At 39.0% G+C, this 72,089-nt stretch overlaps 1 protein-coding gene across 1 annotated transcript; it reads right to left on the bottom strand.

Annotated features, from left to right (window-relative positions):
- Positions 1 to 20,047: 20,047 nt before the first annotated feature.
- Positions 20,048 to 57,521, bottom strand: LOC122788039 (keratin, type I cytoskeletal 19-like). Its single transcript, XM_044054960.1, has 8 exons — positions 56,938 to 57,521; positions 52,511 to 52,593; positions 42,334 to 42,490; positions 39,822 to 39,983; positions 39,559 to 39,684; positions 28,876 to 29,096; positions 23,301 to 23,329; positions 20,048 to 20,727 (listed from the first exon to the last, which is right to left on the bottom strand). The coding sequence occupies exons 1-8, from the start codon at positions 57,436 to 57,438 to the stop codon at positions 20,633 to 20,635; spliced, it is 1,374 nt and encodes a 457-aa protein (XP_043910895.1). The 5' UTR covers positions 57,439 to 57,521; the 3' UTR covers positions 20,048 to 20,632.
- Positions 57,522 to 72,089: the final 14,568 nt, after the last annotated feature.

Raw genomic sequence — 72,089 nt, 5'->3', positions numbered from 1 at the left:
ACTTCTAGGCTTTATTGACATGTTTTACCTGTAGTTATTACAATCCTTTCCAGCAGTCTCACTTCTGTCATGTTTCAGTATTTCACACATGTGATTTGCTCATCTTCTGCAGCTGTACTTTTCAGCCTGCTGCAGGTTGTGTACTATTATATTACAGGTGGGGCATCTTTATTTCAGACTTTATTTCAGACATTTTCATTTTTCTGTTTGGATTACAGACTGCAACACACTTTTGTAATCAAGCAATACTTGCAAACACTTTTACACTGTTACTTGCACATTTTATTACTTAGTGACTACACTGCACTCTTTGCTAACTGTCATACTTTTATATTTCTTTACAGTTACTGGGAGTGGATTACTGACCTGCCTGGTGGTGCAACCGCACTAGCCTATCGCCATAGGCTCTGCGGTTCGCAGAACGGACACCTGCAGCTGTAATATAAATGAAGTAATATTGGAATACACATCTCCATAATATCAGCTAATTTAATTTCTTACATACATAATTAAATGTAACTTTCTCAGTAGTGGGGCATTGGGCATTTGCCGGGCCTGGTGACGGACCTGCTCACCATTCCTTGGAATCCCTGTGGCACTGGTGAGATCATGAGCCAACCGGTCCCACGCCTCAGCCCTATATGCTCCCCACAGGACCTGGCTCTGCATGAGTTGGGCCTCATGATTGTGGACTAGGAGCCAGACCATGTATCTGGACTCCTCAACGCCCCACCTCTGTGCTCGAAAGCAACTACCCTCACCTACTCCTGACATTCTGGCTGCAAGTCAGTTCTACAATCGTTTATGCTGTGTATTCCCATCTATGGGGCTTATATATGCCGTTTTTCCCGCACTTATCTGTGATTGGCCATTTTGGAATTGTATCAACTTCACAAAACCTGCTTTGTCATGCTCCACTTTCTATTCATTCCTATATATTTGCTATTACTGCATTTCTAAGTACAGCTGTCATGGCTTAGTGGTTTAGTACCTTGACTATGGTGCATGGTATCCTGGGTTCGAACCTGGCCACTGCTTTTTATATTTTATGACTGTCTAGACAGGCTAGGGGGTATGTCTGTGTAAAGGCAGTTTTTTTACAGCTTGCTCAATGTTGCCTGTCGGTTAGCTTGTTAGCGCGGTGCGCAGCTCAGCACAAACGGGTTACGCTGGTTTACGCCTCATTTGGCTGTCAGCACGCATATTACGCTCAGCTCAGCTAGGGGCACACAGTTTCAGAGTGTTAAACCACTGCTCACCCACGGGCACTCATTTTGCACCTGTTAAACCACTGCTCACCTACGAGCAGATGCACTCACCTTTTTAAACTGTAGCTCAGCTATAGGCACATCTCGCATTTTTTATTGTTTTGTTATCTCACATTTCTTCAAAATAAATGGACTATTTCATTACATTTTACATAAAATATGATTTTATATGTATACATATTTGTCAGGGACTTGTTTCGTGCTTAGTTTACTAAAAATAAAAATTTATGTTGTGGGGGCTCGAACCATGGATGCCTGCTCTTCAGCCGATGTCTCTACCGCTACACTATTGCTTCTTGGCTTACTTTGCATATTTAGTTCTTATATGCTTTTCCACTGACTGCTAACTGTGGCTAAGCTACGGGCACGCCCGTGCAAACAAGCACACTCACGGGCAAACATCTTTACGATTTAAAAAAAATATATAACATGTTCATTTATATATTTTATGTTCATAGTCTGTGGAAGCATGTGTTGTGTTGTGTTTATTCACATTTCCATGGCCTCTGTCATGGGTGTTTACTTTGGGCACTTTTACTCTTCTGGGGGCGTGTCCGCTTGCAGGGCTCGGCCTACGGACACGCCCCCTACTGTCTTACACGGACTGTGTTAGCCTTAGGTGTGATTCAGCATGCCCTCATGCATATGCATGGCATGCTGACGTCACACTGTTTAACTGCAGCCTCCGTGTAAGCCATGTATCTCTTACACGGAGGCTTCGTGAATCCTGCCCAAGGTTGTCAGCTATTAACATCACTAATAGTTTGGTATATGGAACAAGTTCTACTACATTCAGACCTAACATCTTGTCAGTAGTCTATAATTAAGCTACTATGCAATTCCTTTGTTATTTTTCAGTAGCAAACCTGCATCACTAATACACTCTTACATGCAATCTTTTACCAATATTCATTTATTTCTGAGCATAAATTTACATCTAGTGCTTTGCTACATACTGTAAAGTGATTTTGACCTACACCCATGCCATGATACTTGATTCCAATGCTAATAATATGTTATAATATGCTCTAATATTTTGGAACTAGCAATACTGAATCAGTTGTAAGCAGACCCCCTTATCTTCCACACCTATTTATTTACATTGCCAATAGAAACCTCACATTTTGAGGAAAACAAAAGAAACAAATAAAAAGATAATTTAATTAGTATGATAGATTTGATTGCCATCCTTGCATTTTATGATAAAAATGTCTGCTTTTAATATCTTTTTTTTCTACCCCACCCCAAGAAATGCAACAGGACTTCAGCAATCACATTCTACATTAAAATAACTCAAACTAGTCTATGCAGTAAAATAATAGAACTCTATGCTTGGATCTTTCATAACACCCCAGACATCCTGGCAATCACTGAAACCTGGCTCAAACCCAATATAAAAAATACAGAAATACTATTATTAGGCTAGAATATTATTAGGGCAGATTAAAAACATTAAAAAGCAGGCAGCATAGACATTTATTATCCAAATTCATACAAACTCTCACCTTACTAAAGCACCAGAGCAAACTTACTAAAAGCTGAGCTTCTTATATCCTTCCTTAAACTGAATAATCACAAAAGTTTGCTCATAATAGGTTTATAAATTCCCTCAGGAAGCAATCTAACCTTACAGGAAGGTATCCTCTCCTGGCTTTCTAGTACTGTCTCAGACAAGACAACAATACCAGGAGACATCAACACTGATCGGCAAACTTTTAGCACAGACTTTTCTTCCACAAGCATGAATTTCTTTGTGGGGTTAGGGATTGTCATAATGATTGAGATGTTTACCTCACAGACACAGTGTACAAAGCTTGATTCTCACTTTTGGTACAGTCTGTTTATTGGCTCGGCATGTAATTGTCTACAGACTCATTGGCCAGCATTTACCTATGAAATTATAACTACTCCCATGTGATATAAAACCCTAATGATAATGTTATTTAACCTCAACAAATATATTTATTTTGGTACCCCTGATACCCTTAGTGACCACCTCCAAGCATATACTAATAGGTATATATCAATGAACCTAAACAACATGCGTACAGAGTAATTCATAATCTATCAATATTTATCAGTGATGCATTTCCATCCAACCTAAAATCCTCTAACTGGGTATCCTTAAAGCCCCACCTTTAGATTATGATGTTAATAAATTTAATATAACATTCTTAAATATTCTGAACTGCCACATACCAGTACGAAGGAAAAGAATACAAGCAAACCATGTTCCTTGAATAAGTATAAGTATTAAGTGTTAAATAAAAATAAATTAGGACAACACAGGAGGCTCAAATGCAAAAAACTTTACTAGTGTACACCAGGAGGCAAAAGACCATACAATACAAGTATAGAATTCTGTCTGGCATGATACAGGAAATGTTCTACATTTTATACACCATACATTCAAGCTGTGCCCACCTTTCTGACGTGGTCAGTCACAGGGCACCTACATCACTATAGTCTACAATATTCTATTCATAAGACAAAGCTGATGTTATACTTTTTAAAAGTTTTCCCATGAGAATAATACAGCCTTGCAAAGCACCTGGTCAGTTATAATGTCTTCCTGTAAATGTTATTCTTTCAAGGTTTCTGTCCTGCTCGAATACAATAGTCAGTTCAGTCTTGTAATACACTTCTTTGTTCTTCTCGCAACATTACTTTTAGCAGCTGTGCTTTATCTCAGATAATATTCGCAATGCCAACCATCTCAGCGGAAGGAAGAAAAATTCAATGCTTTATACATTCATTTTCCTGACCCAGCAGATAATCATTAGTGAAAAACATAAGCTTGCTGAGCTGGCTACTGCCAGGGTCAGAGTTCAATCACACTGCAGCTCCAAAGCTTCAAGCAATTACATGTAAGATCATTCTTACTGCCATATTGTAAAATAGAATAAAATGCATTACATACTATTTGCTTTTAATCTAGCACTTCATATATGTTTAAGTACACATTTTTCTAACATTTTCCTCCCTTTTAATACTTTTTATTCTATTCAGAAACATAAACAATATCATATCGTTCCCTAGCCTTTTCCCTTTAGGACTTTTAGCTAGGCAAGTCATTTGGTTTATATTTCAGGAAGAATTTCATTTGGAACCAATAGATCCAATTCAATGTCTTGGTACAAAGTCTCAGTTACAGATATATCAACAAATTCTCTAACTAATCTTTTCATACAGGGAATTCCACAACAGACACATGCTCCTAATAAGAGCAGAACAACACACATAGCAATCAAAATATTCATTAGGATTGAACCCCACCCACCAAATAGACTCTGGAAAAAGTTCGTCAGTGGGTTTGGGCCTGGTTCAGTCATGGCCGATACCTGCTGTATTACCTCTAGGTGGTCATTTATCTCATGCCAATTGTCTGGTATGAATGCACAGCATTCTTCTTTGATAAGCGCGCACGTACCACCTCTCGCCGCTAGGGTGAAGTCAAGAGCCATTCGATTTTGTAGCACAACAGTTCTCATTGCATTCAGTTCATCAGTCACAAGTTCAAGAGCGGAAAAAGTTGCATTACTCATTACTTCGAGAAGCTTTGACAATTTTCTCAGCTCCCAGATTGATTTGACTGCTCCATAGGCTGGGAATATTCCAGCCCAGGATATAACACTGTCACTTAAGTCCATATGAGTCAATTTTTCTTTATCTTTCACGGATGGATGATCCTTCCAGCCAGCTTCGATTTTACCCACTGGATTTGCAGGTTTTTCGACTGAATTCCCAGTTTTTCGAGCTACATCTCTTACGTTTCGTATCTTACCTAGAGGTAATTCTGCAGTATGCCTTATAGCTGGAACCAGATAACCCAAAAAACAACTGCCGGACCAATTTTCAGGTAGCCATTTGTATGCTTTTTTCCCACAAACAAAATAACAGTTTTCTACTTTAGTACTGATGCAGGTTAACTCTGAATGAAACATTTTCTTGTCTATTACAGACAATTGTTTATGCAATTCAGGATTTTTCTGCACATCTTTTATTGTTGTTTTCATTAAGCTCAAATATGAATCATAATTTGTGCTACAACTAGTACTTTTATCTTTGGCCTTAATATAGCATTTATAAGATACAGTTATGTTACAGTTACTCCAACCAACTTGGAGTGTATCATTTTTATAGAAACAAACAATTCCTCTCTGTGTAATAGGCAAATACAATGCAATTTTGTCCTGTGATCTCACAGAACCTGTATCAAAAAGTAAATTTTCCCAAGTCTCATTTATCCCCAAGGGGACAGCGGACATCAACAGTCCTCCATATGCTGTTGGTATAGCAGTACAAACCCAGCAGTTTGAAACGCTCATAGTCTCTACATATACACGCTTCATAGCTAGGTATGTGTTAAAGTTTGGATGCCAGTCTATAGATAGTTCATCACGTTTCTTCACTTTTATTTGTGTGGATATATGCAGGAAAAACCACAACAAAAGGAAAGTCACCACAAACATAGTCAATAGATGTATAGTTAGCAAAATGGTTAAACAATATTTTCGGGGTTGGTTTGCATTTTTACTCATTTTGCTCTTGGCCATCCTGCCTTTGTTGTGTATCAGTCACAAAATGTTTATCAAGCTGAAAATTCTTTACCGGTTTACAGTGCATCAGGTGGACCCAGGACGACCTCTCAGCAACTTTGACTGCAGTAGGCGTCGCCAGCAGTACCTGGTATGGACCTTCCCACTTCGGACTTGTCCAATTCTTCTTTTTTATGACCTTCAGCCAAACCCAGGACCCAGGGGTCAGCACTGCTTCTGGTCTCGTCTGTTCCTTATCTGAAAAAGAGTTCAACTGCAAAACAGTTTTATTTGTTAACAATTTCCTCATATAATTAGCTAATGAGCTATCAGCCTCTAGCTCTGCAGGTATGAGAGCTTTCCATTGTGGCACATAATATGCCCTTCCAAATATCACTTCAAAGGGGGTCAAACCCTTTACATTTGGAACTGTTCTCATACTCAGCAATGCCAAAGGCAAACAGCAAATCCAATTCTTCTGTGTTTCATTCATTAACTTCCTCAACTTGCTTTTTAAAATTCCATTGTACCTTTCCACCAGTCCTGCAGACTGTGGGTGGTAAGCACAATGATTCTTCAAGGAGATCCCAAAGAATCTCCCAAGTTGCTGGATTGTCTGATTAACGAAGTGTGTCCCATTGTCACTATAGATTCTTTCCGGTATGCCAAATCTAGGAATTATTTCTTTTATTAAGGCTTTTGCTACTGTTGCTGCATCTGGATTTTTAGTAGGAAAAGCTTCTACCCATTTGGAAAACATGTCTATAATTACTAAACAGTATTTTTTCCCTTCACATTTGCTCAGTTCTATGAAATCCATACAGATAGTATGGAACGGATATGGTGGTATAGGAAAACTCCCTTGCTTGGGTTTGAATGCTCCTTGTGCATGATGTTTGTTACAAATATGACATGCTGCACAAATTTTTTGTGTAAAGTTCATGAATCCGTATGTTTGGAATATTCGATTTACTAACTGTACCATCCCCCCTGTTGAGACATGGCTCTGCCCATGGCTCAACAAAGCTGCATATCTAAATAAATTAGACGGCAATATTGGCTTTTTCTCCTTGGAGATGTACAGTCCATTCTCGAGGATTGCACCTCGTCTCTCCCGTTTCTGTTTCTCAGCTTTTGTAGTCAATGTCTGCATTGTTTTCAACATTTCTATATCTAAAATCTCAGAGGGTTGTAATTCCTCATTCAAAAGTAAAGTTTCTGAGTCTGAGGCTGCTTGCTTTGCAGCTGCATCAGCTCATGCATTACCTTTTGAAATTGAATCCTGTTGTTTTGTATGAGCTGCACATTTACAAATAGCTACTTTGGTAGGTAACTGAATAGAATCTAATAAGTTCAAAATAAGATGCGCATGATTAATCGGTTTGCCAGTAGATGTTATCATGCCCCTATTTTTCCATTGCTGCGCAAAAACATGCACTGTAGAGAAAGCATACTGACTATCAGTATAAATGTTCACACATTTGTCTTTAGCTAGAGTGCAAGCTTGTGTCAAGGCTATCAATTCTGCTGCTTGAGCAGACAGGTTATGCTGTAAGGGTTGGGCTTCTAAAATATCTGTATTTGTGACTACTGCATATCCTACTAGATTCTTCCCTGTAGGACCCTTTCTGCATGAACCGTCCACATAAAATGTCACCTCGGCATCATCCAAGGGCATATCAGTGAGGTCTTGTCTGGGCAAGGTTATTTGCTCAAATTCCTGCAGGCAACTGTGTGATGTGCCATGCACAGGAGTCTGAAGTAACGTTGATGGATTTAATGTTGTACAACGTTCAATTACCATATGAGGTTGGCTCAGCAGTATGGTCATACAAGAAAGATGTCTAGCAGGAGCTAGATATGCTATTTTTTCTTGCAGTAAAATTATCGTGACTGCATGAGGCACTCTCAATGTGAGAGGGTGGAATAACACCACCGAGGCCGAAGCCTGTACTGCCATTGCAGCTGCGACTACTGCTTGCACACAATGTGGCAATGATCGTGCCACTGGATCTAACTGTGATGAATAGTAAGCTATGGGGCGTTGCTTACTTCCATGCTGTTGCATCAGAACTGACGTCATGTATCCCTGTTTACAATCTACGGTTTGGAAAAATCTTTTGTGGTAATTTGGAAGTCCTAAAACTAATGATGAAGCTATCAATTGTTTTAGTCTGCAGAAAGCTGTTTCTGCTTCAGGTGTCCATTGTAATGCATCTTGTGCTGCCATTGGTGTTTTATATATTAAATCAGCCAATGGAGCAGATTCTAAAGCATAGTTTGATATCCAACTCTGACAAAAATTAGTCGTTCCCAAAAAGGACATAATTTCCTTCTTGGTTGTTGGCCTAGGTCCCTGTAAAATCACTGTTTTTCTATCTTCGTCTAGTATTCTACCTTCATTGGATATGACATATCCCAGGTATCTAACCTGTTTTCTCCAAAGTTGTAACTTACTTTTGTTTACTTTGTGTCCTTGTGCTGCTAAAAATTTCAATAATGCTATTGTATCTTCCCTGCATTGCTGCTGGGTGGGGGCTGCTAGCAAGATGTCATCTACATAAAGTAGAATCTGACTACCTCCTGGTGGAGTAAATCCTGCCAGGTTGCTAGCCATTTCTTGTGCAAATATCGTTGGACTTTCACAATATCCCTGCGGTAGCTGAGTATAGGTATATCTTTTACCCTGAAATGTAAATGCAAACCAATACTGGCTATCAGGATGTATAGGTATTGAAAAGAAAGCATTGCTTATATCCACCACAGTAAAATATTTTTGTTGTGGCTTCAAATCATTCAACAAAGTGTGTGGGTCTGGCACCGTAGGTGCTCTGGGTATTATTGCATTGTTTACGGCTTGTAAATCCTGTACCATCCGCCATTCCCCGTTTGCTTTTTTAACAGGAAATAGAATCTAGAGATTCTACCAGTACTCCTTCCTTGAGTAATGCTGCTATTATAGGCTTAATTCCCTGCTCTGCATATTTCCTCAAGGGGTATTGTCTTTTCTGTGGTCTAAATGCTGATTTTGGTGTAATGGTTACTGGGCCTGCTGTTCGAATAAGTCCTACATCTGATTTTCCTGTTGACCAAAGAATGTTTGGTATATCGCACAAGGCTTTTTCTTCTTCTTCTAACAAGAATGCTAATCAGCTGTCTTCACTATGTTGCAAGTGTACAGCTGGACGTGTTTGTGTTAGCCAATTCAATTTCTGTTTTTGTACTCCCTGTTCTGATAATTCTAAATCAGTTTGTTTTTCCCATTTTGTTACTTTTTCTCCTAAATCTGCCCATCTCACATCTTTGTTTTTTGTCAAGCTGACATGTGGCAGTCTATTGGATTTGTACAGTTTCATGAATTCCTGAGGTAGTGAACAGCTTACTACATTGTTTCCCTCAGTATCCCAATATAAGGTTTGGAATACTAATCTGTTAGCAGGATTTTTGAACAATTCTTGCTCATATTCCTTATCAGGTCCTGGCATGCTACAGTAGTATAGAGTACAATGTAACAAATGCTGTTGGTCAGTGTCAAGGGAGGGGACCTTACTGATGGCTACATTCATCAGTTCCTTGGTTACTGCTCCTGGACCAGTCGTAACTAGATCCTGGCTGTACCAGAAAAAAGTTTCACCCTCCGATCGCACCACAAAAGTGTCCATTTGTCTTTGTGCTTCCATACCCTGCATAGTAGGAACTACTGCTATGCCAAATATCTGCATAAGGTCTCTTCCCAGTAAGTTTACTGGACATTTCGCAGAAACTACAATTTTACTTTTCTGAGTCACACCTGAAACTGGGTCAGTTATTGCTATATCATGGGACAGTGGTTCCTTATATAGCTGTCCATTTGCTGCTTTCACTAATATATAGTCAGGTGATTCAGAGTGTTCTGGTAACTTTGAAGGGTGTATCAAAGTTCGTGACGCTCCTGAGTCACACAAGAATTTCACTTCCCTACCTTCCTCCAGAAGTGTAACTTCCGGTTTTGTGTCTGCCAAACAGAGCTCCAAGCTCAATAATGCTAAGTCTAAAACTTCACTTTCTTCATCCTCTACATCTGCTTGTACTTCCTCTGTTCCTTCCACTACATTTACATTTGTCCTTTGTCTGTTAACCTTTCCTGATGATTTTTGATTGTCATCACTATCATATAGTCAGTCCTCATCACCTTTATCTTTATCTTCTGTAGTCGCCTTTTTATTTAGCCTGCAATCCCTTGCTAAATGTCCTTTCTTACTGCACTTAAAGCACTCACCTTTCTTTTTTCTCTCTTCAAAATCTTCTGACCTTTTGTCAGATTGTTTATTACCCTGGGTATTTTTCTTACCCTTTTTACTCGATTGCATTACAAAGACTTCTGCTCCGTCTTCAGCTGTGAAGACCTGTGTTTTCTTTTTCTTTTTACTATTAAAGTGTCTTTCAGCATGTCTAGCATACTCAAGTAAGGCTTGTAGCCTGCTTGTTCGGTGATCTATCATATGCTTTGTAATAAAGCTACTGATAGGGGCAATGCAACCTTTCAAAAATGCATTTTTCAGTTGCTGTTCATATGCGCTATCATTCGTCTGACTTTCAGGAATAGTCATGCCACTATGGTTATTGAAACATTCCAATAATCTACCATAGTACCCATCTACAGTTTCATTATCTTGTTGTATGCATTGGTTAATGCAAGTCCAATCTGCTCTAGGTTTCCATTTTTCAGAAATTCGGTCTGTAAGACCTTTCACTCTGGTGTCTAACTCTGCATCACTATGTAGGAGTGGTTTAAGTTGTGCGTCACGAGCGTTCCAGGTGCCACAAATCATGTGCCAGTCTGGACCTACAATTTGTCTAACTACCTTTTCTACTTCTTCCTCATTTAAATGGTAACTTAGTCTCATACCTTGTAGATCTTGTATAAACTTTTTATGATTCATTTTCGGGTGAGGGATTCCCTCTGTAGCTTTTCGAATGTTTTCCGGTGTCCATGGTCTATACACCAGGAGAGTTGGGTCCTGCCCTTCCTGTCCTGCCTGAGGGTTTGGTACCTCGATTAGTGGACAGATTTCTTCACTCTCTTCTAGTGAATCTCTCCCTATTTTGTATAAATCTGTGTCCCTAAGTGTTTTACGTGTCCGGGACCTAGTTTCAATAGGTTCTCTAACAAATGGTTTTAGTGCTCCTGCAACTTCAGGATAACGTGGAGGTGGACTAGCCTGTCCTCCTGCTTCATATCCTAAAAAAGGTATTGGTGGGGGCGGAGGGGGAGGGGCAATCACTATTACTGTATTATTATCCTCTTTGTCTAAAAATAATGCTTTCACATTTTTAATTTTCTGTTCCCTTCGGTTCACTTCCTCAATCCACCTATGTGCCTGAGGAATGCCTAATTGCCGTTGTTTCTTTGCCTGACCTTCTGCGTCAGATTTAAGTTGTTTTAAAAGTTTAACTAACGAAATTTTATTTAATTTACCGTCAAATTCGTATTTATTAACCCATTTTGTATAATACCTTATATTATCTGCTCATTGTAATTGCATATATTTTGCGTCATCAGTTAGGGGCGGATCTCGCGATTTTTTAGTGCACTGATTTCCCATGTCAAAGAAAACTGCTACGTAACCCTTTTCTTACCACGTGGTATCTTAGTTCCTTACACAGTTTATCTAGAATAACTGCCTACCTTATTCTGTTTCCCTGATCTATGACAAAATATACAGTAATTTCTTATGTCCCTGATCTGTACAACAAATCTATGACAATAACATTTACTGTAACCTAGTCCCTGATCTAAAACAGAAAAAAGGCAAAAATGTTCCTACCTGAGCCTCTTGGGTCAACCAGTTCGGGACCGCTCTTCGGCCACAGATCAGAAAAGTGGCCAGCCTCTCAAGATGATAATTCAGTCGGAGGTCTTTGTGCTTCAAGAAGAACCATTTCGGTAGCTTCTCCTGCGCAGTATTCGACCACCGGTACACTCTGATCTGTAGCTGTCGAGGGTTTCCCGTCAAACGTAGGACCAAACTGTTAAATAAAAATAAATTAGGACAACACAGGAGGCTCAGATGCAAAAAACTTTACTAGTGTACACCAGGAGGCAAAAGACCATACAATACAAGTATAGAATTCTGTCTGGCATGATACAGGAAATGTTCTACATTTTATACACCATACATTCAAGCTGTGCCCACCTTTCTGACGTGGTCAGTCACAGGGCACCTACATCACTATAGTCTGCAATATTCTATTCATAAGAAAAAGCTGATGTTATACGTTTTAAAAGTTTTCCCATGAGAATAATACAGCCTTGCAAAGCACCTGGTCAGTTATAATGTCTTTCTGTAAATGTTATTCTTTCAAGGTTTCTGTCCTGCTCGAATACAATAGTCAGTTCAGTCTTGTAATACACTTCTTTGTTCTTCTCACAACATTACTTTTAGCAGCTGTGCTTTATCTCAGATAATATTCGCAAGGCCAACCATCTCAGAGGAAGGAAGAAAGATTCAATGCTTTATACATTCATTTTCCTGACCCAGCAGATAATCATTAGTGAAAAACATAAGCTTGCTGAGCTGGCTACTGCCAGGGTCAGAGTTCAATCACACTGCAGCTCCAAAGCTTCAAGCAATTACATGTAAGATCATTCTTACTGCCATATTGTAAAATAGAATAAAATGCATTACATACTATTTGCTTTTAAACTAGCACTTCATATATGTTTAAGTACACATTTTTCTAATATTAAGCCAAATCCTTCTCCCAACTCTTCTGCATTAAAAATAGCATCACAATTTAACTCATGCCTCATTCACAGCATAGCAAAGCTTACTGCAGTGACTCCATGCATACATGACCCCCAATATGCAGCATCCCCACCCTACTAACTCATATTATTTCAACTTACAGCCTATCTCACCTTCTATAAAAGAAAAAAACTATTGCAAAAACTAAAACCTAGATCACAATCAGCTGGTAACCATTCCATCAGGATACCTTAAAGCTGCAGCTGATATGATAGCCTACCCCATCTCTATTCTTACCAAACAGGTCAGTATTAAAATTCTATATTCCATTCCTTTGGAAAAAGTCATATATTACTCCACTCCACAAAGGTGGTAAATCAACTGAATTATCAAAGTTTAGATTAATAACTATACTATTCTCACTGTCTAAACCTCTGGAAAAATGTATTCACAAGCAACTGCTTCACTACCTCCTCCATGAACTTGTCACTCCCACACAACATGGACGTTCTCCTGGTCACAGTACAACCTCTGCTGTACTAACCTTTACAAATGCAATCAGTCAAACCAGGTCAGAGGGAAACTTGTTTGTTCTTTATTCCTTGACTTTTCAAAAGCCTTTTACACCGTATCACTTATCAAGCTCCTGCAACAAATTTCTTCCTTTAGCCTATCACAGACTAATCCAGTGGTTCAGTAGCTATATATCCAGAAGACATCAATCTGTTAAATGGCATAATCCTCCCCTCTCTCTTCCTTCTTGACTGTTACTGTCAGGGAGCCACAAAGCTCTCTCTATTCTTGGCCCTTTCTGCTTTAATGTTTTCATCAATATCTGTATAACTCCTCAGAGCAAGCCTCTGGAATCAAATACACTGGTGATTCAACCCTTATTTGCTCTGCAGGCAGCCTAAGCTATTTTAAACATATAATATAAGAAGCTTTTACCTGCATGAAAATTGGCTCTGCAATGCAGAACTACTGTTAACCCTCCCAAAAAAAAAAAAGTAAGTTACTCCTTTTCTTCTTTAAATCCTACACATAAGACAAAACCAACCTTAAAATGACTTCCTATTACATTATTACATTAGTTTGTATTCAAGGTAAATAGAAGAGTACATTTATTATTTCAGTTAAAGAATTGTCAGGGAAGATACACGTCTGTCCCATTAAACTAACCTATCATTTCCACAACTATTACGTTATACATGAAGCAGTTTTTGTCTGACAATTCTTTAGCTGAAATAATAAACGTACTCTTCTATTTACCTTGAATACAACCTATTTTAAGTTTTTGCAGGGGCCAAGCTCTCCTGTACTCCCCACACCCCCCCTGTAAATTATATATACCAACTCCAAGGTCACACTACAATGGGGAAAAAAGTGAATTTCCCAATCCCCACTGTACCACAATCTCCATTCAAACACTTCCTGTTTCAAAAAAGAAAGTGCAGCTAGTGTTTTTGTGATATGCAGTTCAATTTTCTGAATATTTCTCCCTCTAAACGTTTATTGCTATCATCTCTTTCTTTTAAGTTTCAATCATGTGTAAGTTTGGTAAAGTGATAGAGACGTGTATTACTGTGAATGTGGTAAGGCTGATCGGGTCTATATCACATAGTCAAAGTGTCAAAACTTCAACTATGTAAATATCAAACCCAAAAGTCCGAAAACTGAATACTCCGAACACTCAGAACAGCGAGTTTTTTCCCAGGGAAAAAAATATCTGTTCCGGTACAAAACACAGAAACACACGAACACTACATACTGTTTCTAATGTGGGGGGGCTTTACTCCCCACACTCCCAATGTGGGAGGCTGTGCCCGCCACACCCCTCTACTAAAATATACCAACTCTGAGATCGCACCACAGTGGAGGAAATAGCAAAGCTGCGGAAACAGCCCACAGAATTCTTTCCCTGGGAAATAATTTGATGTTCTGCCGCTTCATTTTAGACTTCGAACTTCCCAGTTTGAAGTTTTGGCTTTCTGACATTTTAGCGTTCGGACATATGATATACACCCGGGCTTATCTGTGTGTGTTTCTGCAATTTTGTGTATGTGGTTTTAAGAGGGGTGGGACATAGGTGGCCGGGGAATTTGAGGTAGAAGACCAGAGCAGGCAACTGCTCCCACACCAGCAGGAGGTAATCAGTGTGGTTGTGCTCAGTGTGAAACAGTCAGAAGTTTTGAGTTATCACACAGGTATCTGCTTTTGAGATTTTTTCTGCATTTAAAATATATGTAAAATACAGAAAGATGCTATTTTATAAAAACAATGCTTAAGGTACTGCAGTGCCACTAGATGTGCTAACCAGATAAGTGAAATAAATCATTATTTTTTTGTGTTGGTTATACAGGGGAAATTTGTTCTTCATAGAGGCGAAAGACATCATAGCAGCATGTGTAAGCTGCTCAGACAATATGTAAAGAGTTAATAGTTTTAGAAATTCAAAGAGGTTGGTATTAAAATAGTATGAACACTGAGATACTGTGCCAGAATAACATCAGATAAACTACATCCCTAAAATGGGACAGATGAGGGAGGGATAAGAGGCAGTAATCTTTTAAACAAGATGGTTACGTCTCTTACTTTTTTGGATTCAAATGTTCTCTATGGGCTTCTAGGTATTAATAAAAGGTTGGACAGTAACAAGCCCGATTATAGTCACCTGTAGGGGAGTTTATGAAACAAAGGATGATCTATGACTCCTGGACTGCACAACTAGTAGTTAAAACTATGTTGCTGTTTTTGCATACATCGACAGTTTATATTTGGGGAAAATCTGTCGCTAAGATGACTGGCAGACATCTTTGCTCACTCTAGGTTTTATTAGATAATCAATAGATTGTAGTGTAAATAATGGTAGGTAAACTATTTTGTTTCTTGAGGTACAGATTCTACAAAACTAATAAATAAATAAATACATACATACATACATAAATAAATGATGTTGACAGAATGGTACAGGTAAATGATATGATTAAAAATCACATAGGTGGGAAGGAGAAAGAGAGAAAATTAACTAACTGCATAGCCCACCATACCCAATGAAATGCCTTCAGTGTTTGTTAAGAATTTCACTAGAAAGACTACTTTTGCAGAGAAGGGGTAAGTTTATTGGCTAATTGCCAAGTGCTGCTCACAGAGTTTACATGCAAGTATATCTTCACATCTTTAATGCAGTGTACCTATTAAATCTCTGATGAAGTACTCTGTACACAAACTTAGCATACTGTGACATCATATATGATGGGGGCTCAAAAATTTTGTTACAGCAGTTTCTCTAATCTTATAAACTTTGGCAATAATTGTCCTAGCTAATATACACTTTGCCAATGAATAAGATTAGTTACAATGCTTATTTTTACATGCACAGACGAAGCATACAGCTGATGAGGTGATCACAGACATGCTAAGAAAAGATACCAATTTAAAAATGGTGCTTCTGTTCTGATTACACTACGAATTGGAGAGAAACAAACTATTTTAAAGAGCAATAACATTACACTGTCTATAAAGTTCTATATAGTCAAAGCTATGATCACACCAGTAATTGGGGAGAGCAGTGGTTACAACACTAACTATGGAGAAAGAAGATTTTCAAAGCAGTTAACATCACTTTGTCAACAAAGGTCCATATGGTCAAAGCTCTATTATCTCAGTAATAATATATACCTGTGATGGTTGGGCTGTAACTAAGGCTGTGACTGTACAATCAATGCTTTTGAACTATACCATTGGAGTAAAACTTTGGAGAGTTCCATGACAGTAAGAAGATCAAATCCGTCAGTTCTTAAAAAAATAAATGCAGGCTGTTCATATAATGTAAATACATGATTCAGTAGAGAAGACAGGTGCTGGCAAAGACTGAAAGCAAAAGTAGATGATAGTTGTAAAGGATAAGTTGGATTGGTCATGTAATGAATGTGAATTTGAAAAAGATTAAAGAACAAGGTTCTTGACAGATATGTCTGGCATGCTATAACCCTACTGTTCACAGACTCAAGACTTGACTAAAGCACTAAACAGCAAAAACAGATCTCACAATGCACATTTTTGTAATGTCAGATAGACTCAAAAATGTACTTTCTATCTGCACTGTATTCTGAACTCATCGCTTGTGACCAAGGGTACAACACTCTTCAGATTGTTCGTATCACAGGTTTGGTTGAAACAATTAACTCTACAAATCCTAAAAAAATACTTCAGTTGGAAATCAGTGGAACAAAAGAACTCATTCAAATGCCGATAATTCACTCTACCCTGTGGTCATTTACCAAAAAAAAAAAAGAATCTAGCAGACTGCCTTAATAAGGAGGTGCCTCTACTCTTGTGTTTCTAAAGGCACTTAAAACAGAAGCATAGTATACTGACTAATAAAGAAAAAGGAAGCTTGTTAATGTTTCATTCACTTCCTTTGTTACTTTTACAACAGCATCATTTTTATGGGAGACTTTTATTGTAGGGTCAACTCTGCAACAGTTTTCAGCAGTATTTACCTATATGGCAATAACTTAATATTTTTACTAAATTAGAGTTGAACTGTGTGTTTATTTATCTCTGTAGCATTACCATTGCAGCTTTGAACATCAAGAGAACAAATTCCACATGTTCTCAATAGTCATACAATTTGTTTAACCCTTTCACCCACTACTACCTTTAAATATGGGAGAAACCATCAACTGCTCTTTCTTAGCTTGCAATGTCAATCATATGGCTTTATCCAAAAATTTTCCAATCCCATAGCCATCTGTGGTGGAATAGAATAACTAAGTCCTGATTATAGCCAAGGTGGTAAAGGGTCATTTAGTGACTCAAGCATCTGATGCTGCTGGCCTTGAGGACTGCTGGGCCCCTCCTAGGAAGGAGTGACCATGCTGGTGATGGCAGTTCTTTCACTGAGTACTGGTAGAAAGTGGGACTCAAGAGGATCACTGCTTTGGCCATGTGCCATGGTTGAGAACAATTGACTGCTCTAAGACCCTGACAGGCACATACTCACAGGCCACATCTTATTACCTGCTCATCCTAAATTAGATTAATAATGTCATCATGTTGTGTGGGTAGAGCTTAGGAAGAATGATAATTTCTCTATTAACCATGCTATATTCATGACTGACTGATTTAACACTATTACACTGTTGAAATCATATGAGGGAGTCAAATTAATAAAGAATATATAACATATTTACACTAAACAGGCAGGAAATGTAACTGCAGTGCAAGGTTGGCATGGTGGGTTAGTGAGATCAGAGTTCAGGCTTATAATTTGGCCCTTCAACATTTGGTAGCATGAAGCAGACTCTAAGTTTGTCCTTCATCTCAGTTTATCCACCCACCAGCTGAATTCAAGGAATTTCACTTCCCCCTAGATCATCCAAGTGCATTGGAAATCTCGGTAATACAGAGCCAATCTTTTCTGTGCCTCCTGCTCCATTAATAATTTTGTTTACTTTTATTACAGTCCTAAACTTATAGTACTTAGGATGACTGACATCTGTAACAGTATGTCTTCTCGGGTACTATAGCCTAGGACTTATTTACTTGTTTTTATTGGCACTAACTGTTAGCACAATTGTACATAGTGTGGTTATCATAGGAGTGACTACACAAGCAGACATACACTTGCAGAAAAATGGCAACATTTGGTTTCTTCAGTTATATTGAAGCGTTATAGCTAGTCTTGGCAGCTACCTGTCCATACTTTTCTCAGTCAGACTTATCATTAAGCTGCATTGTACCATGCTGGTACAAAATGTTTGATGACTCTATCATCAGCACCATGGATGTTCACCTCAAATCTTTTTTTTTTTATTTACTGGATAAGCCCATTGGACACCAGTTCCTTTGTCAGGGATGAGCTGGATGGAATGTCTAATTAAGTGACTTGCTCAGGGTCACACAGTAAGCAAACAGAGTCTGAGGGAATCAAGCCCTGGATTACATGAACAGTTCATTAGCAGGTTATAACCTTTATCAACTGTGCTAACTAGCAGACTTCTTCCATTATTTTCAATTCATATTGCCCCGATCATCCTCTTCACTCTCATGTTATCATCTTGCCGTCTGATGTAATACTTCCTCAGCATACCCCTCCCTTCTCCTTTTCTAATTTATTGGTACAGTCCAAGAACACGGAGACTGGATTAGATTAGTCTGATAAAATCATTGCTTAGTGAATCCTTGTTACTACCCATCTGCAAAATAATTTTGAGTCTGGAACTCTCCCGGCCTGCCCTGTAGAATTCTTCCTATAACATTTTCTGTGATACAGATGATACTGGATTGTTTGTATTTACCTGGCTCTTCACAATTAGTTTCTGTGCGGCAGAACAGTTACTGTCACACTTCAGTCCTGAGGTACCACTATAGTCTGCAGTGAGAAAGTATGCGCTTTTTACTGGTGTTTTATCCACCATATGGTTCTAGTTCTTTCAGCACCATTAAAGTCCCCTGAACATTTTCTCCATCTACACAGTAGATGCCTGTCCTCTGTCCTGATTGTTTCCTGCATTCTTATCAGAATCTGAAATTGTGCCTTTTATTCCTTTGTAAACCCTGAGATGAAGAACCTCATTCAGTATATTGGTCGTGTCTCCTTCATAATGAACTGATCTTTTCTTTTCTTCCTTTCTCCAGTAACTTTGTCTCTGCTTTGACCTTTCACATATTTCTGTACAGATGTAAACACATCACATGCCTATCCTTAGCTCCTCTAGTTAGTTCTGTTTCTAAGCCTGCACTGGCCTGCTGGAAAAATGTAGCCATCTGTTTTCTGGTCACTTCATATTCTTGTTCCTCATGCTACCACCACCTCTTATCCTTCTGTATGCCTTGTTTTGATTTCCCAGTGCTGTCTACCCTTCATTTAGTGTTGGTTATCTCACCCCAGTAGATTTACTTCTTTTTCTTCTTAGTATTATAATACATATATTCAGTCTCTGATTCACTATTTTCTTAGTGTACACACACACATCCCCATTCCTACAAATACAGCCACCTGTCAGTTTCCTTTTTACCCAACGTCAGAACAAGGCAAAGTGTGCCTACATACTGGACAGTGCAGTGGTTCAGCAGTTTGCGTTGTCACCTCACAGCAAGCGGTTCTCCGGTTTGATTCTCAGCTGGGGTGCCTTCGCTCTGGAGTCTGCATGTCTTTTTTGTGTTTGTCTGGATTTTCCCTCGGTGCCCCAGTTTGCTCCCACATTACAAAGACATGCATCTGGAGCATTTCACCCCAGGCTTCTGCTGAAAATTGGCTTATTCCAAGTCGGACTTTCCCGGTAAACAAGCAACAACTAAATGCTACTAATTTACCTTTCTCACCACAGTCTTTATGCCATTCCCATCTCAGCATTAAGTACGACCTATCCTACCCCTCTGTTCTCTTTCTCTTACTCTTTTGCTCTCTTTTTCCATTTTTCCATCTTAATTTCTATACAGTGTTGAACGGTTTTTAGAGAATTCAATAAGTATAAGCTTATGATATGAAAATAAATGAGGTCATAACTGAAGTGCCAAAGAAAATTTGCTTTATTAAACATTTGAAGTGAGCCAAGTTACACATTTGGTTGTATTACATAACTCACAGTGATGCAAGAAAATGCAAACATTAGACTGGTATAAAAACAGAACAAAATGAATTATAATTAAGCTGGACATTTAGGTAGACCCACTTTTGACTATGTTAAGAGAATACTATACAGAATTAACAACTACTGATTGCCTTATTTCCCACAGAGTATATTACTTAAAAGTTAGGAGCATCTTATCTGTTGCTTTATTCTATAAATACTGTTCTGAAAATCTTTTTATTACTCAATTCATCAAGAGAGAGGATTAGTCCCAAGTTTCCTACTGTGTTATTTACCCTTAAGCCAGGCAAGACACCAAGGTAAGGCCTTAAGACAAGACTGACTGATATGGTTCACTGAATCTTAGTTAATGTTTTTTGTGGTCTTTGGAGATGGGAAATATTTACATTTCCTAGTTACATTCCATCCACTGATTTCAATTTCTAGTACAATCTCAACGTGTCCACATGATGTTCTTTGCCTCTTGGATGTAAAGTGGGTCTACAAGAGTTTTCATTGTTTCACAGATGTCCATGCTTCTCCTCCTTCACCGAGACCTTCTTTCCATCCTTGTACTCTTCTACAATTGTTTTGATTTGCACACTTGTCTGTGGACCTGTTCAGAACAGCATATTAAAGTGTTACACTATATGAAGCAATAATTGAACAAGAATTTATCTTTTTTCAAAAGTGAAGCTTAAACAGGTACAGGAATACAGACTTATTAGACTTTGAAAGCAGTTAAGACCTACCTGGGTGACATAACCTACCACATTATGTGTGTTGGATACATTTTTTATCCAAGCTGATTAATAACCTGCTTTCTTTCCCCATCTGTAAAACAGCTTTCCATCTGTCTCATAAATAAAATTGATGTACTATTTCTGATCCAATGCTTTTCCAGTAAATTGTCCTGAAAACAAATTTTGCATTTCTTGATGTAATACCACTCAAGTTATACCTTACCTAAAATTCATAAATGTTTTTCACAGATCCAGAATATGCTGAATATGCTGAAACATGGCCGTTTGTAAGATAAGTATAAATAAAAGTCTTTTCTAGGCATAATGTATATGCCAGTATTAAAATGATATCTGGCAAACATAGAGCCGACTTCATCCATCTTGTGAAGCTTTCATAATCCCCAGTCCTTTATTAGTAGCATGGTCCAGTAAGGGGTCTACTTGAGATAACTGAAATCTCAGATTTCAGTAGACTGACATTCACAACACCAAGAACACAACACCTAAATCCTAAAAACCCGACACTTTACATAACCGGCACACATAACACTGACAACACTAAATCCCAACTTACCCTCTTCAAAGAATCAAGCACAGCAGCACGAACACCATTATAAAAGCAAACTTAACACATTTCAGTCCAAACTACCTACTTGACCTCACCCAGACCCACCCACAAACCAATAAACCAAAACGTTTAAAAGTAACACTAAATATTCAAGATGGTTTGTATAGCACATGAATATTCATAACACATGTATTAAACAAATCTAACTATATTGCTTAAACTAACAATTTTTCAGAGGGGTTACGCCCCACAAATCCCTTAATACTTAAAGATACGAACTCTGAGATCACACTAGAGCATGCACATGAGTGGATTTCCTGTTCCGCTCAGCTTGAACTGTTGGACATTCAGTCTTCTGAACGTCGGTATTGTGAAGTTTTGCTTATGTGAAATTTCATGTTTCTGGGCTTGGTGTTATGAATTTCGGTCTACTGAAATTTCAGTTACCTCAAGTATACCCCCGGTAAGTTCTCGGTAGTGAGTAAGTCCCAAAATAAAACTTTCTAGTAAGAAGTGATCGAGAATATATGACTAGTATACTCGCCCTTATCACATTTCATCATTACTTTCAAAAATCACAAAGACTGGCTCCATGGTGTACAGGACTGGATGCCTGACTATGATCTAGATGACACAAACTTGACTAATGGGGGAAGGAGCAAAGAGGGAAGGGCTTTTTGCCATCACCTTACACACTTGCGGAAGGAGGGAGGAGGGAGAGATAATTATCTGCTCATGAGCAGGCACATCGACAGCGATGGGCTTATACCAAAATTGTGAAACAGTTTCCCATTAGCATTTTGGTAATGAGTTGGGGGGGTGGAACTAACTAGTATTACATACAGTGATGCATTTGATGCCAATAGCTCCACCTAGTTTGGACATACCCCCCCCAAAAAAAAATCCTGTTGTGTAGGACAGTGTATGTGATGCTGCTCTGTTTTGTGGTTCCGACCCCAAGGAATAGTACCAGGAGCATTATGTGCTGTTGTTGGGCAACTGGAGAGCATGCAAAGGGGAGGGCAAAGAAAGAAAAAAAATACAGAAAACCAGAATGATCATATAATCTGCATAACACATACCTACTGAGCAGTGTCATATGCAGTTGATCAGAGCTAATTGATATCAATGAATTGCTGGCATTTTATTAAAATATAGGTTAGTGTTAGGGATTTTTTCCCCTGGCTAATATATCCAGCTATGATGCATGGGTGTAAAAATGAAGCACTTAAATGTGTTTTCAGAAAAGGCAAATGAAGATGAAACTCATGTTCCTGCCAGTAAGAGATACAGAGACTGAAACATATGATACTCAGAAAGCAAAACATTACAGCAACAAATACAAAACTGATGAAGTACAAGTCAGATTGCACATAAAGTATTTATAAGACAGTTGCAATATCAATAAATAAAGGGCTGCATTCTACAGAAGTAAGCTTTCAGAGGTAAAAGTGTTTACTATTAAATTATTTTTCAAATGCATAAATAAAAATACATTTAAATTATGAGCAGCAGCCAAGCTTGTTTCATTATTTCATATATGTAGCTTTCCTAAAAGTGATAGGGAATGGGGGTGGTGAAAGCTTTTAAGCCAAATGGATGGCAATATGTGGATTAGTCCCAATTAAAATAGGATCTACAAATTATTTTGATTGAAGACCTAATATGGACTCATTGTAATTTCTGGGGAACTTTTAGGATAGTTATAAAATATTTGCAGAATGTTACATCACAAATAAGGTCAAGGAAAAATCAAAGTATGTTGTATAGTCATACAAGGATGAAAGCCTGGTCTAACTGATCTGCATGCTTTCTTTGGTTAATTTACTGCACACTTAAAAAAAAACCTGAAAAAGGGAAAATAAACAAACGGATTACCTGATGATATTGTGGTACTGCTGTGGCTTCTGTGAACATAAAAAGAAAATTAATTAGAATTTTTGACCATTTCCACAAAGTTAAAATATTCCAAACTAAAAAGATAACATCTCAAGGACTGACGTGGTATTGTCTCTCTAATCCTACATTATCTATTGTTGTTTTATTCCACATCACCCATTTTTTCCTCTAGAAATCTTTTCAACTAGCATCTAATTATGACACACACATGGTGAATGACTTAATATTTCATTCCAGATGTATTTGTTGAATGAATTACAATGCATTTTAGTCACAACTGATACTTTCACAGCTGCTCATTGATTTCCTATAACTGAAATGAAATCTAGGCTTCAAATGAATTAAAAATGAGTTCACCAAAAATGATTTTGCATTTTTTTCAAATACCTTTTTATTTGTTGTCTCAATGCTTTATTTACTTGGTTGTTGAAAATGAATAACAATTAGAGAGAGATCAGAGAAACTAAATGGAGTAAAAGGGATACTGGAGGGACAGGGGTTGTAGGTAGACTTTGCAGAGAGAATTGCTGCAATTGCCAACATGAAATGGCAATGCTGTTCCTAACACAACCTTGGGCAGTAACACAGAGGAGAATTTGAAATTAATAATTTAGACTGAAGTTTAGTATAAGGAGGGTGCTGAATTCTTGAATGTGCAATCCTTTGAGTGACACATGAAACTTAGGAATATCTGTCTGAGATGGTTGCAGTGTAAGTTGAGGTAAAAAATCCCACAGCAATAACTGAAAAAAAGAGTAGTGGAAGTTTCCCAGTGTCCTGGCCAAATTTCCGCTAATCACTTTGAACACCACCTTGGATCTCCCCTGAAAATGTACCTCTGGCCTAATGACACTAACCCAATCAACAAAGTGTAAATTAATTAATTAATAATAAAACTAATTAATCAGTAAAAGTATTTACTAAATTAAACTGTATTAAGAATAATTAATAAAAAAGTATATAATTAATTACCAAAATAAGAACTATAAATAATTAGAGAATGAAAAATTATATATGATATTAAAAATATGTATTAAAACTAATGAATCAGTGATAAAGTGTGCAGTTAGTTAAAATAACAACTAATTGTTTGATAAAAAGCTATTAATTACAAAAATAAGTATTACAGCTAAAATATCAAATTTTACATTTTTGTCAGTTTAATTTTTCATGTTTTACATCTAGATCAGGTGCCTAATTTACTTTTAAAATTATGAGTTAGTTTCTGGTCGCAGACTACCCTGTGACTAGAGAATGTCTATGACCTACAACTCATAATACAAACACAAAAAAACAACAAAATATGCTGATGACATAAAAGATTGCACATTTAAAATTAATGATTTTCGTTGACAATTTAAATGAGTGACTAAAGTATCGCTTAATTGCTATTAGTATTTTAATTAAATCCATAAATAATAATAAAACATGGTCAAACTAACCACAACTAAATTTATTAAACCATTAAAACAGTAAGTATTTTTATCCAAACAGGATTTCTGCTATCATCAGATGTAATTCGGACAAAAGCACTTACTATGTAACTGTTTAATAAAGATGACTACGATTATTTGACCATTTATTTTAGTTTTTATTGAAGCCTGCAATACATTGCCATTTCATCTTGGTTTGCTTTTTTATAATTTAATTAGAGCAGTAACTGTGTCCTGGTAGACTAATTTGTATAGAAAGTTTGATCTTAAGGTTTCTGACCACAAATATAATTTTTAATAAAATTGTGATAATTTATTTTGTAATAATGGTAAATAAATTAGTCATTTTGCAAACAGTTTGTGGTTTACTTTCAAACCATTGTGTTTATTGTACACTATTAAATGTCAAGAACTGCTGGCCAGAAACAATGCCTGTCAGCCTGGGATGATATGCTCGACAAGCCACGATGCTTCACTAGGGATGGCTTGCACCTGTCACCGCTGGGCTTTTGGATATTGGCAAAGGCTCTTGCTACCCCATAGTGCTTTTTTTAGTCAAGGCTCAAAAGACAAACCCACCTCCATAGGTATCACAAGGGATAAGAAACTAAGAGTAATGCTACTCAACGCCAGAAGTCTAAACCTCAAGATGCATGCACTCAAAACTCTCCTTAGCATGGAGAACATCGATATCTGTGCAGTAACAGAAACCTGGTTCAAGATTCCCGAGAGCACCCCAGCACTACCAGGTTATACCACATACCATGCTTTTCGGCCCCAAAACTTGGACCGAACCACAAAAGGAGAGGGAGTATCGATATTCATCAAAGATACCCACACCTCCAGGTTGGTGGCAAAGCACGAAGCATCAGAGACTATCCATGTGCAACTAACAGTGGGTAAAACTGCCTTCCAGTTTATAGCCTGCTACAGACCACCCTCCCAAACCCAGGAACCCCACTCGGCCTTCCTGAGAACACTGGAAAATATGAAGGTCTCTTCAAACACCATTATATTGGGCGACTTCAACTACCCAAACATAGACTGGGAGCATTACTCTAGCTGCAACACCCTAGCCCAAAGGTTCCTAGAATTCATAAACACAAATGTTATGGAACAACTTGTTACCACTCCCACAAGAGGGGAAAGCATACTGGACCTGATCATCACAAACATGGGGACTCTATGCTCCAGAACAGAAGTGTATCCCTCACTGGTAAGATCAGACCATAAACTGATCTCACTGGATATTCACATCCCGACCCCAACCCCTGCCCAAAAAACCACAGTGAAAAACTTCTCTAAAGCAAATTTCACACTCCTCAAAACCGAGGTGGAATCCTTCAAAGCCCCCGGGCCTGTGGAAAATACGGCCCAGACTACAGAATCCTTTATAAATGCATTCTATGAACACCTTCAGGAATGCATGGATCATGCAATCCCAAATAAAACCAAGACCCAATCCTCCAAAGGCAGACGACCTGTCTGGTGGACCCCAGCCATAAACAAACTATACAATAGAAGGGGGAAGCTACTACATGATAGAGCAAAATCCCAAAAAGGGAAGGCATCTCTGATCAGCAAAAAACTAAGGGCACTCATAAAATCGTCTAAGGCCAGATTCGAGAGAAAAATTGCACAGGATACTAACGATAATCACAAGGCTTTCTTTAGTTATGTTAGGAACCTGGGTGGGAATTCCCAGATATTCTCAAAATTAGTCCAAAATGACAAAAAATACACCGAACCCACAGACATTGCCAACATCCTAGCTGACAGGTTCAGTGCAAACTCCCCCCCCACCAAAAGGGCAAATCTCTATCCCAGCAGAGTGCTGCCCCTCTGACATCTCAGATGCTCAGGTAAGAGCCGCCCTCTCCAAAGCAAAAAACACAGCATCAATGGGACAAGACGGTGTCTCGGGCTGCATCCTACATGAACTCAAAGAAGAGCTAAACCCAAACATAAAACTACTGTTCAGTCTCAGCCTTACTACAGGATATGTACCAAAAGAGTGGCGTACAGCAACAGTGGTCCCTCTCCACAAAGGTGGTGCCTCAACAGACCCTAGAAACTATTGCCTCATAAGCCTGACTAGCTTGGTCTGCAAAGCTATGGAAAGGATCATCATGGACCTCATAAATAAAGATATTGGGGACCTACAGACACTGGATCCTACCCAGTTTGGCTTTGTTAAGGGCAGATCCTGCCTCTTAAACCTGATCGACTTCTTTGAAACAGTCACCAAGGCCATGGATGAAGGGAAGGTGGTCCACACAGCCTACCTGGACCTCGCAAAAGCCTTCAATACAATACCCCACTTGGGCATTATAGATAAGCTCACCAGCTTAAATATAAACCCCTATGTCACTAGATGGGTTGCAAACTGGCTCAAGGACAGAACCCACATGGTTAGAATTGCTGGAGCCATGTCAGACTCCAAACCAGTTACAAGTGGCATCCCACAAGGCTCAGTGCTGGGAGCTCTCTTGTTTGGTATATATTTCTCGGAGGTACAGGCCAACACGGAAGAACTGTGGCTGACCAAGTTCGCAGATGACTGCAAACTGGGTGTCATAATCGACTCTCCAGCCGACACAAGCATCCTCCAAAAGGGCCTCATAGAAACAGACAACTGGTGCCAGAGCCATGGCCTCAAGCTAAACGCCAAAAAGTGTATTGTGATCCCCTTTGACAAAAACAAAGTGCCCACAAATTACCACATAGGTGGTAATCCATTAAGTACACAAGAAGTAATTAGGGACCTGGGGACCCAAGTTGATAGCAATCTTTCATTTGACAACCACGTGGCCAAAGTGGTTAGAAAAACATTTTATATAGCCCACTTAATCATGAAGGGATTCACATCTAGATTAGGGGAGGTCATCGTGCCTCTTTACTCATCCCTCATCAGGCCCATAATAGAGTACCCTTTTGGGATGTATCCTACCAAACACCTGCAGCAACTGGAAAGACCCCAAAGGTACCTCACCAAGAGGATCAAAGGGCTCAAACAGATGCCATATGCTGCCCAGTTAAAGAAACTCCAGCTCTACTCAGTGGCATACCACCTGCTCAGAGGTGACCTGTGCCTGACGTATAAGGCCATGTCCAACCCGGAATTAAGGGACATGCTGCACCTCAAAAAATCCAAATCCCATTGAGCTACACACTCAAGAGACTTGAACCTGAGCACTGAAATAAATAGGACATGCTTGAGGGACAGATTCATAACCCAGAGGCTCCCTTCACTCTAGAATAAAATCCCAGTCCAGGTTAGGCAGAGTCCCTCACTGACTCTCTTCAAGAGGAATCTTGATGAGTGGATGGGAGATCATAGGATTACCCCGGGTATCACTTCTGTGTCACTGTTAGACAGAGGCACAGTATACTAACCTCGAAAAAGGGCATAGCAAAATTAATTTAAAATGGGTGGCGAAAGCCAAACATACTCTGGCTAGGCTTATAAATGCCCTAGGGCAGATAGCCTAGTATGAACCTATGAACCTATGAACGTGAGAAAACTAGAACATACACACAACATGGCTTCCTACTGAAGATTAGTATTACTGAATATCCCTTATATAGCTTACAATTGTGAAGATGTCACTTATATTGGTAATACTGATTGGTTTGCTGGCAGAAAATGACCAGAGTTCTTCATTTCACTCACTTGTATTTCAATATCAGCTGCTTGTCTATGGCAGACAGTCGCCTGTTTATAAAATTGATTAGCAATTTCACAGAACAAAAAGTCGCAAAAATGCACCTGCATATACGCATAATTTTTTATTTTACTGTTACGGTTCTAAAAAAATGAGCTATTTAGTCTGTCTATTCTAGCTACGCAAAATCATTAATTGTTTTGGCATGAACCAGGCCTGACTCCTGGTGAATTGTAACTTCTCATTCACTCCCCTAGCATTTCTCATTTTGGCCCGTTTGTTTCTCAGTACTGGTTTTAATTAAAGGTTCCATGGAACTTTTCTTATTCTCCTGAACAACTTAAAAGTCTCTACCAGTCATCAAGTTCCTTGTCTGTCCACTGTGAAATCATATTGGATGCAATAAGCTTGGCTTCATATAATGCATCCTTGGCAACAGGTATATTTTGAACTCACCTGCCCTCCTCTCCTTCCAGTAGTATGCGATATTGAGTAATCTCCTTTTCCAGTCTCGTTTTGACATCAAGGAGCATCTGGTAGTCCAGTGACTGACGCTCAATTTCTGCCCGCAGTTGAGATAGATTTTCTTCAATATCATGGATGGCTGATTGGATATTCTGCAACATTGCAACATAGCGGCCTTCTGTTTCAGATAATGTGTTTTCTAAAGAAAATTTCTAAAAAGATAAAAATAGACAGATTTATTACTTTCTTAAAATCTTTAGTTCCAGTCAGCATAATACAATATATTATGGTTCAAACAAATGTTCATGGTTCTGAATCTAGAAATATAATTAATAGTGACTCCCTTGGTTTGGTGCTGTGTGGCCCTAATTATATACTGGAAAACTGATAATAGGAAACCTATGTTTTAGGCATCAGTGAACCCTGCATTCCTGAGGGTCCCCCAAATATAACAGCTAGCAAGTCATAACATGCCTGTTAAACCAACAAAAGTTAGTATAGCAGTCTTTTGTATTTAATAAACCAGGTGGGTAATAATAACTCTTATTTATGGCTCCTCTAAAACTCAAAGATATCTCTGGTTATAGTAACAGTGCTTTGGAAAGTAAAATGCTTCAAAATTACATTAAATATTTTACCACTGACATAGTGCCTCTGGCTTAGATAAATCTTGCTGGTGGACATTCCCTTCATTAAAAGTAACAACAAAGCCATCTTTAGGTATCTGTAATACCCATTGCTGGAGGGGAGTGGTAGTCTTAAATCATTGACTGTGAGGTGGACACACAAAATCTACTACTGGTTGGGGAAAATTGTGGAGAAAAAAAATGTATTCATTTTCTGATTACACTCTTTAACTAAACAGGGCTGTGATACGACCTTGTTAGAATAAAGCCGATGATGCACATGAGCAACATACGTACACGAGATCAGCAGGCCATTGTGACTGATCTCAGTGTATAGCTTGGATTTTAAGAAGAGATGATGCTTCCAACCTTCAGGGAGTTTTATAAGTATTACCAGAACATCAGATACTATAACTCACAGCTTCTTTCCTCGAGCTTTCTGGGCAAAGTCAAAAACAATGGCAGAATAAAGGCCCAAAATCAAGAACACATGTTAAATATTCCTCTAATTCGCTTACATAGTTAACAGAATAACATTTTGTATCAAAGTGAATTTTTGGACAGTAAGAATTATGAAACTCTGATCTCTGGGTTTAATGATTGGCTGTAATCCTGTATAGTTTACCAATAAATCAAGCTTTTTTACAAGGGACAGATCAAAATCATGTGGTGAAATCAGAGATGATCTCTGAAATCAGGGGCAGTGACAGGTATGCATTACTGCTCAATCAGGTAAATAAATGTGACTTATCTCCTGCTGCTGTTTGACTGCTAAACAACAGTCACTGGTCTTGTGCGGTAGTACCAGTGTTGCTAAAATAAATGCAAAACTACTATTGCTATGGCTTATGCTTGTTTGTGTGTATAAACAGATCACTGATTTTTATCTTTTCACATACCCAGTAATGCCTGAATACATACATTAGTCTACTAGGTAACAGTAAAAATGTCAACAAGTAATTGTACTTCAAAATAAGGCATACAATGTATCACAGAACATTCAGACATTTAGAACTTCTAGGAGTCTGGTGGCCACCTCTCCCCAGACTTTTTATATGGATTTTGGCATGGACTTAGTGGTAGCCTCTGTTTCTACCACACCCATTCTAAAACCAGCCCTGTTCAGATGTGTGTACAGGTTTCTGTAGGTTTTGTTTGTGTGTGTGTGGGGGGGTGGGGGTTGTGTGGTCATCACTTCTATAATTTTCATCACAGTCAAACCTTGCAGGTGTGCACAGGAGGTTATTATAGCTTGTGTTTGACCTGTGACAGTGTGGTCTTTGTTTCTTTTACTTTTCTCACAGACCTTAGAGGTGTACAGCGAAGGTTACTATGGCTTGTCTGGGGCAGTGTACTGTACAGGAGAAACAAAGTAGAATGCATTACTGTAAAATCATTATTTTTTCACTTTCCTCACAGCCACACATCAGTCACTTATACACATGACTACCTTTGGGGGTTAGGAGTGAGGAGGCATGCTATGTACATATATGACAGTCATTTAAAAGACATGACTTTTGGCTATCTGAGTCTCTGCATCCCAATCTACCACTAGAGAGACATACAGGTGGTGACTGTCTTTTTGGGTGGGGAGGGAGAGTTAGGGAGGAAGGCAATATTTTCAGACAGGATCTGTGTACTTCACAACTTTGGCGTATTTATTGTGACTTAATATTTTATGAGCTTTGAACATTAAGCTTTGGGCACAATTTATATCTTCCTTGACATAAAATAAAATAAGCCTGAAAGTTATCCTTTTACTCATTTTTGTTTAGGCCATTATTGGAAAGTTGGGAAAATGCTCTAAAATGCATTGCAGAGCATCTATAACTCTATGCCTTCTGGGAGCTCCAGCTTAACTGAGTTATTTTCTAAATGTTTATTATATTGCTGTCTTGATCAGGAAATGTGTAGTGAAAGGATATGAGGAAAACTAGAGTGGAACAGCACTGATTTTCTTAATCAAAATTTCTGTTCAAGCCATTATTTGATAAAACAGTTGTGTATAAAAACTGTAAAAATGCATTTCAGAGCATCTAGAAGTTATGGCATACTTGAAAAGCTAAAAGGTTAAGGTAAAATCTAAGAAAATAAAGAAAAAAAAAGCAAGGTGCATTGTGTGTAGGGACGAGAATGGGAGTGGGGGGCATGGAAGTTCTGGATTGTGTGTGTGTGTGTGTGTGTGTGTGTGTGTGTGTGTGTGTGTGTGTGTGTGTGTGTGTGTGTGTGTGTGTGTGTCTGTGTGTGTGTGTGTGTGTGTGTGTCTGTGTGTGTGTGTGCATGTTTGTGTAAGTGTAAGCTTTGTCTATGATCAATTTCACCTAAGTTCTGTTCTGTACATACAGTTGTTGTAATGTTTCATTGTTACAACTAAATGCCAATAACTGTGAATATTCCTTTGTGAGATGGGCCACCATAGTGTGGTACACAGGCTTGTCATAATGTAAGAGTATCGAAGCTACAACTCAGTCTGTGCATACTACTCCTAAAAGTTCGAAGCATAAATGAAAAGGTTGCTCGGAGGGGTGGAAGTGATAGATTGATACTTAAATGCCAACACCAGTCCTGCTGTGCACACAGGCCGTGCACACAGTTTTTTACTAGAAAGGCTCACCCAGACTCTGCTACACTTTGTTGTGAGGAAAGGATAGTTTGCTTTTTATTTTTTGTATTACTTTATTACCTTTTTCTATTTTGAATACTGTGATTTGTTTTATTTACCTTGCGTTTTACTTGTATTCTGCATTTAACTGCATATTAAAACTTGAAAAGAGACTACAGCTCTGTCTCTTGTGAGCCAGGCAGAATTTTTTTCTCCACCCCCCCACCCAGTTACTGCTGTGTTCTTAAACACCATTGTCTTTCTAGCTGCCTTCCCCTTACATTAATTTGACCAAATACCTAATTTCCTCTCTGTTTTTACTGGCTTGTGTGAGTAAGCACAAAATTATCATTTTGTGAAATCACTCCCCTTCAACTATTTAAATGTATTGGCCATAGTATATTCCATAGTACCAGCATACAATAGTGACCACCCCCTTTCAATCTATCTTGCTGTTTTAAAAATAGTGACTCTCCACTAAAACTTAACTTTTTAGACAGATAAAACTTAAGTTACCTACTTTCATATCTACCTCCTCTAGTGCACACTGCAGTGTTTAGGATAAACCATTTTTTTCATTTTACCTTTAAGCATCCCTGTGACTAGCACTTGCTTTAAAACCTGCTGGAAAGCACTAGGAAGTCTTAAACTGATACAAGCACTCAACTCTCCTTGTTAATAAGGAGAAATTAATTGTAGGCACTAAACAGCCTATAATTGCAAATTACCTTGCTAAGGTAAGGGAAAACAGCTCTTGTACTTTACAAAAAAAAAAAAAAAACAAACCAGACATGTCCAAGGGTCAGCTTCCTGTGACTTCTCCTGTTCACCTGGTGAATCTTGGCATACTGAGGCAATGCAGGAATTGTCTCATGTACACAGACAACCCTCTCCTCTTACCACCCAACACTACAACCTGCAAGAGATGCAGTTACATAGCCAAACTGGAAGCAAAGCTCTCTCCACCCGACTGTGCTAGACAGTCAAGAGGAGAAGGTTAACACCCGCACTATACCTCAAGCAACACATATTCCTTATAAACCCACACCACCAACACCTACACATGGCAACACTAAACTCACATATGTGGTGGCCCTTAACAGTAACCTGCTCAAGCAACAAGGACCTCCAAAGCTGAAACACAAACACCAGCTACAACCAAAGTGTCACCAGTGTGACACCCAACAACAGCCCCTAAGGCAAGACAACGTATCCGACACTTTAGTCATAGGTGACTCTATAGTCAGGCACATTGTTGTCCCACTCACCTGGCTGAACAAGGAGAAGATTACAGTCAGCTGCCTGTCGGTGCCAGGATCCGCCACATAACACATGCGCTCAAGTCACTCCACAACAAGTACAAATATGCCTCTGCATTGTCCATGTTGGAGTGAATGACTTGAGACGTACTTCCCTGGACTACATGAAAAGAGACATGGAAGAGCTCTCGGATCATGTGGCCCAGGCAGGTATAACCCTATCCCTGAGTAGCATCCTGCCTTCTCCCAAAATGATACCACAGTTTGCGTCTTTCGGCTTTTCCCGGTTAGGGGTTGCCACAGCGGAACTCCGGTCCGCTAATGATTGGTAGTGGATTTTTACGTACCAGGTTACCAGCCCTGATGCACAACCTTCAACAAAGGCATGCCCCATTCATGTATGCCTCCACACAGAAGACGCTGTGGCTGAGAATCGAATGGAACAACGTCTTGCTATGAGGCGACAATGCTACCGCAGCACCACCACCGCAGACCAGAATGATACCACAGTATAAGGACAAAATGATTGATTTCAAGAATTGGCTAAGCTTCTGGTGTCAAAGGGGATCCAGTATCTGTCAGCCTGGGACAACATGATCAACAGACCATGATCCTTTGCCAGAGATGGACTGCACCTGTTGCCCCTGGGATTCAGGTTAGTGGCTAAGGCTCTTGCCACCCCTATAGTGCCATTTTTAGGCAAAGTTCAAAGGACAAAGCCACCACCGTAACAGGTACAAGCATATAAAATCTGAAGGTAATGCTACTCAATGTTAGAAGTCTAAATCTCAAAATGCACTCTCTCTCGAGGCACTCCTAATAATGGAGAACATTGATATCTGTGCAGTAACTGAGACCTGGTTCAAGGCTCCAGAGAGCACCCCTGCAATACCAGGCTACATCTCTTACCACACATTTCGGCCACCAAACCAGGACTAAAACATTAAAGGTGGAGGAATGTCCATATTCACCAAGGATATTCACAACACCAGGCTAGCTGTCCAACAAAATGCGTCTGAAATTCTCCAGGTGCAACTAACACTACATAAGACTGCAATCCAAATTGTAGCTTGCTACAGATCCTCCACCATGCCTCGAGATTCTCACTACACCTTTCTAAACATACTGGAAAATATTAAGATACAACCAAACACCCTAATACTGGGTGATTTCAACTACCCTGCCATTAACTGGGAAAACTACTTGTGTACCAACACCTTTGCCTAAATGTTCTTGGAATTCATAAATTCCAACACCCTGGATCAACTAATCCTTAGTCCCACCAGGGGGTCCAATATCCTAGACCTGGTCATTACCAACATTGGAAATCGATGCTCCACACCTATGGTCACTCCCTCGTTGGTCAGGTCTGACTATAAGCTAATCACCCATGACATCCACATCCCACCCCCACCCCCAGTAAGGAAACCTCCATAAAAAACTTCTCCAAAGCCAACTTCATGATACTCAAGTTAGAAGTAACAAACTTCATGACACCCATGCAGACTGGAACTGAAAGTTTGACTGCTGAATCCTACACTAAGGCACTGTACGAGCACATCCACTCATGCATGAATTGTGCCATCCCCAATAGAACCAAGATGCTCCCCTCCAAAAAAAGGAAGCCAATCTGGTGGTCCCTTGCCATAAACAAACTTTACAACAAAAGGAAGAAACTGTTGCAAAAAAGAGGAAACCCCAGGATGCAAAAAACACCCTTACCAGCCTCAGTAAGAAGCTGAGATCTCTCATAAAATTCTTCAAAGCTAGTTATGAAAATAAAATTGCCAAAGATTCCAAAGACAACCACAAGGCATTCTACAGCTACGTCAAGAATCTAAATGGCAATGCTCAGATCTGCTCTGAGCTACAACAGAATGGCATTAATATCCCAAGGATATTGCCAATATCCTGGCAGATTGATTCAGTGCAAACTTCACCACCCTCTCACCCCTAAAGGGCCCATCTCAATACCGAAAGATTGCCAAATTCCAGTAATAATGGCCACCCAGGTAAAAAATGCACTCTCCAAAGCTAAGAATACAGTATCCATGGGATCAGACGACATCCCAGGCTGTGTACTACATGAACTACAGAATTAACTGGGACCTCACCTAAGTGTCATGTTTAATCATAGCCTCACCGCAGGCTTCATGCCCACTGAGTGGCACACAGTTACAGTTATCCCACTCCACAAGGGGGCATCCACCTTGGATCCTGGGAACTACTGCCTCATCAGTCTGATGAGCCTGATCTGCAAGGCCATGGAATGTATTATCATGGAACTTATAAACAAAGACATTGGCAACCTTCAAACACTGGACCACATGCAGTTTGGGTTTGTGAAGGGCTGATCTTGTGTCCTGAATCTGATTGACTTTGAAACAGTTTCCAGAGCCGTGGACAAGGGTAAGGTGGTCCACACAGGCTATCTAGACCTCGCCAAGGCCTTTGATATCATCCCCCACTCTGGAATCTTAGATAAACTTATTAAGCTGGGCATTAATCCTTATGTCACTCGATGGGTTGCCAACTGGCTTACTGACAGAACCCACACTGTAAAAGTAGCCAACTCCAAATCCAGCTACAGACAAGTGACAAGTGGAGTAACTCAGAGTTCAGTCCTGGGACAGCTTTTGTTTGGCATCTACTTCTCTGAAGTACAGGCCAACACTAAGGGACTCTGGCTAACAAAGTTCAAAGATGACTGCAAACTGGGAGCCATTATTGAATCCCCAAATTATGTGGATATTCTACAAAAGGGCCTTACAGAAACAGATGCTTGGTGCCAGAGCCATTGGCTCAAGCTCAATGCCAAGAAATGCATAGTTATCCCCTTTGGGGAAAAAACATGTACCTGTGAATTACACATAGTTGGCAGTACACTAAACACTGAAAGTGTGATAAGAGACTTAGGGACACAGGTGGACAGTGGTCTCATTTTCGATAACCACATCGCCACAACAGTCAGGAAATCCTTCTATGTGGCACACCTCATCACTAAGGGCTTTTCATCCAGAAAAAAGGAGGTCATAGTCCCATTGCACTCATCCCTCATTAGACCCATTATAGAATACAACGCCTCATTTGGTATGTACCCCTCAAGACATCTGCAACAACTGAAAAGGCCACAGAAATACCTCAGTAAAAGAATCACAGGCCTAAAGCAGATGCCTTATTCTGACAGTCTAAAAAACTCCAGTTATACTCTGTTGCATATCATCTACTCAGAGGTGATCTCTGCTAAACATGCAAGACCATGTCAAACCTGGAGCTGTTGGACATGCTACACTTAAAGAAATCCTAATCCCTCAGAGACACATGCTCCAGGGATCTAAACCTTGTCATCACAATGAACAAAACATGCTGGAGGGATAGGTTCCTGACCCATAGACTTCCCAGTCTCTGGAATAGACTGCGCATATATGTCAAGCAGAGCGCCTCTCTGGCCCACTTCAAAAGGAACCTTGAAGATTGGATAGGAGATAGGAAATTCACCCCAGAGATCATGTCAGTCACCCTGCTAGACCAGGGGTCCAGGGAAGTAAATACTGTGGGAAGAAACAGCCAGGAAATTGTTATGGCTAGGCGTGTACAGGCCCTAGGGCCAATAACCTAGTACCAACCTATGAACCTATGAACCTATGAAGGTGTTGCAGCTTGACCCAGGTTAGTTGGCCTTCCCTACCATATCCCTTGTTCAAAGACTCCGGAATGATCAACTGATACATTAACTAATTTTTTGAAGCAGCTTCTACATCTTTACTTTGTACTTTATTCATTTATACCTTCTTTTGTCTGAATTTTATTGTGTAGCATGTTTTTTTATTTTTAATTGTTTTCACAAAGTCTTCCAACATCAGATTATATATATATATATATATATATATATATATATATATATATATATATATATATATATATATATATGTCTTGCCTGCAACTATGTACTGCAAAAAGCTCTTCTTTATTGTATTTTGTTGACTTCATTAGCCTACTTTGTACCTGCATTTGGTAAAGTAAGATAGCAAATGAAGGTAACACAAAAATAAAAAAATCCCAATGACAAGTTATTTCTTAGATTTTCCTTGTAGTGTTCTGTACTGCTAGGTGCCAGGTATCACCACTTTTCTGTCCTCTTTCTTTATTTTTCAGCACTGTCCTTCTTACCTCAGTGATGAGTCCATGGTGATTATTTGCTACAACCCTTATGCGGGACAGTTTGTCACCTAATGTAAAATGTTCACTAGTAAAGGTGAGCAAATTCAGTTAGTAAGTCACTGTATAATGTATTCTTGCTCATGAGTACAAAAAACTAAGATATCTTATTCCTCTTTTCCTCATACCTCAAACTCTAAATTTCCCTTATAAAATTTGTACTTCTTTCCTGTAATCTTGCCACTTGTATAATCTGCTTTTACTGTTGAGAATCCCATGAATGAACACAGTAATATTATGGCAACTTTATCAGCATATTAGATGCACTGAGGTGAACTCCAACATATCATAGGTCCATTCTATTATCTGGACACCCAGGCTTATTTTTTTCCATAATATTTGCTAGTCATTCAAATAATAAATTCATTTGATATGCTCAGTACAAATGATCAATGCTATCAATACTTTGAATGTTTTGGTGATGCTCTATAGTACATTTAACATTCTTGCATGAAACAATGGAAAGTGATATGTGAAAAAAAGAAAGGAATGCTAGGCGCTAGATATCTTTAAATCATTATTGTTTGTAGGAGAAAGCTTTGAAATGCTTTGGGGTAAGTAATATATGTTTCTAACATGCAGATATTCTGCTGTATTTTAACATGGTGAACAGACTGTCATCATTCAAGACACTGATGATTTATAGACAAACATTTTTAGATCCATTTTTTCTCAGAGCAAAACATTTTTTGCCCCCTGGTGTACGTTTATCAAGCTGAACATACAAATCTGGAATGTGTATGTTCTACATGAATGGTGCAGAATACGTATGCCTTACTTCTGCCAGGATTTCTATAGTATAATACATGTGTCCTTTCCAGTAGTTTTAGCACTATGGAAATAGGCTTTGTTTTCGACTTAAAATAATATAACAAAGGGATGCTGGGGGATTTAAGCTTTTTGATCTCAAAAAGACTATGCCAAGAATCTAAATGGCAATACTCAGATCTGCTCTGAGCTACAACAGAATGGCATTAAATGTACTGATCCCAAGGATATTGCCAATATCCTGGAAGATCAATTCACTGCCAACTTCACTCCCCTCTCACCCCCTAAATGGCCCATCTCAATACCGGAAGATTGCCAAATTCCAGTAATAATGTCCACACAGGTAAAAAAGACACTCCCCAAAGCTAAGAATACAGCATCCATGGGACCAGTTGACATCCCGGGCTGAGTGCTACATGAACTACAAAATGAGCTGGCACCTCACCTAAGTGTCATGTTTAAACATAGCCTCACCTCAGGCTTCGTGCCCACTGAGTGGCGCACAGCTACAGTTATCCCACTCCACAAGGGGGATCCATCTTGGATCTCGGGAACTACTGCCCCATCAGTCTGACGAGCCTGATCTGCAAGTCCATGGAACTTAATATCATGGAACTTATAAACAAAGACATTAGCAACCTTCAAACACTGGACCCCACCCAGTTTGGGTTCGTGAACGGCCGATCTTGTCTCCTGAACCTGATTGACTTCTTCGAGTCAGTCTCCAGAGCTGTGGACGAGGGTAAGGCAGTCCACACAGCCTATCTGGACCTCGCCAAGGCCTTTGACACCATCCCCCACTCTGGAATCATAAATAAACTTACTAAGCTGGGCATTAATCTCTATGTCACTCGATGGGTTGCCAACTGGCTTACTGACAGAACCCACACTCTTTGGCCGTCTTCAAAAGGAACCTTGACGATTGGATGGGAGAAAGGAAATTCACCCCGGGGATCACGTCAGTCACCCTGCTAGACAGGGGTCCAGGAAGTAAATAGTGTGAGAAGAAATAGCCAGGGAATTGTTATGGCTAGGCTTGTATAGGCCCTAAGGCCGATAGCCTAGTACCAACCTATGAACCTATAAGAATTAGACATTTACAAAAAAATGACCTGCTTCTTATAAAATAAATGCCTACTTCATCTATTATCACATGAACAGCAGCAACTGAAATTATATTGGTCATAATGTATATTCTTACCATAGCAAGCTGAGACTGAAGCTCAATTTCTAGTCCCTGTAAAGTGCGTCTCAGTTCTGTTATCTCTGTCTTGTGTGTCTGCAATAATTCTGTGCCTGTAGACACTTCCTTACTCAGATCTGCAGCCTAAGAAGGAGGAAAAAAGCAAATCATAAAGAGAGCATTAGATCCAAGTTAAACAAAACACAGTCCTGGCAACAACATAAGTTAGATGTGCTACTGCCTCGGTATGGTGTCATTTCACAGTTTTAGGTTTGCTGTACCTTGTCTTTGAACCATGCTTCAGCCTCAGCTTTATTCTTCTCTACCACAGCGGTATACTGAGCTCTCATCTCTTCCAGTGTTTTTGTCAGGTCAACAGTTGGAGCCGCATCAATCTCTACATTGACTTGACCACCCATCTGCGAACGCACTGAGTCTATTTCCTGTGAACATCAAAACAGATATCTTATTGTTCAAATTATTGTTTCTTCTAAAATGTTATTTTTTGGACACAGAAAGGTTATATTTTTCATCAAAAACATAAGTGGTATGATGTGCATATATAATGTATCTGTTAGACAAATACTCACACACACACACACACACACACACACACACACATTTGCAAATATATTTATGTTTGTCTATCTATCCATCTATCTATCTATGACTATAGCAGCTTGCAGAAACAAGTGATGGAATCACATTTGGTAGAAAAACATTTGCAGAAACTGAATTTGGTTGAAGAATAATTTGGTCAAATAATATTTAAACTAAAACTAAGCCAAATGTTTTATTTCTACAAGTAAAGTGAACAAATTCCCAAACAATATCTGTGAGAAAAGTAAAACTACACGTTTTTGCAGTGCCCCATAACACCTTAATAATGCCTGTTAAACCTAATAGTACTACTAAATCTTCCCTTAACCATACAACTTAGCTTAGAAAAACCTGAGACTATGACACTTTTGCCCTACAATACCTTACTAATACCTGTTAAACCTAATAGTACCACTAAACCTTCCCCTAACCATACACCTTACCTTAGAAAAACCTGGTAGTATGGCACTTCTGCTTTAACAGCTGAAGACAAGACAAAAGGCAACACTTTCTTCCCCAGAAGATTTGATCCACTATATTGTCCTTCCTCTTCCAATAGATGGCACCAGTGTGACCATTTTACCTGATGTATGGCATTATATTTTATGTCAGGCAAAGGTTAAAGAGATGTTAGAAATTCCCTGCAGCCATAGATAAAACAGGAAACAGGTCATCTAACTCTTGTGATGGTGGCGGGGTGGGGGGGGGGGGTCTGTGGGCCTGTTTTCAAATAGGTTACTAATATTTTATGTGACATTTTTTGAAGTGGAATAGGTGAATGAAGGGAGGGGATTCTGGAAGATTGGACAAGGGAGTGGAAATTGGTTTGATAGTTTGGAGTAGGTGGCTAAATTCTCTGACAAAGTTACAGCAGGGGAGTGGTCCTTGATAGGTGTGGATTAGTTTTACAGAAGATGTGGACATTTTCACTGTTAAAATATTATTTTAATTTCTAAGCTGGCTAATTAAGTAATGAAATTGGAAATGAGCACACACACACACACACACACACACACACACACACACACACACACACACATACACACATGTAAAAAACACACATGCTCTGTCATATGCATGAACTTGCAAATGCAGAGGTTTATATCAAGTGATGCACAGACCATTTCAGAGACAGAAACATACACACACATCCAGACTGAGGGGGTATAAACTACTGCCGACTTCCCATGCAGCTTTCCATTCTTTCTGTGTTTTTTGAAATCATAACCTCCACTACCCTCCCTATGAAATACAACTTTAGATATTTCTTTGTTTTGATGCTCCACTCTGGCTATCATATAATTTATCATTATCATAATCATTACCTTGATCATAATTGAAATCAACCTGAATTGATGTTTTTGAAAAATTCCATCTTTTTTCTTTCTTTTTAAAGTGTAGACATATTTGTGTCTCTTCACATGATTTATGCTGCAGCACCTGAGCTATTTTATCCCATCCAGTGGGTAATTTATCTTATGTCTTTACCGAAGTTTGTCTCCATGCCTGCGTACACTACTCCAGATGGGGTTTAATTAACTGTGTCTATCCATGGTGGTGGTCGCTTACTGCTTTCTACTAGTGATACCTCATCTTATGCATCCCTGCATCACTTATTCATTTTGTTGTCATTTTTAAATGTACTGCCATTTGTCAAAGCTACTGTGATACCATTAGTATTTGCATATTTCTTATTATCTCGTTCCTATAGTATGAGTATTTATTTTTCATTTAGATTCACTTGCATTTAATTTTTGCTTAATATAGGTTGTCATGTTTCAGTGTTTTAGCCCTTCAATTTACCAATTATCTTATATTTTTCTCTCTCTACCATGTATCAGTCTAGTTCCTCAACCAAAAGACATTGTGCCCTCATAAAAAAAAAAAAAATTTTCTGAAACAACCTTATTCACTGTTATAATCTATGGCTCAGGCTACCCCCAGGGCTTTACTCACTGCATAACATACTCATCCATCTGAAGTTTTAAGCTTTCTATGGCCCTGTACAGCAATCTTCAGTACAGAGCATGCACTTTACAAAAATAAATTTCTAAAAGCCGGCACTAACTAAAGAGATACTAGTTCAGAGTTATGTGGTCTTATTCAAAGTTAAATTTATTTTATTACTTTATGTCGTCAAAATGTTTGAGTTTTTGTTTTTCAGCTACATTTACATTATCTTTTGATGCTTACCTCTGCATGGTTCTTCTTCAGGTAAGCAAGTTCTTCTCTGACACCTTCAATGTTTAATTCCAGCTCAGCCCTGGCCAAGGTCAGGTCATCCAAGATTTTACGCATACCATTTATATCTGCTTCAACGCTTAATCTCATGGCCTGCTCATTCTCAAACCTGTCAAATAAAAGGTTCCTTGGTTCAAACACCACTCAGTCCACATTATTTAGTTTTAGTAGTTATAAGTGCTTAGTTAGAGTAAATTATAAATTAGCACATCATTTTATTTCAGTCTGAAAACACAGTTCTTAGCATCCCTGCTTAGCACAGCCATAATAAATGCTTATTGTAATCTGATCCTTGACTATGTAACCTCTAAAGTCATCTGCTGCAATCAGCTTCTCAGAAAAGGAATTCTCTTATATTATGTATTATAAACAATGAATGTATACTGTAATTAATTTCAAATCTGGCACATTCAACTTTTATAGTATATTTGTACATATGAGGCAGCAATTCCCCATATCTCTATTAATTTTTTTCTTTTTGAATTCATTTTGCATGAAACGTTTGCTCTACTTTCAGTAAGTTTTTCAATGATAGATAACACTTCTATTTAATGTACAGTCATAAAACATGCAAACGCAACCGTATGCAAACGTATACCACAGCCTTTTACTAAACCGTTATTGCATTTATACTGTTCATTTTACTGTTTTTCATTTTAGGTATTTCTAGCTTTAGTTTCTGTTAGAAAAATGTGTATTTGAATATATGAGAAATGCTAGTTTAAAAGCAAAGTAGTATATAATGCATTTTATTCTATTAATCATATAACAGTAGGGATTAATTCATGTGTAAATGTAAGCAGTTTTGAAACTGCAGTGTGGCTTGAAGCAAAGCTGATCTTTGACCCTGGCAGAATGCTAGCTTAGCAAGTTTTAATGTTTATGCTTTTCACAAGTGATTATCTGCTGGGTCAGGAAATTAAATGTGTGAAATAATGAAATCTTCTGCTCTTTCCTGTTGGAATGATTTGGCCTTGTATATGTATTACTGAGATAGCACACAGCTGTGTGAGAAAGTGTAACAGAGAACAAAGATGTGTATTAAAAGACTGAATCTGCTATTGTATTTGAACTGATATGAAACCTTGAAGAAGTAACTTTACAGAAAGACATTATGTCTGACCAGCTGGATAGCAAGGCCATATTGTATCTAGAGGAAAAGTTTTTTTTTTAAATATACAGCATCAACAGTTTTATGAATAGAAGACTGTAAGCTAAAGTGATGTAGATGCCCTGTGACATATCACGTCAGTAAGGTGGGCATAGCTTAAATGTTAAACCTATATAAAATTGTGTGCTTCCTGTTTCATGTCAGACAAAATTCTGTACTTGTACGTTTTTTGCCTCCTGGTGTACACTAGTAAACATTTTAACCTGAACCTCCTGTGTATTGATATCTTATTTTATTTAACAGTTTGGTCCTTCGAAGACGGAATTCCTTTGGTAAGCCACAGATCAGTGCGTATTGGTGGTCGAATACTGCGCAGGAGAAGTTACCGAAATGGTTCTTCTTGAGTGAAAAGACCTCCGACTGAATTGTCGTGTAAAGAGGCTGGCCACTTTCTGATCTGTGGCCGAAAAGCGGAACTTAGACTTTCTCAATACCAAAGGCTCAGGTAGGAAGAATTTGCCTTTTTTCTGTTTTAGATCAGGAACTAGGTTACAGTATATTGTTGTCAAGATTTGTTTTGCAGATCAGGGACAAAAGGAAGTACTGTATATTTGGTCATAGATCAGCGTAACAGAATAAGGTAGGCAGTTATTCTAGATAAACTGTGAAGAGGAACTGAGAACTTGATATCACATGATAAAAAAGGGTTACGTAACATTTTCTTTGACATGGGTAATCAGTGCACTAAAACATCGTGAGATCCGCCCCTAACCGAAGATGCAAAATACATGCAATTACAACGTTCTGATAACGTTAGGTATTATACGAAATGGGTTAGTAAATATGAATTTGATGGTAAACTAGATAAAACTTCACTAGTGAAACTCCTTAAACAACTTAAATCTGATGCGGGAGGTCAGGCAAAAAAGCAATGCCAATTAGGCATTCCTCAGGCACACAGGTGGATTGAGGAAGCAAATCGTAGAGAACAGAAGCTTAAAAATTCAAAAACATTATTTTTAGACAAAGAGGATAATAACTTGGTAATAGCAACAGCTCCTCCTCCTCCTCCCTTGCCCCCTCCCTTACCCTTTTCAGGATATGAAGCGAATGGACAGGCTGGTCCGCCTCCGTGTTATCCTGAAGTTTCAGCAAGACCACAACCATTTGTTAGAGATCCTAGTGAAACTAGGTCCCGAACACGTAAAACACATAGGGACACAGAATTATATCAAATAGAGAGAAATCTACAGGATGAGAGTGAGGAAGAAATATGCCCACTTACAGAAGTTTCAAATCCTCAGGCAGGACAGGAAGGGCAGGACCCAACACTCTTAGTATATAGACCATGGACACCGGAAGATATCCGGAAGGCTACTGAGGGAATCCCCCATCCGAAAGTTAATTTTACGAAATTTTTAGAAGATTTACAAGGCATGAGGTTGAGTTACCACTTGAATGGGGAAGAAGTAGAAAAAGTAGTAAGACAAATTATAGGTCCAGATTGGCACATGATTTGTGGCACCTGGAATCCTCGTAATGCAGAGCTTAGACCACTCCCACATAGTGATGCAGAGTTAGACAACAGAGTGAAAGGTCTGACAGACTGAATCTCTGAGAAATGGAAACCTAGAGCAGACTGGACTTGCATTAATCAATGCATACAACAGGAAAATGAGACAATAGATGGGTACTATGCTAGATTATTAGAATGTTTTAATAATCATAGCGGTATGACAGTTCCTGAGAACCAAACGAATGATTCCCTGTATGAACAACAATTAAAAAATGCATTTTTGAAAGGTTGCATTGCACCTATTAGCAGCTTCATTTTGAAGCATATGATAGACCATCGAACAGGGAGGCTACAAGCCTTACTTGAATACGCTAGACATGCTGAAAGACATTTTAATAGTAAAAAGAAAAAGAAGGCGCAAGTCTTCACTGCTGAAGACGGAGCTGAAGTATTTGTATTACAGTCAGGTAAAAAGGGCAAGAAAAATGCCCAGGGGAACAAACAGTCTGACAAATGATCGGAAGATTTTGAAGAAAGAAAAAAGAGAGGTGAATGCTTCAAGTGCGGGAAAAAGGGACATCTAGCAAAGGATTGTAGGCAAAACAAAAAGGTAATTACAGAAGATAAGGGAGATGAGGACTGACTATATGATAGTGAAGATACATCATGTGAAAGTCAGAAATCATCAGGAAAAGTTAATAAACAAAAAACAAATGTAAATGTGATAGAAGGAGTAGAGGAAGTGCAAGTAGATATGGAGGATGAAGAAAGTGAAATTTTGGACTTAGCATTATTGAGTTTAGAGCTCTACTTAGCAGATACTGAAACCGAAGTTACACTTCTGGTGGAGGGAAGGGAAGTCAAATTCCTGTGTGACTCAGGAGCATCACGGACTTTGATACACCCCTCCAAGTTACCAGAACATTCCGAATCACCTGGTTATATATTAGTGAAAGCAGCAAATGGACAGCTATATAGGGAACCACTTTCCCATGATATAGCGATAACTGACCCTGTTTCAGGTATGACCCAGAGAAGTAAAATTGTTGTTTCTGCAAAATGTCCAGTAAACCTATTGGGCAGAGACCTTATGCAGATATTTGGCATAGCAGTAGTTCCAACTGTACAAGGTATGGAGGCACAGAGACAAATGGATACCTTTGTAGTGCGATCGGAGGGTGAAACTTTTTACTGGTACAGCCAGGACCTAGTCACGACTGGTCCAGGGGCAGTAACCGAGTAACCAAGGAACTGATGAACATAGCCATCAGTAAAGCCCCCTCCCTTGACACTGATCGACAGCATTTGTTACACTGTACTCTATACTACTGTACTACACCAGGACCTGATAGAGAGTATGAGCAAGAATTGTTTAGAAATCGTGCAACTAGATTGGTTTTGCGTACTTTGTACTGGGATACTGAGGGGAACAGTGTAGTTAGCTGTTCATTACCTCAAGAATTCCTTGCATTATATAGATCAAATCGATTACCACATGTCAGCTTGACAAAGAACAAAAGTGTCAAATGGGCAGACTTAGGAGAAAAAGTAACAAGATGGGAAAAACAGACTGATTTAGAACTATCAGAACAAGGGATACAAAAACAAAAACTGAATTGGTTAACACAGACACATCCAGCTGTACACTTGCAATCTAGTGAGGACAGCTGATTAGCATTCTTATTAGAAGAAGAAGAAAAGGCCTTATGTGAAATTCCAACAACTCTTTGGTCAGCAGGCAAGTCAGATGTAGGACTTATTCGAACAGCAGGACCAGTTACAATAACCCCAAAGTCAGCTTTTAGACCACAGTAAAGACAATACCCTTTGAGAAAGGATGCAGAAATAGGAATTAAGCCTATAATAGCAGCATTACTCAAAGAAGGAGTACTGGTAGAATCTCCTGATTCATCATGTAATGCACCCCTATTTCCTGTTAAAAAAGCAAACGGGGAATGGCGGATGGTACAAGATTTACAAGCGTAAATAATGCAGTAATACCTAGAGCACCTACAGTGCCAGACCCACATACTTTGTTAAACGATTTAGAACTGCAACAGAAATATTTCTCTGTGGTAGATATTAGCAATGCTTTCTTTTCAATACCTATACATCCTGATAGTCAATATTGGTTTGCATTTACATTTCAGGGTAAAAGGTATACATATACTCGACTACCACAGGAATATTGTGAGAGTCCAACAATATTTGCATAAGAAATGGCTAGCAACCTGGCAGGGTTTACCCCACCGGGAGGTAGTCAAATTCTACTTTACGTAGATGACATCTTGCTAGCAGCCCCCACCCAGCAACAGTGCAGGGAGGATACTGTAGCATTACTGAAATTTTTAGCAACACAAGGACACAAAGTAAACAAAAGTAAGTTACAACTTTGGAGAAAACAAGTTAGATACTTGGGATATATAATATCCAATGAAGGTAGAATACTAGATGAGGAAAGAAAAACAGCAATTTTGCAAGCACCTAAACCAGCAACCAAGAAGGAAATGATGTCTTTCTTGGGTACAACTAATTTCTGCTGGAGCTGGATACCAAATTATGCTTTGGAATCTGCTCCACTGACTGACTTGATATATAAGACACCAATGGCAGCACAAGATATTTTACAATGGACAACCGAAGCAGAAATGGCTTTCTGCAGGTTGAAGCAGTTGATAGCTTCTTCATTAGTTTTAGGACTTCCAAATTATCACAAACGTTTTTTTCAGACCGTAGATTGCAAACAAGGATATATGACGTCAGTATTGACGCAACAACATGGGGACAAGCAACACCCCATAGCCTACTATTCATCACAGTTAGACCCAGTGGCACAATCTTTGCCTCACTGTGTACAAGCAGTAGTTGCAGCTGCAATGGCAGTACAGGCTTCGGCCTCAGTGGTGTTATTCCACCCTCTCACATTGAGAGTGCCTCATGCAGTTGCAATAAGTTTACTGCAAGAAAAAGTGGCATACCTTTCCCCTGCTAGACATCTTTCATGTATGACTATACTGCTGAGCCAACCTCATATGACAATTGAACGATGTACGACATTAAATCCATCAACATTACTCCCAACTCCTGCGGATGGCACACCACACAGCTGCCTGCAGGAAATTGAACAGTTAGCTTTACCTAGACAGGATCTCACAGATATGCCCTTGGATAATGCCGAGGTGACATATTACGTGGACGGCTCATGCAGAAGGGGTCCTACAGGGAAGAATCTGGTAGGGTATGCAGTAGTTACAGACACTGAAATTTTAGAAGCTCAATCCTTACCACACAACTTATCTGCACAAGCAGCAGAATTGATAGCTTTGACGAGGGCATGTACTTTACCAAAAAACAAGTGTGTGAACATATATACTGATAGTCAGTATGCTTTTTCTACAGTACATGTATTTGCACAACAATGGAAAAATAGAGGAATGATAACATCTAGTGGAAAACCTATTAATCATGCGCAATTTATTTTGGAATTATTAGAATCTATTCAGTTACCTACCAAAGTAGCTATCTGTAAATGTGTAGCTCATACGAAACAGCAGGATAAGATTTCAAAAGGCAATGCACAAGCTGATGCAGCTGCAAAGCAAGCAGCCTCAGACTCAGAAACTTTACTTTTAAATGAGGAATTACAACCCTCTGAGATTTTAGCTTTAGACATGTTAAAAACAATGCAGATGCTTACTACAAAAGCAGAGAAACAAAAATGGGTAAAACAAGGTGCAATTCTTGAGAATGGACTGTACATTTCCAAAGAAAGAAAACCGATATTGCCATCTAATTTATTTAGATATGCAACTTTGTTGAGCCATGGGCAGTGCCATGTCTCAACAGGGGGGATGGTACAGTTAGTAAATCGAATATTCCAAACATATGGATACACAAACTACACAAAAAACTTTTGTGCAGCTTGTCATACTTGTAACAAGCACCATGTACAAGGAGCATTTAAAACCAAGCAAGGAAGTTTTCCTATACCACCATACCCGTTCCATACTATTTGTATGGATTTCATAGAACTGAATAAATGTGAAGGGAAAAAGTTTTGTTTAGTTATTGTAGACATGTTTTCTAAATGGGTAGAAGCTTTTCCAACCAAAAACCCGGATGCAGCAACAGTGGCGAAAACCCTGATAAAAGAAGTAATCCCTAGATTTGGCATTCCGAAAAGGATTTATAGTGACAACGGCACACATTTCGTAAACCAGACAATCCACCAACTTGGGAGATTTTTTGGTATCTCCTTAAAGAACCATTGTGCCTACCACCCACAGTCAGCAGGACTGGTGGAAAGGTACAATGGTACCCTAAAAAGTAAACTTAGGAAGCTAGTAGAGGAGACCCAAAAGAATTGGATATACTGTCTACCTTTAGCACTGCTGAGTATGAGAACGGTTCCAAATGTAAAGGGTTTGACTCCCTTTGAAATGGTTTTTGGGAGAGCATATTATGTGCCTCAGTGGAAAGCTCTCATGCTTGCAGAGCAAGAGGCTGACAGTTCATTAGCTAGTTATATGAGGAAACTGTTAACAAATAAATCTGTTTTGCAGTTTAACTCTTTTTCAGATAAGGAACAGACCAGACCGGTGGAAGCAGTCTTGGCTCCTGGGACATACGTTTGGCTGAAAGTGACGAAATGGAAGAATTGGGCGAGTCCAAAGTGGGAGGGACCGTACCAGGTTCTGTTGGCAATGCCTACTGCAGTTAGAGTGGCCGAGAGGACGTCCTGGGTTCATTTAACACATTGCAAACCGGAAAAGAACTTTCAACTTGATAAAAACTTTGTGACTGATACACAACCAGACTGAGATGGCCAAAAACAAAGCGAATAGAAATTTAGAACAACCCCAGAGATGTTGCATAATCATTTTGTTGAGTGTACATTTATTGACTGTAATTGTGACAATTTTCCTCTTGTTGTGGTTTATCCTACACACAACCACACAAGTGAAAGTGGGAAGGCGTGATGAAACATCTATAGACTGGCATCCAAATTTTAACACGTACCTAGCCATGAAACGTGTATATGCAGAGACTATGAACATTTCAAATTGCTGGGTCTGTACAGTTATACCAACAGCATATGGAGGACTGATAATGTCCGCTGTCCCTTTGGGGATAAATGAAACTTGGGAGAATTTACTTTTCGATACAGGAACTGTGAGATCACAGGACAAAATAGCTTTATTTTTACCTGTCACACAAAAAGGAGTTGTATGTTTCTATAAAAATGATACCCTCCAGGTGGGCTGGAGCAATTGTAATATAACCATATCTTACCGATGTTATATTAAGAATGGTAATGGCAATACTTTTTGCAATACTAATTATGACTCGTATTTGAACTAATTGAAAACAACTACGAATGACATTCGCAAAAATCCAGTTTTGTTTAAACAATTGTCAGTTATAGATCAGAAAATGTTTCATGCAGGGCTGATGTGTATTAGTACTAAAGTAGAAAACTGTTATTTTATTTGTGGGAAAAAGGCGTATAAATGGTTACCTGAGAATTGGTCCGGCAGTTGATTTTTGGGTTATTTGGTTCCGGCAATAAGACATACTGCAGAATTACCTTTGGGTAAGATACGAAACGTGAGAGAAGCAGCTCGAAAGCCTGAAGGTCCAGTTGAAAAACCTGTGAATCTAGTCGGAAAGATCGAAGCTGGCTGGAAAGATCATAATGCCGTGAAAGACAAAAGCAAATTGACTCATATGGACTTGAGTGACAGTGTTATATCCTGGGCAGGAATATTCCCAGCCTATGGAGCAGTCAAATCGATCTGGGAGCTGAGGAAGTTGTCGAAACTTCTCAAAGTAATGAGTAATGCAACTTTTTCTGCCCTAGAACTGGTGACTGATGAACTGAATGCAATGAGAACTGTTGTGCTACAAAATCGAATGGCTCTTGATTTCACCCTAGTAGCGAGAGGTGGTACGTGCGCGCTTATCAAAGAAGAATGCTGTGCTTATATTCCTGACAATCGTCATGAGATCAATAACCACCTAGAGGTAATTCAGCAAGTATCACCCATGACTGAACCAGGCCCAAACCCACTGACGGACTTTTTCCAGAATCTATTTGGGGGGTGGGGTTCCATCCTAATGAATATTCTGATTGCCATTTGTGTGGGTATACTCCTAATAGGAGCATGTGTTTGCTGTGGAATTCCCTGCATGAAAAGATTAATCAAAGATTTTATTGATGTATCTGTTACTGAAACTTTGTACCAAGATATTGAGATTGAAAGATTGATCTCAGATGACATTTTCTCTGAAGTATAGATTGAATGACTCACCTAGCTGAAAATCCTAAGTGGAAAAGGCTAGGAGATGAAATGACACTATGCATACTTCAAAATAGAATAAAAAGTATTAATAGGGGGGAAAATGTTAGAAAAATGTGTATTTGAATATATGAGAAATGCTAGTTTAAAAGCAAAGTAGTATATAATGCATTTTATTCTATTAATCATATAACAGTAGGGATTAATTAATGTGTAAATGTAAGTAGTTTTGAAACTGCAGTGTGGCTTGAAGCAAAGCTGATCTTTGGCCCTGGCAGAATGCTAGCTTAGCAAGTTTTAATGTTTATGCTTTTCACAAGTGATTATCTGCTGGGTCAGGAAATTAAATGTGTGAAATAATGAAATCTTCTGCTCTTTCCTGTTGGAATGATTTGGCCTTGTATATGTATTACTGAGATAGCACGCAGCTGTGTGAGAAAGTGTAACAGAGAACAAAGACGTGTATTAAAAGACTGAATCTGCTATTGTATTCGAACTGATATGAAACCTTGAAGAAGTAACTTTACAGAAAGACATTATGTCTGACCAGCTGGACAGCAAGGCCATATTGTATCTAGAGGAAAAGTTTTTTTTTAAATATACAGCATCAACAGTTTTATGAATAGAAGACTGTAAGCGAAAGTGATGTAGATGCCCTGTGACATATCACGTCAGTAAGGTGGGCATAGCTTAAATGTTAAACCTATATAAAATTGTGTGCTTCCTGTTTCATGTCAGACAAAATTCTGTACTTGTACGTTTTTTGCCTCCTGGTGTACACTAGTAAATTTTTTAACCTGAACCTCCTGTGTATTGATATCTTATTTTATTTAACAGTTTCCAAGACAGACTCATGTTCACATTCTTTCTATTAACTTCCTTTTGTTTTACTAACATTTTTACTAAGTAAAGTAAAGTACATTTTTATTTGAATGTCCACCTTGTCCATGAGAAAATAACACATATATATATATATATATATATATATATATATATATATATATATATATAGTACCATACACAAATAACAGAAGAAGAAGTTTTGACTCCTAAAATTATTCTGGCTTCACCACAAAAACATGACAAAATTGTTGTCATGACAATTCTATCACAGAGAACATGCAGCCTGTTGAGAATGATAGAAATGAACATTTTAAACATCACCAGTGAGCCTGAGCTGGAACTCACTGTAAACGTACTTACTTTTGTCGGAAGTCATCAGCAGCCAGTTTAGCATTGTCAATACCCAACACAATGCTGGCATTTTCAACAGTTGCATTTACGACCTAAAAAAAACAACAAAAAAAAAAAACAAAACAGAGGTCAAAGAATGAAAGAAGCACTTAAATGTTTCCACAGCAGTGTGCTACTTTATATCATGTCATTAGCTAGCAGGAGATAATTTGTTTATTAGTTCATTCCATCTGAGTATATCTAATCTGTAGCTGCTGCGTCCTCTTACCTGGAATTGAACAACCACTTCCAGCTGTCTCATTTCCTCTAGAAGAACTCATGGATTTACAAGTGAACTCCCACTCAAGTTAGCCAATCCCAACTTTCCACAGTTTTCTCTCTCCTACAAAAATAAATGCTTTTGCATATCCAGGTTAAAGAAAGTACCTTCCAAGTAAAGCAGGTGTTAGCTACTCCCCTTTGTGAACTACTGTTCTATCCCTTCACATTTCCCATGTAGCATCCTGTGTACCTGTTTCCCAAGTATTGCTTATGTTCTTTTCTTTCCATCACCTTAATGACCCCTGTGAACTTCTTTTGAGTGATTTCTAGATGATTCACACCATTTGCACTGTCAGATCTTCAGAACTGTGAGCTGTTATCTAGAGGTGGTCTGAGCATCATACAACAGTATAGGAGGGTGACCCCACCTCACCATCTTGAATCTATGCCCACCAGAATCATTATGTTGTTTGATGCTCCTACTGCCCTTGTTTGCTTGTGCCCAATCATCCAAATAATTGTATATTTTTAGGGTTTGATTGACTGTAAATGTCTCAGATTTTCAGCCTTGATGGAATGGAGAACAGTATATATGCGGATGAGAAAATTTTTAAAAAAGAGGTTGGTCAATGATAGTACAGAATTGAGCTACATCTTTTGAAGATAATCAATTTGCTGTTGTCACAATGATTTCTTATTAATCACTGCTGGATGCTTCATCCCACCACCACCAGTCTCTGAAGCTTACAGACTGCTCTTCTAACTTAGGTCATTACAGTAAATCTAGACACTTTTCTGCAGTGCTCCATAGTAAACGATGTCATATGTAGAAAAGTAATAACATATATAATCTGAAGTTATTGAGGATGCATGGAAAAATAGTTAATTTTAAAAGATGTTTCTCTCTCTCTTATGATTCTTTTGTTCTTTTTGACTCTGCTCAGCTAACCATCAGCTGCCACCAGCTCCCCTCCTCTCTTTGTCCACATGGTCTGTCTTAGATTGGTGCAGCCTCATGATGGAGGCAGGTTTTTTTGGATTTTTGCAATGCTCTAACCTTCCCTCTCCCTGCAGATACACTTAAGTGTCTAGGGGCGTGGTTTGCAATGAGGTCATATAGGCATATCTTCCTGCATTGGCGGCAACTCAGCCAATGTCCCCCACCTACTTCCCATAAGGGCCACACCTCCCTACACCTCCCCCTTGTGTCCCCAGATTACTGTGTATGTCCTCCCCATCTTTCCCTGCCAGTGCCACAGACGCCTCGAATCCAGGTCAATTGGGACATAGTCAGGGCTATATCCATTTAAGAAACAACACTGGCCCCTTTCCACTAGGTAGTGTGATCTGGGATATGCTTATCTAAGTTAGGTAGGAGCAACTATCCCATGCAATCTTTTGTTAAGAAAACCAATTTTGTTTCAATGAGCTATGGCTGATAACTTTGGATAAGATGATTTATTAGGAATAATTAAAGAAGTAACCATGTTTTCTCTTCATTTGCTTGAGTAATTAGAATTGCATATTGTTCCTTATTTGTGGCAAAAAACACTCATAAAAATATTTATTTGCAAAGTTTTAGTCTCTCACTAGACTGAATATTAGGATGAATATTTCTATAATATCTTACCATGACAGACACCATACAGAAGTTCCTTTTTTTGGCTGCATCTCAAAACCTCAACCAAAGGAAAATGAATACAGAATGGAGTTGTACTAATTAGGCATACAGATGAAACAGGAATACATAAACAATTATGAATTATTCTGGACATCTAATCTAGTCTAGCCAAGTTAACCTGACTTGTATAAGAAGGGTTTGAGCTTTACAGATATAGTCATGTCTGACAACTAGTGCAGAGGTTTTAGGTTATGGAACAGCTTACTGCAGTTCAGGATTTGATTCCTGCTGCCTCTTTAAACCTACTGTGTTTTTGAGAAAATCCTTTAACAAGAGACTGCGCCTTAGCTGAGTTTGAATAGGGTCCATGCAGCTCAGTGCTGTGATTGACAAATGGATTATGTTCTTGTCTCCTCTTAAAGGGACATCTGATGAAATAAACAAGTCTAATTGATCCTTTTATTATGGAGATAAGCAGTTATCAATTATGAACAAAGGATCCCTGGAATTACAGGGCCAGAACTTCATGGATTTGGTCCATGTTATGTTCCATGTCACTATGAAGTCCTGAATGAGTCCATTTTACAGTCAGGGACCATTCTTTTACAAGACATCGCAAAAGGAAATTATGCATACTAAAATTTAATACAGCATTTTGAGTCCTGTTTACTGAGCGTCTATAACAGACAGCAATGAAGTTTCAAAGATCAGAGCCCATTCAGACACATACTTGGAAAATTAAAAAAATAAAATGAAATTAAAAAACAATGAAAAGATAAAGTAAAGTCCCTAGTTTTGTAAGTATTTTCTTGTATTTTTAATTTATCAGGCATAACAGCCTTAATTTTATGGTGAAGTACTATAAAAGTCTTCAAGGAACAGGTGATACCATAAAGGTAAGCTCTACAGGGAAATACGATAAGCTTTTTTATTCATTCATACTGGTGCCGCTCTGCAAGTAAGGGCTTACTTAATGCAGTTACAATAACGCGGTGGTGCTGCTGCGGTAGCGTTGTCGTCTCACAGTTACATGTTGTCTTGTTCGATTCTCAGCTAAAGCGTCTTCTGTATAGAGACATGCGTGAATGGGCGTACCTGCTTTGAAGGTTGTGCGTTAAGCCTGCCAAGTCGGTACGCAAAAGTGTACTGCCAATCATTTGCGGACCGGAGTTCCGATGTGGCGACCCTAATCGGGAAAAGCCGAAAGATACAGCAGTAACACTTCCAACGACTCCACAGGGGCACGTAACAGGTATTCTTGCCCTGAATCACAGCAAGGTCATGCGTTTGGGTCAGTGAATTATGCTGAACTCATGCGTGCGCTTGTACACACACACACAGCAATTTGCAGCACTAAGCAAGGAGTTCTTGACCGATACGCATGATTTGCATCCTGCATCACTGCTCACAGAGGAAATATATTCACATTTTTTTCTGGACTTTGTCATTCTCTAATTCAAGAGTTTCCCCAATGCATGTAGGATGTACCATTAACAGTCTATAAATCCTGCTATCTGTTACTCTGAAGTATTACTGTGTTACATCTGCAGAAATGGACCTGCCAACTCATACAAGGCTGTGAAGCTAATATAACAAAAATAAGAAATGTATGGTATATCATTTCACTAAGAGAAAATCTGAGAGATCCTAGGTAGAATACTCAGACAGAACAGGGAGATAATTTCTTCAGAAAAAAAATGTTTTTCCTTAAGTTTAAAGGTGGTTCTCACCAAGACAAAATATGACACATTTTGCATTACTAAAACCTTTTGCTAATTTGCAGAACTGGGCAGTTGAAAACATTATTTGTAGTAAATGCGTGGACTTTCATGGATACCAGTTGCGCAATCTGTGAATTATTAAATGCTGCTACCACTGACAATGAATAAAGGTACGTTTCAGGTATTGGTAATTTTTAGTCAGAGTTATAGAACAAAAGTACAATGCCCTGAAAAATGATATTTTCTGCCACAGGAGTTTCCTTCTCTCAGCACACTCCAAACAAATAATGTTAGGTAAGCAAAAATATAAAAGAAACACTGTCATGAAAATGCAAATCTATTTTTTTTAAGTAATGAGTCAGCAATGTTGAGACACAAAATGTTTGGTACCCTTCACTAACAAACACATTTTAAAATTCTTCAGTCACTACAGTCTAAGCATTTTATTTCACAGCTTTTTGCTATGTATTGCTGACAGCTTCATCTCTTTAAGGAATCTTTGTAGCATGTTTACACTTGTTCAAATCATACCTCAGGCTAAAGCAAATGGATGCAGAAGTTGTAGTAATTCAAATAACACTAGAATGCTTACAAATGTGCATATGATTAAAATTCTTATTATTTACATGTGGGTTTACAATTAAGTACACGTGTATTTTAAAAAGCAGAATGACTACATGTTAATTACAAGAATAGATGGGAATATACACAAATCAACACAGCAATTAACTGTCTTGCACTGAACAATTGCAGTTCAGTAACATTAAATTGTTTGCCAAAATCAAGTACCACAAACAGTCAGCCAACCCATATCATAATAAAGCATATCTTACCTTATCCTTCAGGTCATCGATTGTCTTTTCATAGTGACTGTAGTCATGGCCTGTTCCTTCTCCACTCTGAGATTGTTTGAGATAATGTTCTTTGATCTTTACCTCCAGTTCAAGGTTGGCATTCTCTAGGCTGCGCACCTTATCCAGGTAGGAAGCCAAACGGTCATTCAGGTTTTGCATGGTTGCCTTTTCATTTCCACTGAGAAAGCCACCATCACCTGCACCAGCCAAGGCTGCAGCAAAACTACCAAAACCCGCACCAGCCCCATGACCTCCGCCCAAACCACCTGCTGCAGACCCCAGACCAGTAAATGATGATGATACTAGGCTGCTGCTACCATATGCTGGCCCTGAAGCAAGAGTTCGGCCACCTGTTCCTGCATATACACTATAAGCTTTGCGGACAACAGGGGCAGATGTAGAGGAAATCTGAGAGATCCGTAGACTACCTGGACCTCTAAGAGATCCAGACTGCCTTGACATTGCGTAATGGACTGACATGTTTTCACTGGCAAAAACTGACAAGTCTGTACAGAAAGAACTCTGGCCTCAAGCAAAGACAGATCTTGTAATTAGTGTGCACTACCTGAGTTTTAGAATCCCCATATATACTACATAAGGAGGTGTGGCCAGGATCCTTAGATTACTTTTTATGGCAAACAGGACTTGACTAAACTGGAGTGTATCATATTTCATTGGTGGAGTCTTTTTTTTTTTTTTTTTCATAAGGCTAACTGCAAAGCGAAAGGAAACACCCAATGCCTTAGGCACTTTTTTTTTCTTTTTGTGATCAGTAGAAAGCTGTACATTGTTTCAATAGATTTAAAGTATGATAACCACACCCCAGATTATCTCATTGTAAAGAATTCCAGTGCAGATGTAAAGTCATGAAAACTGAGGAGAGGGGTAAGAAAAAAATGTTAAAGTAATATTCACAACTAACAATGAGGAAACTTCTCTGTGTGGAAGATCTAAGATTTCCTAGAGCTTCTTTAGAGTTCAGGCACCCAATAAAAACCATACTGTGAAAATCCCACCTAATAACAGGTGGTAGAAATATTTTCTTTAAAAACTTTCCAAAGTATAAATCCATTAGTGAAAGTAGGGAAGCGCAATCTAGTTCAAGTCGAATCTTCTTTATTAAAAACACACAAACAAGTGACCCCAATAGTAATTGAAAAAAACAGAATAAATTGTAGAACTCACCATTCCATTTATATACCCGTTTTATCCTGTTTAAAACACACACGCACACATTCACTAGAACCATCTTAAATATTTTATAGTGGCTGAAATGATTCTTAAACTTATACAGTAGTAATATTAAGGTTTTTGTAATTCTAGTATATTGTCTCATGTATTTCACAATTGTTCTTAATTTTGCCTTGAAATTTTCCTTTAATCCCATACAAAATGTGTATTTGTATTTTTGTGACAAAAAAATAACTTTAAAAGTACCAGACATTAAAATAATGAATATGTTTGCTTAGTAAATATATACACACTAATTGGAAGCTGCGGTGGTGCAGCGGTAGCATTGTCACCTCACAGCCAGAGATTCTCCTGTTCAATTCTTGGCTGGATCACCTTATGTGTGGAGTCTGCATGTCCTCCGAGTGATGTGTGAAAGACATGTGTAAATGGGTGTGCTTTCATTGAAGGTTGGGCATCAAGCTGCCACCTTGGCACTGTAAAAATCTGCTGCCAATCATTAGCGGACCAGTGTTCTGCTGTAGCAAACCCTAACCGGGAACAGCCGAAAGAAGTACATACACACTAATTGAAATCCCACTATTTAACAACTTTCTCAGTCAGCCAAGCCCTTAACTAACAATGTCCCTGACATTGTTTTTGTCTCTTATTAATTTATGTTTTGCCCTTGATTCAAGGTATATGAGGTTGAGGGTTATAAGTCAGTATTCCTTATGTCTGCAGCTAAACACAGCCAGCATGTGTGATTCGTTATATATTCCTTTGTGTTTTTGGTCAGTATTTATGAGCAGCACCCAAGACCTACTCTATTTCCCTAATGCAGCAATGCAGATATTATGGGAACATGTTTTTATCTGTTCTTTGTGTGGACAGCATCTTGTGTACAAAATGGAATCTACTGTGTGCAGATTAATTTTTAAAATCCACCTTTTTGCTCAGCACAAGAGCACAGGATGTACAAACTTTGAATTCATAAATGAAATTAAAATGGTAAAAGTGAAATATGAGAAGTGGATAACATAGTTCCTTTGTGATGCATGATTGCTATATTACAGCTGTCTCACTAAACACGTCTAATATAATTCTTTCACTATTTGTGTCAGATCTTCAATTCCATATTTAGGACATATTAAGAGCTAGCGGTGCTGTCCCATTTTGATTATTGTGCTGGCTGGAGCACACTCTATCCTCACTTCCTTGAGGGGTCAGCAGAAATGAAAAAAAAAACTTTTTTTTTTTACCTGAGCGTGTCCAGCCTTTTGGTATATGCCTTCACTGTACTTTAACCTTCGGTGTCTTTGGGTCGTGGTTGATCATCTGCTTGATGTTAGTTTCATTACCTCTTTTGGAGTTTAAAGTGGGTTAGTAGAATCTCAGTCAAATCATCAAGCAGTACAGCCAGTTAAAAAAGAAAATCTCAGAGTTGTGATTGATGATAAGGTAAGACATGCTTTACTGTTATATGAGTTATCTGACTGCTCATGGCACTTGATGGTGGCAAATATTTTAATGTTGCTGTAATGCAATTATTCAGTACAAGACAGTTGAAGGTCATAGGTTCATATGTTTATAGTAGGTACTAGGCTATCTGCCCAAAGGCATTTATAAGCCTAGCCAGAATGTGTTGGCTTTCGCCACCCCCTTAGATTAGTTCCCTGTGCCTCTTTCCAGCAGAGCCACTGAACTGATCCCTGGGATAAACTTTCTGTTTCCCATCAAAGAGTGAAAAATGTTAGCGAGGAGCTCTGCCTTATGTAGATTGGAATCTTGTTCCAAAGCATGGGAAGTCTCTGGGACAGGAATCTATCCCTCCAGCATGCCCTATTTATTGTTGTGGTGAGGTTTAGATCCCTAGATCGTGTGGCTTGAGGGGATAATGTTTTCTTTAGATGGAGCATGTCCATCAATTCTGGGTTGGACATGGCCTTGTATGTCAGGCAGAGATCACCACTGAGTAGGCGGTATGCAACCGAGTACAGCTGGAGTTTCTTCAGTCGAGCTGCATAGGGCATCTGTTTGAGGCCAGTGATCCTGTTGGTGAGGTACTTCTGTGGTCTTTCCAGCTGTTGCAGGTGTCTTGTAAGGTACATCCCAAATGGAGCATTGTACTCTATGATGGGTCTGATGAATGATGAGTAGAGGGGCACAATGACCTCTTTTGATCTACATGCGAACCTTTTTGTGATTAGGTGGGCCACATAGAAACATTTTCTAACCACTTTGGCAATGTGATTATCAAAGGTGAGATTACTATCTACTTGGGTCTCCAGATCCCTTATTACATCTTCCGTATTTAGGGGATTACCACCTATGTGGTAGTTTGTGGGTACTTTGTTTCTTCCAAAGGGGATGACTATGCACTTTTTGGCATTTAGCTTGAGGCCATGATTTTGACACCAGGTATCCATCTCAGTGAGACCCTTTTGGAGGATGTCTGTGTCAGCCAGAGAGTCAATTATACCCCCTAGTGTGCAGTCATCTGCAAACTTGGTCAGACATAGTCCTTCTGTGCTTGCCTGTACCTCTGAGAAGTATTTGCTGAATAGGAGGGGTCCTAGGACTGTGCCCTGGGGAACGCCACTTGTAACCAGTTTAGAGTCACACCTAGCTCCCGCAACTCTCACCATGTGGGTTCTGTCCGTGAGCCAGTTGGCAACCCATCTTGTGATGTAGGGGCTTATGTTCAGGCTGGTGAGCTTGTCTATAATACCAGAATGGGGAATGGTGTCAAAGGCCTTAGCGAGGTCTAGGTAGGCTGTGTGTACCACCTTTCCCTTGTCTATAGCCTTGGTAACTGTCTCAAAGAAGTCCACCAGGTTTAGGAGGTATGATCTGCCCTTAAAAAGCCAAACTGGGTAGGGTCCAGTGTTTGGAGGTTCCCAATGTCTCTGTTAATGAGTTCCATGATGATGCGCTCTATAGCCTTGCAGACCCAGCTAGTCAGGTTTATAGGGCGATAGTTCCTGGGGTCTGTTGTGGCTTCACCTTTGTGGAGCAGAATAACCATTGCTGTGCACCCTTTATGGGTACGTAGCCTGTGGAGAGGCTGAGTTTGAACAGTGTGTTTAGGTGAGGGGTTAGTTCGTCTTTGAGCTTGTGTAGGATGCAGCCTGAGACACCGTCCAGTCCCATTGATGCTGTGCTTTTGGCTTTGGAGAGGGCTGTTTTAACCTGAGTGTCTGTGATTTCAGGGACTTTACATTCTTCTGGTATGGTTATGGGCCCTTTTGGGGGTGAGAGGGGGTGAAGTTTGTGCAGAACCTGTCTGCCAAGATGTTGGCGATATCGGTCGGTTCAGTGAATTTTGTGTCATTCTGCACTAACTCCGAGCAGATCTGAGCATTGCCACTTAGATTCTTGACATAGCTAAAGAATGCCTTGTGATTATCTTTGAAGTCCTTGGCAATTTTTCTTTCAAAGCTCGTCTTGGATGATTTTATCATGTTGATTTGTGTGTACTGTACATTTCCTGACTAGTGATACCCAGCTCTTCAGGTATTCCCCTACAACCACAAGGCTAATACATCAGTCTTCATTCAACATTTATTGACCAATAGCCCTCCCTTCCTCAGGGGCTGTCATGCAGGTACCTATCAAGGGTTTTGAGTGAGGTACCGCCGAACTTCACCCCTGATGGCTGACATACGAATAGGCAACACCCTGGGGGCATTCCACGCCCTCCCTATAATATCCTTGCTCCCACATATGCCTTTAAGGCCTATAGTAACAGACTCTGAAGTCAAGCAAATGTCCCCAGTCTTGTGACCATTGTTGTCTTGCAAGCCTCTGCTTTCATGGGGCAATTTGGCCAAATGGGACTACCATTTCTCTACCCCAAGAATGGACAAGTCAGCATATGCTTTTCACTCTCATCCTCCGTGGCCAGTTCTGACAGTATCCAATCCACTATTTAAATTAGGTAGTCTGTGTTCCACTGAGGGATTCATCCCTATACATCACAGAGCCAGCATATTTGCTCACCGTTATTAATCAATTCATCAGTGACACTATATTGTCCAAATTGTCATTCCAATACCATTCTTCGTCCCACAGTCCCATTTGTACATCCTACATCCAGATAATCAGCGTATACCTGTACCTTGTTATCACTGCACATGCTTCAGTTTAGGATGCATCACCTACACCTTCTTGCATAAATAAAGACAATTAGTGCTATTTTGTCATCTAGGCTTCTGCTATTTCAAAATAACAAACTGCTCTTTAATTGCTCATTTGTACCCTTCATTATCTTCACTGTATTCTTATTCTTGTTGCTTTCACCCCTGTTAATTTATTTGCACTGAATGGTTTATACTATGCTCCCACCAGAATGTTTTATCTGATACAGTGCATCCTGCCACCTTGTGGAATGTGCAGTACTAGGATACATGGGTTACTTATTTCATGTTTAATTCATGGAATATGACACTTCTGGAACTCCCATATATTCCAGCATTGAGCCTCAGCTCTGACTCAAAAACAAAATCATATGAGCTCTTTTCATATAATGAGTACAATAAAATCCTGATAATGGAGTAAGGATTCCAGATGTATTTTGTTTTAGTCAGAAGTACAGTCACAAAAAATGAATTGTTCTGTAAGTCTTCCTTCCTCTCTGTCTGCTTCTCCTAAAAGGAATTAGAAGGGGTGTCAGTAGTACATATGATACTCATCTCCTGCCTGCAGAAGGGTTTTACTAAATACTTTATGAAGACCTGTAAACTTATTGTAGATATAGCACTGTCTCTCTTTCTGTGACTTACGGCTTCCTCAGAGGAGACCTGTACCATGCTTAGCCTTCTGAGCAATCAGGGACCCAGTAGTCCAAGATCTCTTATACTTTCTCAAATCAATTACTTCTATAAATACAAGAACAGGGGGTCTAAACTTGCTCCAACACACCAATGAAACATGAATAAAACAAGTTGGGGAGGCAAAGCAGTGTGACATACTATATTCAATTAAACGAGACCTAGACAATTGGATGGAAATTCATAAATTAATGCCAGATCTGACTAGCATAGCCCTCTGTGGAAGGAGATGTATAATCTAGTGTGGTAAATGGCAAGGTGCAATTGTCCCAAGGCTCAGTGGCCTTTAACTTTCTATGATTCAGTAATACCATCATTAAGGCAAATAACATATGTAGCACAACGTCCAGGGAATAAGTCTATTTATACCCTTTATATATCCTTATGCAATATTCCTATTTTTATTTAATTAATGATCAGGAATCTAGACTGAAACAATGGAACTTTTTTGCCATAACCTGTACCATTAAGAGCAAATCATCCATATATATAAACGATTCTGATCCACACACACACACATAGAGCACTGTTAGATTCAGAGATGTAAAAGCAACAGGAGAAAATTAATAAATCTTGTTACATAGTGCAACAGATGTCCAGTAATAAAGAAAATTATATGCTGCTCATATTACTATTATTATTATTATTATTATTTGTTTTGTTATTTTCCATGCCCTGATAATTTAGCCCTCCATATGGATCCATTAAGTCCTTAATTCTGCCTGGTATCGTCCAGACAGACAAGGTAAAAGGTGGATGTTGGTAAGTCATTATCTGTGACCAGTTTGGATTTTCTATTTAGAATGCTATGACCGTAGAAGGGTCATGTATGTAGAACATTCTATGCATACCACTGTGGCATCTAGATGTGCTTTTATTAGACAGGCAAGTTGCATTTGCAGGCAACCCATATCACCCTCTTTGCCTCTGTTATGGTATGCTGCTACAGCAGGGAATTCCTCTCCGGTACAGGGGAACTGATCCCAAAATACTAAATATATTTCATCCATGTAGACCTTTAGATAGCTAGTCTGCTATTCATTCCTTCATCACATGTGACATAGTGAACGCCACATCATCAATGCCAGTCTTACTCTTGCATATACTCAAGAGTTATTTCCAACAACAGCAAGTATAGAATTGAATGCACGATAAGAAGATACCAACATTCAGAGAGTGGGATAGTTCACTAATGCATTCATTCAATATCATTAATGTTCAAATAGAGAGCAAGGGAACTGTGTCATGATCAGACTGAAACCGCAGCATGACATCAAGTCAGATGTAAATTGAGGGAGGGAAGTTTACATTCAAACTGGTGATAGTAAGGGAAAGTATCTCATTGACTAAAGCTTATACATGAGATACTTCTACAACTCAGAAATGTTCACTACTGTTTGCAACTGGGAGTGAATAAGTGGTTTGTGATGTAAAATTCTTGCAACTAGGATTGTGTCTGTATGGTTTGTTTTCATTTATATAAATGTATGATTGTTTATGCCATAAGTGATGGTTTAATAAAGATGCTCCATGTTTAAAAAAAGGACAGGAATTGAATAATTTATGTAATGTTGCTTAGGTTATATGATATATAGCAATATATGTGAAGTTTAATGCTTGTTAATGTTAATTTAGTACAATTTGATTACTTTTGTATAGATGCAAATTTGCATGTGTCACAAGTGATAATTCAATAACGGTGTTTAAAAAAATGTTCACACATACCTCTCAACTTCTTAGAGCAAGAAATCTGGACAAAGCCATAAATAATGGGGGGAAAAAGCCCCAAAATAGGGACACTTTTTAAATATTGAGCTTTGAATCTTAGAAATTTGATAGAACAACTGGTTCTTGCATGAGCATTAATTTTCTGAAGGGTATGAAGGCTGAACCTCAAATCTCTGTCATTATTTTTCAGGCTTCAACCTTCAATGTTTTGCGAGAAAACCACAATTTTATGAGGAACAGACCAAAAATATGAAGCAAAAATCTGTAGAATTGAGAGGTATGTTCACAGTTTTTCTGTGAAAATCCTATGATGCCAACAAAGATGAGTCAGATGAGAAGACTTACTCCGAGGTATAATTCTATCCATGCATGTCAACCTTGTAGCACAATAAATCTGCACAGAGCCTAAAACAGTGAGACACAAAGGCCCAAAAATATTGCTCATCAGTCTTCGTATATGTAATCAGATCTGATCCATGCACAGAATGCTGTCAAATTCACAGATAAGTTCTCAGTCATTTCCCAGAAAACCACACATTTTAGGAGGAACATACCAAAAATATGAGACACAAATCAGGAAATTCTGTGACAATCTAGACAGCTGAGAGGTATGATTCTACATGGTCATACTGACTGACTTCTGAGTCAATCACATCTGATCATGAGTTTCAACTGTGTCATACACATTGTCCCTTTTTAAGATGTGATGCACACATATAAAGCTTTGGTAAGCTGCACAGTAACACACCCAGAATTGTATCACCTGTCTCTTTAATCGTGAAATACTTAGCTGATTCAGTAGTTTGCTTCATTTTCTTTCAAAGGAATAGCACAATTAAGTGTATACTGTATTTAAGCATGTTATAATGTATGCATTCTTGTAAATGTTGTTTAAAGTTTTACATTTCCGCTGTCACACCTTGTCTACGTACTGTACAGGTAGTCTTTTTCAAATGCTTTAATGTCATATGTTTTTACTACATTTCTTACTAGTTATTCCATGAGTGGAGGAGCTCCCTGGTCAGGCTCAGTAAGAAGCTGAGATCCCTTATAAGATCTTCCAAAGCTAGCTACGAAAACAAAATCCCCACTGATTCTAAGGGCAACCACAAAGCATTCTATAGCTATGTCAAGAATCTCAATGGCAACACCCAGATCTGCTCTGAGTTACAGCACAACGGCACGAAAATTACAGAACCAACTGATATTGCCAACATCCTGGCAGATAGGTTCAGTGCTAACTTTACCCCCCTCTCACCCCCTAAAGGGCCCATATCTATACAGAAAGAATGCAGAGTCCCTGTAATCACATCTATGCAGGTAAAAGCTGCACTCTCTAAAACCAAAAACACAGCATCCATGGGACCGGACAACATCCCAGGCTGCGTTTTACATGAACTTCCGAATGAACTGACTACCCACCTAAGCACCATATTCAATCATAGTCTCACATCAGACTTTGCCCACTGAATGGCACGCAGCAACAGTTATTCCACTCCACAAAGGGAGAGCCACCACTGATCCCGGGAATTATCGTCCTATTAGCCTGATGAGCCTGGTCTGCAAAGCCATGGAATGTATCATCATGGAACTCATAAACAAAGACATTGGTAACCTCCAAACTCTGGACCTCACACATTTCAGGTTTGTGAATGGCAGATCATGCCTTCTGAACCTGATCCACTTCTTTGAGGCAGTCATCAAAGCCGTAGACAAGGGTGATGTAGTTCACACAGCCTATCTTGACCTCACCAAAGCTTTTGACACCATCCCCTGTTCTGGAATTATAGCTAAACTCACTAAACTAGGTATAAATCCCTACATCACAAGATGGGTTGCCAACTGGCTCATTGATAGAACCCACACTGTAAAAGTTACAGACTCCAAATCTGTCTTCAAACCAGTGACAAGTGGAGTACCACAGGGTTCAGTCCTGGGACCTCTCATGTTTGGCATCTACTTCTCTGAAGTACAGGCTAACACAGAAGGCCTCTGGCTAATGAAGTTCACAGATGACTGCAAACTAGGAGCCATAGTCAAGTCCCCAAATGATGTGGACATCCTACAGAAGGGCCTCACTGAGACAGATGTATGGTATCAGAGGCATGGCCTCAAGCTCAATGCCAAAAAGTGCATTGTCATCCCCTTTGGTAAAAACTCTGTAACCATGAACTACCACATAAACAGCAGTCTACTTAACACCGAATGTGTGATAAGAGACCTTGGGACCCAGGTGGACAGTAGTCTCTCCTTTGATAATCACATCACCACAGTAAAAATCCTTCTATGTGGCACACCTCCTCACAAAAGGGTTCTCATTCAGGAAAGAAGACGTCATTGTCCCCCTCTACTCGGCACTCATCCAGATGTGTCCAACCTGCGGCCCACGGGCCGCATGCGGCCCTCAGAGCTCTTCCATGCGGCCCTCAACCTCTAACTGCAACATTGATGTACACATGCCCCAAAACACTTTTTTTGTTTTGTGTTTTTTGCTCCCGTGACCTGTAACTCTAATGTCGGTGTGCGCATGTGCCAAAGCACCCTTCTAGTTTTGTTTTTGAGCCAAAAAAGGGTCAGTGTGTTTATGCCATTATTTTGCACTGAACAGTCAGTGTGTGTGTGTGTGTGTGTGTGTGTGTTTGTGTGTGTGTGTGTGTGTGTGTGTGTGTGTGTGTGTGTGTGTGTGTGTGTGTGTGTGTGTGTGTGTGTGTTTTCACTGAAGAGGGACTCGTATGGATTTGCTGCTGTTGCCTTTGAAAGGGACAGCATTTACCTGTTTTAATAGGTAAGGAGTGAGTGAGTGCATGCATGAAAGCAGAATTGTGTGCGTGAAATTAGAAGAAGAGTGTGTGTGTGTATGTGTGCACATGTGTGCATGACAGAGAGAGACGCATGCACAAAGAGGCTAACAATGATCACTCTTCCTACTGAACACAGACAAGTTACCTCACAAATATATCGTACATTAAAGGTACACTTTCATTAAATTGTGGCTTTCCTGACAGGGAGAGTGTTGTATTGAACATGAACTCATACCTCTTAACTGTATGGATTTTCAAAGAATGTCTGGATTTTTGCGTCATCTTCCAATTTGTGTCTTTTGCTTAGGAAATAAAAGTAGTCATCCAAGGTAATGCAGTTCCAGGGAGTAAGAATGAGACAGCGGCCTAGGGTTAATGGGTCAGTAGTGGACTGACTATGTGGGACTGTAGTATATAAAGTTGTACTGTTTTTTCAGACAAACAAAAAAGCACCTAGTACTGTTTTTTCATTGGTGGGTTCTAAGCAGTGGTAGATTGGACAACAGTAAGCATAACTTTGGCGGATCATCAATACTGGCAAATCAAGTGGGCACAATGTCATTTTTTAAATGTTGGGGGTTTTAGTGTGTATGTGTGTGTTTATGTGTTGGGAGTGCTGCAACAGTAGATAATTATTAAAGACAGAGACTTATGGACCATGGAGAATATGTTTCTTTGTTTCAAAACCTGATACTTGGGTACGCATGCCAAAAGTAGATTTTTTAAGACATAGCTTCTTGCCATTTACAGTGGATGGATATTTATATTTAATGGACAACGCTAGCAGTATTAGCGTGGGCCTGTGGAGTTCCGAAGGACGCCAAGTCTACCACTGCCAATGTCTTGTAAAGTGACCTGGGAATGGAAATTGGGATGTTACTGAAAAAATATAGTAAGTGGGCTTAGAAATATAGTTTAATTAAACAAAGTGTACTTTCAATTTACAGGCCAACCCACGGTGGTGGTGCTGCGGTAGCGTTGTCGCCTCACAGTAAGACGCTGTCTGGTTCAATTCTCAGCTACAGCATCTTCTGCGTGGAGACATGCGTGAATGGGCGTACCTTCGTTGAAGGTTGTGCATCAGGCCTGTCAAGTCGGTACGTAAAAATCAACTGCCAATCATTAGCGGACCGGAGTTCCGCTGTGGCGACCCCTAACCGGGAAAAGCCGAAAGACACAAACAAACAAACTTTCAATTTACAGGCCATAATTGAATTTATTTCAGGTAGCCCAGATACTGGTAGATTATATACCATTAGACTTAATTGGGGAGAGCTGTCATTTTGGGGAAACAAGCAACCCTAGTTTCAGTGAAAGCTCTGTGGATGCTTGCAGGTAGGAAGTTGCAGGATGTTGATGCAATATGTTTTATTTATTATTTTTAAAGCATTTGTCATTTCAAAGCATGGTTTTCTTTGTTGCAAAAGAAGGCAGGACTGAATGAGCCATATAATGTTTAACTGACAATGATGGGATAGAAAGATTATAAATGATGTATAATGTTTGCAGCTACAGTTGTTTCAATGGTGTCTGTGATGCATAACTATTTCTGGGCCTGTGTCCCACTTTTATTTTTCGCTTTGTCCAGGCTTCTTGCTCTGAGGTTGAGAGGTATGGTTCCATACTAAATCAGAAGTTGTATTTACCTTGGAAGACTTTTCGGCATAATTGTGAAAAACAGAGCCTTTTTAATATCTCTGCTTATTTCCAATATAAACTGTCATGTAACATTGCAAATAACCTTCTTATTAAGCTACTTTACTTCTTTTGGAATTGACAGGTATGATTCATCTGTTCGGACATAAGCATAGAGTGCTAATGTGACTTTGACTTCTTGCAGCAGTCTGTGGTTTACATATCACAATAACTTTTCTGTGTTTCTGGGTGTGTAATCAATTTAACAGTTTTAAAGATGTTTTCCAAAAATAAATAAATATATAATAAATAAATAATCCTCTCTACACTTTGAGCTATTGACAAAGTCTGAGAATTTGTTTTTTTTCAAAAGCGAAGGTCAGCATTACAGCTCAGTAAACCATCAGTCTGTGAGTAACTTTTGTACAAATTAAAATGTCTGAATGTCAAATGGCTTTAGATTGGAGGGAAGTTTATTTTTATTTATTTTATTTTACATTTGTTTACCGGGAAAGTCTGACTGGACACAGGTCCATTTTCAACGGAGGCCCGGGGAGAAAAGCTCCAAAAGTAACACAAAACAATATAATACAATACATAAGAGAGAGAGACAGCAAATCATGGATGTAGTACTCATACAATATGCAGAGATTACATCTCGTAACAGTGAGAATCATTGAGATACAGAATAAACTTAAAAACATTTTTTTACAGTTATAATTACAGCAAGGCAAATATCAATGATTTAAGTTTTCAGGAGAAAGCTCTTTGTACACAGCTGAAGCTCTGAAACAATCTTTTGGTATGGATTAACCTGGGGATTGACACAAGTTATATGTTTACACCAGACCAGTATGTAGCATTATCTTAGAGAATTTATGGTTTTCTTGTTGATTTACTTTTTGCCGAGTAGTTGTTTGTTGATTTACTGATGGTACTTTTGGTGATGGGAAATTGCATGGATGAATCCATCTCTATTATGATATTTTTTTCAGATATTTTGACTTCCAGACAATTTCATTCAGTGAGTGAGTGTCATGTGATTACTGAGGTTGCCTATTTTACAAATAGGGGCTTGTGTGTGTGTGTGTGTGTGTGTGTGTGTGTGTGTGTGTGTGTGTGTGTGTGTGTGTGTGTGTGTGTGTGTGTGTGTGTGTAAGAGAGAGATTTAATATGTATACTGAATATATTTTTGCAAATGGAATTCTTAGTTAAACAGGCCCCTCTTCTTGGGCAAGGAGACTTGAGTAACCAATATTAGATCTTAGCCATCCAGCTGGGAAAGGTTAGCATGTGGATTTTCCATCAGGTTTGATGAAGGCTATGCCACTTACTCAAGGAGTACATTTATGGCTATCCATCCAGCCATCCAGTTGTCGTGTTGCTGAACTATATTGTTTGATAATGAGAGGAGCGTTTTACAGAAGATGAAGGTTTTGTGTCAAGCATCTGTCCATACAAAGTGGCATGTGTATGTTGCAGTGAAGGCTGTGGTCTTTGTAGAGAGCATTTTAAGTATAACCAGTATTTCTGAGGTAGAGGAAGTCTCTTAAGGATGGATCTTTCTTAGCATGGAAAGCAAGCCAGTGATGAAATGTATAGGGGCCAGTGAGAGACAGAGGAAAGAAAGATGCTTTTTAGTCTGTTTGGATAACTTGAACTTAGTCCTTTGACCTTTTTTGTCAGAAATTGCTGTAGTCTTTCTTTTGGCAGGGTGTTTTGCTAAGGCACATGCCAAAAAGGGGCATTGCACTCAATAATGGCTCTTGTAAAGGAAGAATACAGGGATGTTATGACCTCCTTGTCCCTGGATGAGATACCCTTACTAATGACGTGGGCCATGTAAAAATCTTTCCTGACAATGTGGTGGTCAAAAGTCAGGTTTCTATCAACCTGGGTGCCCAAGTACCATTCAACTTATTGCTTGCTTACAACATTGTTATTAATGTGCTAATTTGTGGGGATATCACTCTACTCAAATGAGATAATTATGCATTTTTTGGCATTTAGCTTGAGGCCATATTGCTGGCACCAGTTATTTGTTTGGCTGAGACCCTCTTGTAGCTTATTCAGAATTGTTTTATTAAGTCAGTAATGTGAATTCTTCACTTTGCTGCAATCTTGTTGGGTTATTTTTGTGGATTATAGTATTGTAGGACTGCTGATGTTGACATTTTACGTAGTTGGACTGCTGGAATGGTTTTATCAGTGAGAAATGCTAGCGCTGTAGTGAATATCTGTTTATTTGTAAAAAAAAAAAATTTATTTATATATATATATATATATATATATATATATATATATATATATATATAAACTAAGATGTTAAAGCTAACTGTTAGATTGGAAAATTAGAATTAGAATGATAATTAGAATTTTAAGGCAAATATTAGGCATTTATTACATTTATTCATTGTTCAAATGCACCTACAGTACAGGCAGGAGGTCGACTGTGGTCTTCCGGAGCAACAAAAGAGTTAACTATATGATATATTTTATATGCGGCCCCAAGACCATTTCTGTTCACTCAATGCGGCCCCAGCAAGCCAAAAGGTTGGACACCCCTTAATTTAGACCCATTATAGAGTACAATGCCCCTTTTGGAATGTACCTCACAAGACATCTGCAGCAGCTGGAAAGGTCACAGAAGTACCTCACAAAGAGGATTACTGGACTCAAACATATGCCCTGCACTGACCATCTCAAAAAACTCCAGCTTTACTCTGTAGCATATTGCCTTTTCCAAGGAGATCTCTGCCTGACATGTAAAGCTATGTTAACCCCAGAGCTTTTAGACATGCTACACCTAAAGAAATCTCAATCCCTCCGAGCTACGTGCTCTAGGGACCTAAACCTTGTCACCACAATAAACAGGACATGCAGGAGGGATAGATTCCTGTCCCAGAGACTTCCTATACTCTGGAACAAGCTATCCATTTATGTCAAGCAAAGTTCCACATTAGCA

This window comes from Protopterus annectens, chromosome 13.part0 (genome assembly GCF_019279795.1).
Source record: "Protopterus annectens isolate FY-2018-M chromosome 13.part0, PAN1.0, whole genome shotgun sequence".
NCBI classification, from domain to species: domain Eukaryota; kingdom Metazoa; phylum Chordata; order Ceratodontiformes; family Protopteridae; genus Protopterus; species Protopterus annectens.
The sequence above is the reverse complement of the archived record's forward strand: the minus strand, read 5'-3'. Positions and strand labels throughout refer to the sequence as shown.

Excerpts from the sequence above, each read along its gene's own strand:
- LOC122788039 (XM_044054960.1), bottom strand. The coding sequence starts at position 57,438 with ATGTCAGTCCATTACGCAATGTCAAGGCAGTCTGGATCTCTTAGAGGT. Across the intron at positions 42,491-52,510 it reads GCTGATGACTTCCGACAAAA|GTTTGAGAATGAGCAGGCCA; the intron begins GTAAGTACGTTT and ends TTTATTTGACAG. Across the intron at positions 20,728-23,300 it reads CAGTACCACAATATCATCAG|GTCCACAGACAAGTGTGCAA; the intron begins GTAATCCGTTTG and ends TGTTCTGAACAG.